We start from the raw sequence: 71420 nt of genomic DNA, 5'->3' as shown, positions 1-71420 counted from the left end.
TCCCAAAATATAATATTTTCTGGCCGATGAAGAGCTCCTAGATGTCATACACCTCCAAATATACCAAAGAATATTTCCTTCCCTTTCTGGTACACACGTGATGCACTTCATGTCGTTTCTTGCCCATGATATTTCCTGGACGGCCAAATTTTGGTGTAAACAAATATGGAATGGAAGCCATAGAAATTTATTTAGTATTGATAAGTTTAAAGTGTTTGATGCCTATTTTCATAGGTTTCCTAGATTTGTTCCTTACCTAGTAGAGTGCAATTTTGGTTATCTTCTTATATGGCGTAAGCCAAAAGTGTACAATTGATGTCATCGGAATATGTTAATGTAGGTTTTCAAGGGCACAAAAATGTCAAGATGCGTTCTTCTTGCCAGGTAACTAGTTATGCATGAGTTGTGTTGAAATAATATCAGTCACTTGCTAGATTTTGTACCCCCATCTCATCTTAAGCTATTGTAGTGCACTAATTACTTAACATGGCATGTAGGTGACCAAATGGTGTTTTTCCTTCTCAGAGGTATATTGCTTGTTGAAGTCATTTGGACATTCAGGCCCTTTTTAGTGACACCAAAGCAAAATTATTCATGTTAAAAAAATCTTGTGCCTTGACAAGCATGTGTAAGTGCCAATAGAAGGCTAATTAAGAGCTAAACAAGCACTCGGACCTAGTAATTTCTTGCTATAATTGTAATGTATGATTGATGCATAAGACAATCACTACTACACTCGGACCTTTCACAGCCGCATCGTAACCCCCATCGCTGTCCAGTTTCGGCCTCGGTAGTAAGCTATCGACAGTGGTAGTTATAGCCATCATCGTCGCTATCTCAGACTGACTGGGATGTACACTACACCGTTGTATTGGCTTATCATTCGTCCATGATAAGGTCCTTACTTCAATCATGTTGGAGCATGACTCGCCTATGTGGGTATGCACTAACACCGCCGCTTGACTTATGATCTGTCCGTGATCAGATCCTTATTCCATCGCATTGAGGTCCGACCCACCGGTGGGTATACACTAACACTGCCGTATTGGCTTATGATCCATCTATGATCAGGTCCTTGTTTCCATCGCATTGGAGCACGACCCGCCTGTGTCGAGGTGAACATCACCATCGCTTCAGCGTATGAACCATTTGGTCATAGGACATGGCCACTGTCGTGTGGCAGTATGTTCCGTCCGTGATGATCCTTTAGGTCGTGTCGGGTTACTAAATGATTCGGCGGTGATACACTATTGGCCCCTACTGCATCAGACAAATAGCGACAATGATGGCCGTCTGCTTCACCAACGGTGAGTGGTACGGCGGTGATGACAAAACAACCAACGACCCATACATCCAACGATGATAGAATTGCATCTGGTTTTTACAAACTAATTCAACTAGGCCTTAATAACTTACTGAACACACACCATACAAATATAATCATTACACATCATTCATCATATCCACAACGAAGAGTACTTGTTATAATAACAATGCTCGACACTAACATAACAATTGTGTCAACTGATGAATTAACACAAGCGGTACATAGAAAGCATAATAAAGGTTATGCTCCCTATAGAATTACGTAACTAAAATGAGGTAGATGAGCTCCGCTCCTTCAGATTGGCACTACTTGATCAGCTTGGCAGCCAATGCACCATGGAACCTGATGAGCCCATGGCTCCTCAATTTATTAGAGCTGGAGATGATCCATATTATTTAACCATGAAATTTGGTGCATAATCCTTTGATGTGAAGGGAAGATATATGAAGAAAAATATGCCCAGCAAGTACATGTTTATTGGTGCTAACATACATGAGGAAGTCAAGAAGTATGCTGCTACTTTGATGGAGTGGCGATATGTTCAAACTGCAGCACAAAAGGTTGACGTCACATGAACCATTATTGGGACTGAATTCGTTGCATGCAAGTTGCTAGTACGGAGGTTCATAATGCTAATGGTGTGATTTGCATCATGGCCGCAATATTTTAGTATTTTCTTTATTTAGTTTCCTATAGCTACGTTCTATCATGTACGCGTGCACCATATGGTTGAGTCAAACTAGATGGTGTGCATTGAGTCTGAGTTGACGTTGAGGCCTTCGTGCCTATATTAGGAATCATCCTCTGTAACAGGAGGGGGGACTGGATTTTATTTGTGGAGTTATTCCTCGTCAAGCCACCGCTCAGAAAGCCCTAGATGGTGTTCCCATCAGGTTCTTTGTCTTTAAGATTATCTTACAGATTCTTGTGGATCTGCTGGAGTGCGTGATCAAGCTACTACGGTTTGAGTGCGTCGCTTGGATTTCTGTGGAATCCCCATCTTCTGACCGTGTCTCTCGAAGCCACGGGTGGAAGAACATTGCTAGGGTTTGGATTGCATTTTATTGTAAGCCGAATCCAACCATCATTCTATTATTGCTGGTACTGTTTGAGTTTGGTTGATTAAACAGAACTATTTCATAAGAATCAAATTATCTTGTCTTTCGTACAATTGCTGTGAGATTATCCGTGCGACTTACTGTCCTGTTGCTGTATGTTGAGATTGGGTCAAATATCATTGCCGTGAGTTTTATTTATTGAGATTGCTGCTATAGTATTAGGCCGATTACATTAATCTCAACTATTCGATCTGCTGAGAGACTTTGCAAGTGAATAAATATTATTGTTTTCTTGTTCACGTGAGGGAACTTGCTGCTACCACATGTGCTATTCCTTTTCATCCTAAAATCAGTATTGGTTGGATTTGAGCAAACAATTACCTGTCTAATTATTGTTGCTGATTAGCACCGTGAAAAGATTGGGCAAATTTTCGGGCATCGTAGGCATGTCCTCTTCAGAACCCCTCTGCTTTTTCCTATAACCATTGCCGGAAAATCGTTCAAAAGCACTAAGACTCCAAAACCTACACAAAGCAACAGAATTAATAATATTCAAGATATCATTGGTCTAGTTACTAAGCCAAAATTGGACTATATATAGACTCACAACAACTCCCTACCTAAACAAAGACATATCCTAACAACAAAATACAGCATATGCACCTTTACTGCTCTGCTAATGACTCCATCAACAAGGGAACATAAGGAAGATAGTGAGGTTTGTTGATACGTAGACTCCAGGTAGGTCTAGGACAGCAGATGACCCATGCAGGGAGGACATAAAAATTTCTGTGGTTCATGTCATATGCAAGCAGTGTTCTGTCCTCTCCAACAAGGAAAATCAAATTCCATTCAAGGTAAACTGCAATCACTCTATACTCCGCATCACAAACCTCATAACCAAATTCAATATTGTTCTGTCCAAATATCTCCAGTGTGGTCACCATATGCTTCAACGTCCATCTATTAATACCATAGTCTTCAAGGATCCAGATTGAAAGCTGAGTCACAGTGTAAATATCAGTATTACATAAACACAACTTACCCTGGGCTTCATGGATGGAGATTGCATCACCATGTGGCTTCTGTATTTTCATCCATGTCTTTCCATCTATGTCAACAGCAATGATCTGGGAGAACTCAAGCCAGTGCATAAAACCATTAAGAAACACACTTCTCGCCTATGTGGATACTAAAATACCATCACCCCATTCAGATTCTTTAAAGATCCAAGCTGCACTCTTAGAAGAGTAGATGCTCACACCTACGAACTCACCCTCCCTCATCTTCCCATATTCAAAGATATGGAAGTGCGAGGAGACTGTCGGATCAAACCCCAAGCGAGCCTCGCCACAAGAATGGAGGTTATCCGACAGTAGCAGCCATTTGTTAGTCGTTGGATTACAGACATCATAGCGACACCCAAAACACCAGCAGAGGATGAGGCCATTACAGCAATCTAGGACGACGACATCCTAAATGGGGAAGGGCAAGAAGGACAAGGAGGGATGTTCACTAGTGATGCTGGTGAAGTGGTGTTTGCCTTTCTAGGTGTGATAGAAGAATCCAGCAACAATTTGGGCTAGCTCCTTACTATACTCGAGATGAGGTGGTTTCAGGAGCGGTAGACACACTTGCAGCTGTACAAGGAGCAGGCAGTGAGGTGGCGGAGGATGAGGACCAAGACATGGTTTATGAGGATGCCCACTTCGTTCATCTTGTTGGGGACCTCCTCCATCTTGACAAGGATCTGCTGGAGCGGCAGACACACACTAATTAGATGGAAGCTTGCTTCCTACTTATATGAGTGAAGAGGGGAATAAAAATCCAAGAAACATGGATAAGAGAAGTGTGAAAGCATTACCCTTGTGTTTGGATCTTGTAATAGTGAGCTCAAGCGAGCACGGCGGTGAGTACCACATTGGTCACCGGTGGATCTATGTGGGCCGGTGAGGCCTACTGGCTCCACGGTGTGGAGCACTAGATTGTCGGCGCTGAGTGGTGGTGATGGGGAATAGTAGCACTGAGGAGGAGGCAAACAGGGTAGGGAAGCAGTCTTTGTAAGCTAAAGTAGGAACTGCGGGAATGCAATTTTGAGCGAAACTTTGTAAATACGCTCGAGAGACTTGGGTGAGCTTGGAAACTAATGATAGCAGTGCCATCCTGACCATCTGGAAGCGGTGGTGAAGGCTGCCGGTGGTGGTGGTTGTGTGTTGCGAATAACACCTAACAACGAACATACCATACGGTCATGAAATCTAAGGTGCTCAGGGGCTACCACCACACCACCGGTCGTAGAAGACCGCTTCCCTATTAGCCACCTAGCGCTGGTCCCTGTGAGCCTTCACCGCCTCATTGCCGCCGCAGTCCCCAACTCCACCAAGCTCGCGGTCGCGGGCCATGGCATTGTTGCTTAGGATATACTTGGCCAAAGAACTATGCTCTTACCCAAGAGATCCCCTCGCCTCTGTGAGACTTCCCATTCGTGTGCTGGAGCAACTCGTGAAGACTCCATGATGGCACTTTCTTGCCATGGCAAAAAGGACACACAAAGGTGCCCTTGCCACGACCACGAAGCCTCACGTCTCCAATTTAGAAGCCAAACAAGATCTCACTCACCTTCTCGTTGTATTCAACATCATCTAAAAAAGAGTTGTTGGTTTTGGAGTCACTATGGCCTGCCATGCATGTGGAGGAAGAGGAAGAAAGATAGAGAAAGATCAACGACTGTAGAATTTTGCCAAGATGAGAGTGGAGAAAGAAACACACTGCAACCCCTCTTATACGAAGCAATGGTGACAATTCGCATGGCAACATCGACTTCCCTAGGCGCATATTTCTCATCACCTCGCTTCGCAGCGTACCCAACGTGTCCATTCAATGGCGACCATTCACATGGTAGCGTCAAGTTCCCAAGGCGCGTATTTCACGTCACTTGGCCTGGCAGCGTACCCAAAGCGTTCAAAAACATTGGAAAAGCAACTTCCATAATGGTCATCAATTAGGAGTGCGATTCACACGTAAGAACACGCCATACCCAACAACATTGTTGTGGGCTACGCCATCAAGATCGCGTCCAACATCCAAGATCAAGTGGCACAGTGCACTGCATGGCCGGACGATACTCTTTAAATAATCAGGAAACAAGTTCATCACAATAACTCCTCAATCAAATTCCCCCCAAAAAAACTCATCCTTAATCGACATACGTCACGCCGCTGCGCCTCTCATGCCATACCTCCATCCACGCCAGCAATCATGGTAGCGAAGCAGCACCCCATGTCGCTGATGGCGCTCCCTATCGAGGTGCAAATTGAGATCGTCGACCACCTCGCTACGACATCGGAGCAGCCCATGGACGACCTCCATAGCCTACGAGCGACGTGCTTGTCCATGCGCCCCATCTGCGATGACCCCACCATCGATCGGTGCATGGTAGTGGATCAGTGCTGACATGGGGCAAGGTCGGTGATCAACCATGTCAACTACTTCGCCCTCCTTGCTAGGCTGACCCAAGTCGAAAACCTAGAGGTTTGCTTGCTCACTGGGATACAAGCTGTATTTGTGGAAAACCATAGCCCCGGCCATGCCTCGACTATCTCACCCATGCCGCTAATGGCGAGCATAATATGGCGGCCTATCTAGTCGCCATATTCCTCTATAGGCACAATGGCGATGTCAGCGACGATGACACTGCGAGGCAGTACATAAGATGGGTCAAGGGCGAGGAAGAATCACGGGCGATAGCGGTGGGCGGCAGAGGCAAACCAACGAGTAGGCGGCTAAGCAACAAGGGGTGTCAGTTGTGCCACGAGGCAGTCGTGAACGTGATCCATGAAATGACATGGTGGCACAACAAGTGGCCGTCGCCGCCACCGGCATAGGTGCATGGTGATCTTCTGTGCGCAGGCGGCAACTGTAGTGTTCCAAAAGGATGGGAAGAAAGGACTTTGTTTTGCAGCGAGGACTATAGGCTTCATCGCAAAATTATTTTGTTCGAAAAGGCGATTGGAATAGGAAACTAATTCACTCTTTACATGCAAGAGTGAATTAGTTAGGTTTCGATTTTCTACTGCGAGAGTGAATAGGAAAGTACTCCATAATTTAATATAAGTGTTCTACTATAGTACTTTTTGCTCTACTAATGCTGAATCACCGTATGAAATGGCGACAGGAGCTGTCACACCATCGAGAATTGATGTCTAATTCCAGATTCATCGCATAACAGAGTTCATCCGATCAAGTCTCAAGTTACATTTTTTGTGAGGAATGAAATTAAAAGTCAAGCAGAAGACAGTATGTGTGACCACGTCCCTCAATTAAAAGCTAAGCAGAGGAGCCATTTGTGTTGAAATGTTATTGTAACACCACCGTAACGCTTGTGTGCACCAAATAAATAATTCAATTTGCAAACAAAATAAAGATGGCACATTAGTTTAGCTGAAATAATAAAACATCCATCATTGAGGAAATTAACATGTCCATAGACAAGCAAACAACATTGGTCCATTTAAAATGCATAACAGAGAGATACATCAAATGTAGCTTTATTTACTGCTCTGCTAATGAATCCAAGAACAAGGGAACATAAGGAAGATAGGATGGTATATAGATGAACTCTTTTTTAATGCTACGAATATATACCAAAAGACCCAAGTAGGGATAACATGAACTTTTATGTGGTCCATGTCATATGCGATGATTGTTCTATCCTCTCTAGCAAAGAAAATCAAATTTTATTCTGGGTGAACTGTAATCACTGTGTAGTCATCAACCCAATCCACGCGACCAAATCTAATATTAATCCTTCCAAACAGGATCAACGTGATGACCGTATGCTTCAATGTCCAATTATTAGTACCATAGTCTTCAAGGATCCAGATTGAAAGCTTGGAATCATTAGGACCAGCAATAGTACATACACACAAGTGATCTTGAGCTTGATGCATGGAGTGTTGACGACCACTAGGCCTATCAATTTTCCTCCATGTGTTTCCCTCCATATCTACTACAAGTATCATAGAGTACCACCAAGAGTGCCCCATAATGTGCAGACAACCGTTAAGAAACACACTTGGTGATCTATAAAATGTCACATCAGTATCCTCGCCCCAATCAGATTCCTTATAGATCCATGCTGCAGTTCAGATAAGTAGATCTCCACACCTACGCACAAAGCGTCGACATCCACATATTCAATCACATGGAAGTGCGAAAAGGTTGTCGGATCAAACCCCAAGCGAGCTTCACTAATAGAATGTCAACATCATGGGTGCTAGGTGGTAGTATATTTAAGTTCTAGATCATTGGATTGAAGATAACATAGCGGTATCCATCTGCCCTAAGGCACCAGCATAGGATGAGGCCGTTGCAGCAATCTAAGACAGCTACATTGTCAAGGTTGAAGGGCAAGAATTCCAAGGATAGGGGCATACACTAGGGATGTAGGTGAAGTTTTGATTGTCGTTCTCATTGTCATAGAAGAAGTCGGCCACAGTCTGGGGCAGCACCTGACGGTTGTTGGAGATGAGGCGCTTCTAGGAGTGATAAACACATTTACAGGAGAACAAGGAGCAGGCCAGGAGATGGCAGAAAATGTCGAGAAGGAGATCATCTGTGAGGCTAGCCACTGCGTTCCTCTAGTTGGGGGGCGCCTCCATTTCAAAGAGCCTACAACAAAGATCCATTCCTTACTAACGAGATCTAAAGAGGAAAATAATCCGACAAAGATCCATTATTGAAGTGCGAAAGCATACCCTTGCCTTTGGATCTGGCGGTGGCGCGGCATGAGGCATGCAATGGTTCACACAAATTATGAGAGGAACAATGCGTCGGCCGTGTGGGAGGTGGCGGCGGCGCAGCGCGAGGCGTGCAATGGTTCACATAAACTAGGAGAGAGGAGCAATGCGCCAACCTTGAAGCTAGAGAAGTGGAAGTATATACGGAGTAATGGTCATGCAACTGTATTGTGGGTAGTTGGGAAATTGTCACACCTGATTTTAAGGATAAAATGAGATGTATAATCTTATGTGCGCCTAGAGATCAGTCGCACACATAAGCCGATAAATTATAGATAGTATTATCACAAGTGTTTATTACATCACGTATAATAAGACAGAGTCTTCACATAAATACAGCGGAAGTATAAAGGAAAAATCTCTCGTGGAAGCTCCATATCACAGGGACGTCAACTGGTTGACCACAAGTCTAGTAATCCTCAGGAAAGCCATCATTACTATAGCCATCTGTTACCCATCCGAGATTTTTATCCAAATAATGAAAATAAACAAGCGTAAGTATGTGTCGTACTCAACAAGTGTAGCATGGGGTTCATGAGGCTCAAAAGGGCTTGATATGGGTTTAACAACATTTAGCTTTTAGTTGTCACAATTTTAGCATAAGAGTAGCAACAAGTAGTTTTTATCCCAAAGTAAAACACATGATCAATGTAAACATGAATAATGAATAGCATAAACGGATAATTAATAGTGACCATCTATTCCATACGGGTCCAAGGCCGCTCATGACTGTGAGCACGACTGATATACTAGTTTTACACTCTGTATATGTTGTACACTTTCACTATGAGTCATGATACTCATATGCCCGGGTTAATTACTCCCAAAACACTTCCAAGGCGAGCAGGCAGGGTTCACTATGAAGCCTTTCAAAGGTTCGTCTAATAAGTTAGGGCCATTAGATTCACTCGGCAAATAGATATAGGAACCCCCTGTCGAATGGCACAATTCCATCACGGCTATACACATAAGAGTAGAGGTTGTCCTATACCCGATTCAGCAAGCCATTCTTACGCCATAAAGGTAACCTCTAACAAGCTAGAAAAGGTCCTCATACTGAGCTAAAGCCAGAGCCATGTAGCCCTCACAGTAATGTAAGTCCCGGATGTTCGCTTACAGATAAGTCCTTAGGGAGAGGAATCTAAAGCATTTAGAAAGTAGCTAAACACTCCAGCCCCTTGTTTCCAAGTTACTAAAAAGTCATGTTTTAATGTTTATTGTATATACCATTAGTCAAGTTACAAGATCATGGTTTAGTTGAGCACCAACAAAGCTACCCAATGCATATCCCATAGGAGACAAGGTATAAGTTCAATTCTAGGAAATTCTTATCAAGGTGACACATGCAATATGAATTAAATGTATTAAAGTTGATAGGAAACAAGGATGATCCCATGCTATACTTGCCTTGAACAAAGTGTTCCTGCTGATCCTGCTCATCAAAGTAGTACTCTTGATCACCCACGATTGGTTCACCGTCTATACTCGATAATTACAGCAACATACAAGCATCCAGAAGCAATCATGCATAGCAAACAAAGGCTATAGATTAGAATAGTACACCAATCAGCATAAAGTCAAGATGAAAAGTTTGCAAAACAAATCTACGTCTTGCTACGAACACACAGACGTGAAGATCACAAAAATCAGAGCTAAAACGAAGAAGTTATGAATTAAACAAGATTTCCTTTAGTAAAATAATAGATTAGATTAAATCTAACCTCAAATTTTAAAAGTTGAAAACATACCTAACAGTAGTACAAACATGTAGATTACGCAATTATGAATCTAACGCAATTTGAACGGATCAAATCAGAGTTAAAACGAAGATTGTATGGCCTAAATAAGACTAGTGGCAAAACCGTAAATAGATGAAAGTGCATTTTAGATCTAACCAAAGAAACTATGCTTTCTGAAAAGAAAATGTATTCTAGGAATACGCTTTGGACCATGAGTTTGAACTTAGAAAATTGCAGGGGCTCTTTTGCAAAATGATCGGCCGAATCGGTATTGCGTGATTTTGGCCGTTGGATCTAAGATCAATGATGCAGATCAGATGGGACGGGGAGAGAGGCACCGGCATGGTCGGCGGCGAGCTCCGACGGTGGCGCCATGGCCAGAGACGGCGACACACGTAGAACACGGCCTAAGGGCTATGATTGGACGAACCGTGGGCACCGGGAGAAAGAGAAAGAAACGGCGAACTCACTAAGGCATTTTACCATGGTGCGGAGCGAACAAAGGCGGCATAGTGCTCGGTGGGGTGACGGCTCGACTACGGCGCTAGGGTTTTGCGGCGGCGTGGCGATGCGGGATGAGACAAAGCTTGCTCTAGGGTTGGTTGGAGGCGGCATGGTGCGACTACTATTTATGGCCGGGGAAGACTTGGAGAACACACCGAACGGAGTCATGGCGGCTGTAGAGTCGAGGCGGCGGAGTCCAACGTGGGTACGATTCCAGGTTGAAGATAACACTAACATGCGGGACCCACTGGTCAGCGAGACCAAGCGAAGAGAGAGGGAAACGGCGCGAGCGATGTTGGGCCGGCCTACTGGGCCGCTGCGGGAGAGAGGGAGCAGGCCACGCGAATGAAGGACTGGGCTGCGGCGGAGAAAAAAACTGGAGCGGGCCAGAAGAAGGAGAGGAAGAATTCTCTTTTTTCAATTTCATTTTCAAATCCAAATTAAAACCAAATTCAAATTCTTTTGCAAATTTTGATCAAACCCAAGCATCACAAAATTAAGTATGCATCAGCATGAATGCACAAACATGTGGCTAGACCTTATATTTGATTTTAACTTTAACAAAATTATTATTTTTCTAAATTTAAATGCTCACAAAATACATAATTAAATCAAATTTACCTATTTTAAATTGATGCAAATTTTAGGCTGTGATAGAAATGGGGAAATAACTCATGCTAAATTTACTACCGCCGGTACACCAAAGGGTGGTGTAGGGCGGGCTGCCATGACGCCTATCCCAGTCGGCTTGGCTTTTCATAGGCCTGAGAAAATACCATGGCCGCATCTATCGTTAACCCATCGATGATACAAGTTTCAACTATTGGTTTCCTTCCTTAGGAGGCCTCGCTATCGGTCCAACCAATGATGGAAGGATCATACCGTTGCTTCTATCGCTACGGCAGTAAAAGTGGTGACGGTGATAAATCAATCTGTAGTAGTGAATCCTTAGTGAAAGGATCGGCAAGTGAGCATACACATTGATTGAATATGATTTGGCCTTTGAACCAATGAAAACATTAAAATATCAAATTCTTGCTGATTTTATTGTTGAGCATAGAATTGATGTAGAAGATGAAATTGGTTATATTACTTGTAATCCATGGAAGCTTTATTTCAACGGATCAACTTGCAAAGACGCCCAAGGTGTTGGCATATATAGTCATTATTTCTCCTAATGGTGTTGTTAATGAGACATCAAGTCGATTGGATTATTATTTTTGTACTAACAATCAAGCCGAATATGAAGTTCTCCTGTTCAAATTAGAAATTTTGCAATCCATGGAGGTGAAACATGTTGAAGCCTTTGGAGATTCTTTACTGGTTATACAGCAAGTCACCACTGTGTTTCAATGTTTAATATGGAAGAATCACTTAATGCATATCTTGATAAATGTCTTCACATCATTGTTTATTTTGCTAAATTCCAAATTTAGTATATTCCGAGGCATAAAAATAATAAGGCTTACATGTTGGCTCAATAAGTATCAGGCTATAACGTTAAAAGACAAAATTTCACATCGAAAAAAGCCGATACAAGAGGAACAAAGGGAAAGACGAAATTTCACATCGAAAAAAGCCGATACAAGAGGAACAAAGCTGTGTTCCGAATCATGCCCAAATTTATTCTAATAAGCTTAGGGCCGATGTTAGGTGATTGGAGGATTACCATTATGGATTATTTACGTGATCCAAGTGCTAAAGCTAATAAAAGTGATCGACAGAGTGCATTTAAGTTTGTTTTGCACAATAATGAGCTATATCGAAGAACTGCTAAAGACTTGTTACTTAAGTGCTTAGATTCACCCCTCGTCGTCAAAGGGACATCACTTTGTGTTGGTTGCTACAAATTACTCTACAAAATGGACTAAGGTTGTTCCTTTGAAAAATATGACACATAAGAAGGTAATTGAGTTTATTACTGAGCATATCATATATAGATTCAACATCTCTCAAACATTAACTACGAATCTGAGGGACATCTTTTGTGTCAAAGAAGGTGCGGTATTTTGCCAAATTATACCATATTATGCTCAAGCTAATGGTCAACTTAGTCAAGCAATAAGACTTTGATGAAGCTTATAAAGAAGAAAATTGAGCACAATCCTAGAAGGTAGCATGAAGTTTTGTTTGAGAAGCTCGGTGGGCTCATCTCATATATATCTAGACATGGTGCTCTACCAAAGTTACTCATTTTGAGTTGGTGCATGGACATGAAGTTGTGTTGCATGTTGAAATGAATCTAGATGTATGTAGATAGGCAAAACAAGATAATTTATCTATTGTATGTATCATGATTTGATGATGGACAATGTCGATGAGGTGATTGACAAAAGAATCAAAGCTCTGAAGGAGATTGAGAAGGACAAAGGTCAAGTTGCCCGGTCTTATAACAAGAAAGTAAAAAAAGCAAATCTTTCCAAGTCGGGGATTTAGTGTGGAAGAATATTCTACCACTTGAGATGGAGAGCAACAAGTTTGCAAGTGGTCACAGGATGTGAAGGTCCATTCAAGGTGATCAAAGCAATATTCTGAAATTTATATATGCTAGAGACATTGCAAGGTGATCGTCTCATAAGAGCAATTAACCAAAGGTATTTGAAAAAAAATATTTCCCAAGTGTTTGGCAAGAGGCCTAAGTGCTCACCAGACAATGGTCGATACATGTACCGCCCTTAGAACAAAAATAGATGATGTATACATTGCCCTTAGATCCCAAATAGCCGATGAGTTGGACATCTTTGCTTTTTGACGTTTTATATTTTCAAGTTCGCATAAATCTCACATAAAAGTTATGGGGCATATGTTGATAGGAAAAAAGGTTAGAGGAGGTTGGATGTGGACTTGAGAATTTGTTGGGTTATCAGAAAGGCCAAAAGTTCCGATTCCTATCGGAAGTTTTGATGAACCCAAAACTCTGTCACTTTATTAGTTGCCCTATGTCGGAAGTTCCAACGTATGTCGAAAGTTCCGAAGTCTATATTAGGTCCCTCTCATGTTGTTCTGATCTGCGCCGTGAGGGAGGAGATTGTTGGAACTTTTGACGTCCCCTGTCCGAGTCCAGTTTTCTAGATTCCGATAGTGTGATTCCCAGCATCCGTCGATGTATACAAGTTTGATCTCCCGGGATATATGATGCAACATAGAGTAAAAATGTATTATGAAAGTTTTTATCATTGCGAATTTAATGGTACCTATTTCGCATGATAAATATTGTTTAAAAAAAAATTAGTCAAACTTGGTATACTTTAACATGGTACTATTCTAGAGTTTTTTTTTGGCGGAAGGAGTTACAACTATGGCAACCGGATGAACCAAACACTCCCTGCTCTCTATCAACTCAGGTCTTAGGTACATATTATATAAAAATTTTATTTAAATAAATTAAGTAAATACATTTTTTTTAAAAACAAGTAAATATACATGTATTTTGTTATATAAAGATAGAGAAAAAAAAAGAACTGGATGAGCCACTGGGTTCGGCCCAAAAGAAAGGGGTCGTTATTATTCAATCAAGTCAATCAAGAAGGGAAAAAATATAAAAAGAAGACGCCTCCAAATCCGTCTCTGCCTCTCTCCTCTCGCTCGCTCTCCCCCGTCAGCCGCACGCCCACCCGCCGCCGCCGCCGCCGTTCGCCATGGGCCTCCTCGACGCGCTCTACCGCGTGGTGATGCGCCGCAACGCCGTCTACGTCACCTTCGTCGTCGCCGGCGCCTTCGCGGGCGAGCGGGTGCGCCTTCCCTCCCTTCCTCCCCCTCTCCCCCGACCCCCAGATCCCAGATCTGCCATTCCCTCTCCCGCCCCCAAGGGTTGTCTCTTTGATTCCGAATCGGTTGTCTGTCGTCTGCAGGCGGTGGACTACGGCGTTCACAAGATCTGGGAGATGAACAACCTCGGGGTAACATTTCTCTCCCCAGCTTCCCTTTCGCGTCGTTGTTCCGTTGTTACCAATTCGTTGCAATTGTTCACCGGTCAATTAGTGAAGGAAATCAAGGTTGTTCTGATGATGAAACATCTGTTTGATGTGATCTGTTCTGGATTAAGGTCGCTTGCGAAAGAGAATGTCAATCGTTATCTGTGCGCGATTAGGTCGCGTGTTTGGGGTTGCCTGATCGCATTTTCTCCTTGTCCCTTTTGGAGTGCGGTCCTCTCCTCTCACCCACCCTGCTGAATCGCTACCCTGGACGGAAGAATACACCTGGTTGTGTTCCCATTTTTCTCAACTAGGATTGCCCTGATGCCACAGGTTTTAGATGTGATGATGCGCCATTGCTTGCCTTTAAATGTGGGGTTTTCAACTCAGTTGAGTGACTATTTTGTTTACCAGGTAGCGATACTTGTAATCATATTTATTTGGTTCTCGCAGTCACATAGTGTCTGTAAGTTGTTTTATTTAGTACAGCAAAGCGCCACATTTGGTACAGCGAATTAAACATCTACACGATGTATTCTTTTTTGTCGTTAGTTTATTTAGGTCTGAAACAACCATACGGAATTAGCACTGTCACCACCACTTTCATTTATTTCTCAATGTGTGTAGAGCACCTGCTTACCATTACCTTTTAAAGGGCAAGGGAAAGAATAAAGCATTGAGACTTGCTTGAAATGTGCATATTCTGTTTTTGTTGTTCTTGATTTCTCGTTTCTGTAGAGATTTCATCTTGTCGTAATATGTGCAGAATGTGATGTAATAATTTTCTGACAAACATCTGGAGTTACTTATTGCCTAACACTCATTGGAAAATAGCTATAAGACAATCTGTGTTACCGTTATGTTTTACTATGGATGTCCATTTCAAACATTCCGTGATGGTTGCATTTCCATATCACAAGGCAGATAGGCAGCAATCATGCATGTTTGATGAATCAATGTTGATGTAGAGGAGTTATGTGGCTGCACAAATTAATGCGTAATGCAAAGATTATTGCCAGACCTAGATAAATGTTAACTTGCAATTACATCTGAACTTGTAGCCCTTATTTGTTTGATTAGTTAATTGTAATGTGTAACAGGAAAATATTTAGCAGAGTCAAATGTATTTAATTTATACATCATTTATCAATAAAACATTCTGTAGAGCATGTAAAGCTAATTATGAGTAGATCCCATCCAGATAAATTGATAAAATATGCATTTACCAGAGTCGAAAATATTTAGCAGATGCCACTTGTTTAGGTTCGAGTACAATCTAACAATTATGTTGCAGGCATAAGGTTTTTTAACAAAGTTACTTGAATTGCTAATCCAAAATGGAGCAACATGGCCACACAGGGTCATGATCTTTTCAGTTATTGATGGCATAACACTTATCGTAGTAACATGCAGTATGTCATACTATTTTAGTTGATGAACATTGCTTGCAGGCTTCTTGTTGTTTGTAACACCCACTAATTGCTGACAGCATGCATGGCTTCTGTTTCTTTGTACGGTGCATAAATAAAAGTGCACTTAGACATTTTCTTCTGTGTTTTGATTTGAAACCAATTCAGAAGTTGGCCTCAATGTTAGTTTTTTTCCAGCTGCATATATATAACTAAAGTCGAAAGACCCCTCATTGTTCACTTTACATGTTACACTGTTGTCAAAATTGTTCCAGATTCTTGGCTGACGATTTTTTGTTGTATGGAATTGCAGAAAAGGTACGAAGACATACCAGTTTTGGGGCAGAGGCCAGCTGAAGAATGATAAATTTTGGTCGCCATTTAGCTCCGGTTTAACCGTTTCATTTTGGCACAATAATAAGCGATGTAAACTTCTTACCCGGCTCCTGAGAGCTGCTTATTCATTTACTCTGAACATGCTGTGTGGGGATTTCGTGGTGCATGGCTGAAACCTGTTATATAGAGCATGCAAATACAACTAGACGATTCCCTTGTTATGTTTATTCCCAGTTCCACGAAAATGCAACATTATCCTTATTTTAGTTTTCATCATTACCCGGAGCACGTATCCTGCCCTTTCAAAATGACTAGTAGTGCAGAAATTGGACTACATCATGTCAATGCTTCTTTTTAAAGGTGCAACGTACTACACGTTTTATCTTCACTCCGTTTAAAGATAATATATTATGGGCGATAAAAAAAGATACGGAAATGCTCAGCCACGGGCGTCCAGTGTTCGTCCCGTCGGATGCGGCTCCTGGTCCAGCCTCCTGTGTTGTGGACCGGCCTCAAACACTGGCCTCTACAAAAAGTTCCTGCTCCGCTCATCACGGCATGGCTAAGCGTTTTCGGGCCACTCATCCGTCCACCCTGTGCCTCTTAACCCACTGCGCCCCGTCCCCTGTCGCGGCGTCACGTCGTGCCCTTTCCCCTATTGTGCCGCACACACTTCGCCGGATGTGCTGTCGCCCCATCCCTTGTGAGCGAACGGCGCTGGACCACTGTGGTCGAGCGAGCAGCGGCACTGGAGTAGCAGCAACAGGCATGTGCCGACGGGCGCAAGCCTGGGCCATGCCCTTTCCCTTATTGTGCCGCACACACTTCGCCAGATGTGCCGCTGCCCCATCCCCTGTGAGCGAACGGCGCTGGACCACTGTGGTCGAGCGAGCAGCGGCACTGGAGTAGCAGCAACAGGCATGTGCCGACGGGCGCAAGCCTGGGCCGCGAGCAGGCATTGGAGAATCGCAGGAGGTCTGCGCCGTTGCTACACCGGCGAGCTCCATGTGCCGCCGACCACCTCCACAACGAGGAGCACCCATTTGTCCAAGTAGCAAGGTGACACTGTGCTGAAAAGCGCATATTGCAAGCGTATGTTTTAAGTGTTGCATATGTTTCGGAGGTATGTTACAAATATTTTATGGGGATGTTGAAAAAGTAGATCGGGATATTGCATATGTTTGAATGGTTGTACACGTATGTTGCAAGCTTTTGTTCATAATGTTTCATCTATTTTTATGTTGCAAGTGTGTTTATTTGGATGTTGCATATGTTTCACACATATGTTACAAATGTTTTATCTGTATGTTGCGTATGTTTTACAATGATTTTCAAGTGTTTTTGCATGTGTTTCATATGCATGTTTCAAGTGTTTCATATGCCTTTAGATGTATGTTGCAAGTGTTGCATCTGGATGTTTCAAAAGTAGATCGGGTGTTGCATCTCCCTCGTCGCTTTTGTGTTGCCTTGCCTCGGTATCTTCTCCTCCCGACGCTGGCTGGGCATCCGCTGCCCCCTCCCCTCTTCTTGATGCTAGTGACGTTTGGGACGGTGCGGAAAATGGATGCAGGCGTGGACGTCCGGACCCTAGCAAGCTCGAAAAAGGTAATATATATAGATGCGACATACTACACTTTTACACACATATAATATTTGCAACGTACTTCCAAATTTGGAACGTCACATAAAAACTCGAAAAAGGTAATATAGATGCGACATACTACACTTTTACACACATAATATTTGCGACGTACTTCCAAATTTGAAACGTCACATAATCATATCAGAATGATGGCGCAATTTGTGTAGAACTAAATCTAGAAGACTAGTTTTTTATAAAAAAAAAGTCAAATAATCAGATTAGAATGATGGTTTAGCGCAATTTGCAGAATTAAATCTAGAAGACTAGATTTAAAAAAAAAGGAAAGAAGACCGGGAATTTCTTGCTGAAAAAAAAGGAAAGAAGATGGGAATTTCTTGCTGCAAAAGAATAGGAAGAAATCTCGGAGTGGCAGCTAAGCGCGTATCCCATTGTTTTCACTTTCTGTTTTCATACACTTTATTTTTCATTTTCTGTTTTCATACACCCGTGTAGTATATCGTCAGTATGAACTGAGTAAACAACTTTCTGTTCTCATACACACTCGTGTAGTATGAACGAGTGAACAACGTTCCCCTAAGAAAAAAACAAATATACGAGTGTATATCTAATATGAACCATTAAATTAGGATTATTTAAAAGTAATGACAAATTAATATTAATATTAATAAGCACATCAGTGCATGGACGAAGCCAGCGGTGGGGCCAGGGGGGCTTCAGCCCCCCCTACCCATCCTGAGCACGTGGAGTTTTCCTAAGTTTTTCCTTAAAATTTTATGCATACATGTATTAGGTAGGAGGAGCTAAGGTTAAGAGAAAATAAAAAAGCATCTATTCTTTTGTTCAGCCCCTCCTAAACTTTTTTCTGGCTTCGTCACTGCATCAGTGCTATTCTACACCCTAGGTGACTGACCATGTATTACTGCCGAACCGTGTTCAACCGGTCATCAGTAGTATACATCAGTACAATACCACGAAATACTGAGCCACTGACTCGCGACTACTGAATAGTACTGAATATTATTCAGTACATCAGTTTGATGTAGAATATTATTTCTACACTTAGGGTGTAGAATAGCATGTGTGATAATAAGCATATATAAATTTAAATCTAATTGATTTTTATATAACTAATGACATGAATTTGAAATGGACAGTTATGTCACTTTTAGTTAATTAATACTATATGACCAATGATATGTAATAATAATATTAATTTAATTTGGCTGATCATGTTACTTACAATGTAGTTTTTAATAATTCGCATTCAAATTGAAAAGGACGAAACTATTTGAAAGTTATGTCTACGAGTAATTAGTAACCCGTGTTTTATCTCAAATATTAATGATGCATACACAATTTATAGGATTATTGATTTATAATCTATATTGTTAATATGATTATTGATTTATAATTAGCAAAATAATTAGTATGACCAACAGTGTAGTTTTATTTATTATTTAGTATACTTATTATATTTCGATATAGATCTCACTACACTATTTATTTTTGTAAAACAATTGGATGGATATATATATAGCCGTTTTATATCAGCATCCGAGGATATTCGGATTCGTAGCCCTATCTGACAAAAAAATGATAAGTAGTGGCACTTATTTGTATCCCTTCTATATAGTTCTATTTCTATCCCTAGTTGTAACGGACCATGGTTTTTCGCTCTCTTTTCACACCCGTGACGATCGAGTATGAACGAGGTGAACAATGTTCCGCTAGCTAAAATAGAAGAGTAGTAAAGATTTGGAACTGTCGTGACAAGCACGCACCATGAGTCCATGACAAACGAAATAATCACACGTGGCAACAAGTACGTGCATGCATACGCAAGTCTTCTAGCTGTAGCGAGTGCGTCGGCGACGAGATCGTTTGTCTATCTGTACATACATCTACGCTCAGCTAACAAATCAAACGATTATTTGGCCTAGTAACACTAATAAACGTGCCTTGCTATATAGCTAGCTAGACAATATCTTGAGACTAGCTAGTAGAGAATTAATGTGTCAAAACAAAAATCAACTGGACCGATCGATCGATCTTACCATTTTATATATAATATTTCACCGATTATACGTATCTAGCAGAGTATATAGGTACGTATACTTTTGCCACTGAAATACATATACATACATAGATACAGAATCCATCACGATTAATTCACTTGCCGTTTGGGAGCTGGTACGATACGACGCAAAGTCGGTTGGCGGACGGATCGAGTTGGATCGGGATTCGGGAGTTGATCGGAGCTAGACTCGAGTCCGCACCGCACACAACGGCCCGATCGGCTTACCTCGTATTCAGTTTGTTCCATTTCTTTTTTTAATTGAAACAGTATTTTTCTTTTATAAAAATTCAGTCAGAATAATATTTTTCAGTTAATTTAAGCTAAATTTTTTTTTAATTAAAACAGTATTTTTCTTTTATAAAAATTCAGTCAGAATAATATTTTTCAGTTAATTTAAACTAAAATTACCCGATCCAATCCACATCCACACACGCTCTGCGGCTTGCGGCGCGCGAAACCTCGCTGGCAGCTCTCCGACGCCCGCGCGCACGCAACCCTTGCCCTACTTTTCCGCCGCCATATAAGCTAGCCACCGCACTGCCCGTCGCCGCTGTCGTCGTTCCAAACCCACCCACAAGAAGCAAGAACCCAACACCCCACCCCACACAAGAAACCCTAGGTAGCTAATCCTCCTCCTCCTCGAGCGAGAGAGCGCGCGGCCACTCCGTCCACCGGTCCACACCACTTCGACTCCGATGTCCAATCCCTCGCTGCCGCCAGCGCCGGTACCACCGATGGGAGGAGTCGCAATCTCCTCTCCCCTGCGGCGCTGCGCCCGCGACCCGGACGAAGACGACGCCCTAGAGGAGGGCGAACTGCGCGTCCTCGTCCACGAGTCCTCCGACTCTGACACCGAGGACGACGACTACGACGGGCGGCGCTACCACCTGTTCCAACCACACGTCGAGTACGACCCCGAGGACTTCCGTCGTCCGCAGCACAGCTCCCCTCGCCACCGCCGCCCCCTCAACGCGCTAGATGCGCTAGACATCCTCTTCTTGGGCCCAGGCGCAGCCGGCGCCCTGCCGCCCCCAACGCCGTCGGGCGAGTGCGATTCGGAGGGGACGCTCAGCGACGACCACCACGTCGGCGGCATCGGCGGCGGCAACCCCACCGGTTCCGGTTCCAGCGCGGGGACCTCGTCATCCGCCGCCGCCGCTGCCTCTGACGCGGTGGATCGGGGCTGGGCCGCCACCGGCAAGCGAGGATGGAAGGCAGGGGGCAACAAGAACAAGAAGCCTGCCGCGGTGGTGGTATCTGATTCTGATTCTGATTCTGATCTGAACACGATCTCCGCCGACGGCGAAGGTCAGGCCGGGACCACTACCAGCAGCAGCATCCCTCAGGCCGCCCCCGCCGCGCACCACCAACAGCCGCCTCTGCCGGAGCGAGCAGCCCAGCCACCGCGCGCGCCCCAGCCGCCTCGGCCGCGGCGGGAGCGGGCGACGGAGTACACGTGCAAGGAGTGCGGCAAGTCGTACCCGACCAACCAGGCCCTGGGCGGCCACGCCGCCGGGCACAAGAACAAGCAGAGGGAGGCCGAGGCCATGGCGGCCGCCATGGCAGCCGCGGCAGCGGGCGGCAGCGGCGCGTCCCTCGCCGCCGCATTTCCTCTGATCCGCCGCGGCGGCAAGGCGGACCAGCCGCATGAGTGCCGCATGTGCGGCAAGGTGTTCGCCACGGGGGCGGCGCTCGGCGGCCACATGAGGGTGCACTACACCGGCCCCCCGATCGTGCCCGCCAGGAAGAACAAGAAGAGGTGCCTTGCGCCCCCGCCGCCGCCGCCGCCCGCGGAGGGAGACATCGCGGTCGCGGCGACACCGGCGTCGGCGGAGGTGGGACTCTCGCTCGCGCTGTCGATCAAGGCGGAGGAAAACATCGCGGCGGCGCCACCGGTGGCGGCGGCCGGAGGAGCTGTTAGAGTGGTGCGTCTCTTTGGCATTGACATCAGCCCGCAAGCGCAGGCGCCATTGCAGCAGCAGCAGCAGCAGGGCTCCGGCGGCACGACGGAGGATTCTTCGTCCACCGGTCAGCAACAACATTAGACTGTCGCAAAGGAAGGATTTCGTATGGGGTCTCTCGCGTTTCTTAAGGAAGGTTTAAGTCTGTTCGGATAGTTATAGTAATTGGCATCATTCGGTTTCTTGATTTGGTATATGTAGATTGCATGTGAGATTTTAGTAGTTTTGATTTGGTAGATAGATACCATGCTTAGCAGATATAGTAGATCGAAAGTTCTGATGATACACATCTTTAGTAACCCAAACCAAGAACCTCTACTTTGTACTATTGCTCAAGATAGACGAAAGGAACGAACTTTACCTTTCAACTTTTTCAGATGTAATTCAACTAACTGAATGAGAAGTTGTGTGATCGAGAGGCATACATTTTGCCAAAATGCTTGGTCAGTATAAGCTAGTATTATATCCTGATTCCAGACATAAGTCAGAGCTACTAGCGGCCTAGCGCCCGTCTTGTCTGGGTGATTCAAGAACAAACTCATATAGTCGCGTTTCTATTCAGTATTCACCAATAAATCAAGCTCCAGAAACTGATGCAGCATGTATATATGCATGCATGCCACAACGCAACGGAAATGCAGATGCTGATTCTGAATCATGGTATGTGAAAGTACAACTGTACAAGATCGCGACAATCACTCGAAGATGACGACAGCAGTGTGCCCCTTGTGAAGAGACACGTGCTCTCGCCTTGGGCTGGGCCAGTTCGGCTCGATTCGGTCCATGCGACAAACACAGGAGAAGGGATGGGTTGGGCCAAGTTTAGGTGTTGGGTAGGTTTAGGCCCGTCTGGGGTTGAATTTATCCAAACTCAACATACCACATGCAACTGAAATTTGGAACGGTTTGGCTTAAAAGACAACTTAAATCACATCACTTGACTTATGTCTGGACTCTGGAGAGGAGAATAATACACAGACAAGTTTGTGGAATTTCATGGCCACATCTTTCACTAGGCGACCGCATCAGGCATGAACGACCTTGTGTTTTCAGGTCAAGACACGTATAGGGCCCCCTGAACAGACGACAGCAGCAAAAAGAACATAGACAGGAGGCAATAATTATTGGAACCCGGACTAAATAAAGGATAAAGCAATGCAAATTCTTGATGATTGCTTACAGACATCGTCTAGCAGCTTTCAAGTTAACATCAACAATATCCACTGATAGAAACATGCACATCGGAGGATTATTAATGACACAACAGAAACAAACATAAGATGGGGGGCTGAATTAGGTAGCAGCAGTTGCCAGTTGGATCAAATCCAGTTCATTTCCATTACCTATAATGTCCTAAAGATCAGCACACCAGTGAGAAGGGAAATGTCAACAGCAAATAAACCAATGAGCAAAACTGCTAGTAGTACAAATAAATACAGAGGCATAAGACGATCGAAAAAGTAGCTGCCATCCAGTGAATGAACAAGAACGAGGGAGAAGTCATATATACACCACTGGTAAAAATATGCATCACTGAACTTGCTTGGACTTTTGCAATCTGCACCAATCGTGATGAAGGCCAAAGGTCTGTATGGCGGCTGCACAGATATATGTGCTGAAGAGTGAAGGGTGAGCGCAGCAACACTGGCAACGGCAGCACCTACAACATCTCGTGTGAGTGCAGTCTGCAGAGCGATTGATTAATTCATTAATTTTACTTCAAGCAAGAGGAGGGTAAGGGTGTTCATGTCTTCTAAAGAGAAAATTCTCTCATTGTGTACATACCTTGGAAGGCAGGTTAATTCATCTCCCTTCTCCATTGCTCCCATTCTCCATCGCTCCCATTCTTCGCATGCGTGCATAGCTCCTGGCTACAATTGTACACATAGATGATAGATTGTACATGAAGTTGCCATTTCCATCATCCTCGAGATGCTCAGACAGAATGAGATCCTCAGGACCTTGAGGGAGACAAGGAGGAGAAAAAGGTCATATACGCCCTTGATCATAATATGCAACACTTAAAAAAGAGGGCTTCTGCAATCTGCGCCAACCGTGCTTACATATTAATCCATCAAGGCCAAATGTCTGTATGACTCGTTGACACCTGCATGCGAAAATATTTGAGCTGAAGAACTAAGACGGTAGGTACAGCAGCACAGGCAGAGGTAGCATGTACAAGGTCTCATCTGCAGAGCTATTAATTAATTAATTAATTAATAATTACGTTATATTCTATAAGCGAGGGGAGGGTGAGGGTGCTAATTTATTCTCAAGACAAAAGTGTACCTTGGAAGTGACCGCTGAGGTTAATTATTCACAACCTCATGAGCAATCATCTCCATTCTCCGTAGTTCCCATGCTTCGAATTGCTGAGCTACCTCCTCGATGGAACTGTGCACAAAAATCTCATCATCAATCATCTCCCTTCTCCGTAGTTCCCATTCTTCGAAACGCTGAGCTAGCTCCTCGCTGCAATCGTGCACATAAAGATCACATGAAGCTGGCATTTCTGGCAGCCCTGAGATGCTTGGACAGGAGTCGATTCTCAGGGACTTGAGGGAGACAAGGCTTCGCAGATCTGCAGGAAGTAACAGGAGGTTCGGGTAGCCCCCAAAGTGGAGCTCTCGGAGGGAGGTGAGAAGCTGGAGCGCTCTCTCCTGTTCTTGCATTAAGCTGACCATCGGGCTCGTTCTTTTTCCCCAGAAATCTAGGTATCGTAGAGACGTGAGCTGTTTGCAGAGGGGCATGGTAAGGACAGAGGCATCCCCAATAATCTCAAGTCTTTCCAGTCGAGACAAGATCTCACAGGTCCCTTGTTGTTGCAACAAATGCTCCATCCATGGAGGTAAGCCGGAGTAGGCAGCTACTGTGAATGACGTCAGATTTGGAATGGACTGGAATCCCTCGATTAAAGCAAGTGACTCACAATCTATAATTTCTAACTCTGTCAGCTTCATGCAGTATCCCAGCTGTAGAGAAGCAAGCGACTCACAATGTCTAATGCTTAACTCTGTCAGTGCCTTACAGTATCCAAGCTGTAGAGATGTCAATTCTGGACTTCCCGATATCCCCAATTTGGTTATGGTAGGGAGGCAGGGCAGCAGACCGGACTGGACATTGTTTGTGAGATTTGAGATCTCAAGTCTGTCAATTGATGGAGGAAGCAGTTCAATCTGATTTCCATCCTGTTCTTGGTCCTGTAGCTTAGGATTCATCTCGATTGCCAAGCTTCGAAGACAGCTGAGGAAATGCAAGCCCTCCAATGCACCAAGCTGTTGACACCTCGAAATTGTCAACCTTTGAAGAGAGGTGAGGAATTGCAAACCCTCCAATGCACCCAGCTGTTCACACCTCAAAATTCGAAGCTCCTCCAAGGCTGTGCACGAATGGAGCTGTACACACTTCAAACATGGGCTATCCATGAGGCTCAAGTATCTGAGGTAGGTCAAGCCTTTATGGAAGTGGGACTGCAACTTTTCTGGGAGATGACTAAGAGAAAGCACTTCAAGTGACAACGGGAGTAATCCAACATCCACGTTACTAGTATCAACATCTTTAGTTCCGCTCGCCAACAATGAACTCAGCTTTGGGCAATCATAGATATCTAGCACCTCAAGAGTGGTGAATCCTCCAAAGCCTCTCTTGCCACCATAAAACTCCAAATTTACACATCTATAAATAGTTAGCTGCTTTAGAGAACAGAGGATGTTAGATGGCACTTTCAATAGTATTTGGTCTTCTGCTGACAACGGCCTTGCTGAAGCCAAACTGTTGCTTCCTTCCGTTTCTGTAGGTTGACTGATCCATAACCATTTTATTTGTGGACAGTCACGTAAGCTCAATTTCTCAAGGGACCACAAATGAGGAAGCATTTTAGTCAACCACCCCCCTGGTATGCCGGAAGAAGAAATATCAAGATGTTTGAGAGATGGGAGAGCAGGGATGTTTCCAGATGAACTCTTTTCCGAGGCAGCCTCTAACGGGATGGGTGGCTTGAGCAAGTTAGAGCAGTTGCGTATACTCAAAGACACTAAACCGGTGAGTTGGCTGAAAGCTTCACTTGAAATAGAAATCAATTTTGGACAATTCCATATGTCCAACCATCTGATGCCCCTAAGATTATGGAATGCTAAGATCTGGTCATCCAACACACTCAGCTCATTGGATTTTATATTGAGCGATTTGCCATCTATATTTATTGATAGCTTTCCTTTGATGGAAATTTTCTGTATATGAGCAGAAGGTGGAAGAGGACGAGAGATCATCAGATTAGGGCAATCATGGATGATGAGTCTGTTGAGACTAGATAGACACACCTCCTGCTCTTCTTGTGAAAGTGAAGATGGAGGAGCCATCAGCCCACTGCACCTTTCCAGGCATGGCATTTTAATCAACTCTAACTTCTCCAGAGAAGGAACTGACAACTCTCTCACAAGATGCAGGTCCATTAACTTCAGCTCCTTGAGTGCCCTCACTCCTGCCAGTGGAAGGATTTCCCACTTGCTGCAAAAATCATTCATCTAAGTAAGTATGCCAAAATTTGCAAATGAGTACAACTATTCAAGCAAAATTAAATAGTAGTTACATTATATGAGGACAATAGCAGATGGTGAGTTTCCTGAGAGACGAAAACCATGACTGTTGCTCAACTTGGAAAAGAAAGTAACTCTGGAAAAGAGTGAACTCGTTCAGTTGGGGGCAGCCCTTGATCATCATTACCCTTAGATCGGAGGTTAATTCCTTCCCATAAGTACCAAGACATTTTTCCAATCTTGGCATCTCAATCAAGATCAACTCTTCCAAGGAAGGAATTGAAATTTCTGTCAGCTTCCACATCCTGATCAGTTTTAGCTTCCTAAGGAACGGAAGCATTTCGAGACGAAGAATTTGCCATTCCCTGCACTTCTCTAAATGAAGAATCCGCAGCATCTTAACTGACACATTACTGGCAAGCCAGGTTGGTAAGTTAGCACCGCTGTACCCAGATATATGTAGACTTTTGAGGTTCTCATGTGGTTGAAGACCCTCAAGCACATCTTCTGTTTTCCCAGCTATAAAAGAGTCAAGGTCCATGCTGAAATCACTCCATGATAAGGATAATTCTTGCAGATACTCTTTGTCTATCAGCCTAGCTCCGCTGGCCTGTTCTTTGGTCTTCACATTTTCAAGTTGAGAAATTTCAAGAGTTACAAGCTCGCTCATGGATCGAAGTTGTATTATCTCAAATTCACCAACAATTCGAACCTTGAATTTTATTCCCTGAAGAGATGTCAGCTTCCCTACACCAGCGATTTCTGAGTGCACTTTCTCATGGGCAACAATATTACGTAAATTAATGAGATTGTTCATACTAGTAGGTACAGAAATATTGCATCCAATGCCGACGCTGAAGAATTGAAGGTGATAAAATTTTGTCAAAGCTTGAGGAAGAACAATATTCTTCTTAAGGTCTACATTTGACCAAATATTTGTGTTGGAGAACACACCGATAAATTCAAGATAGCGAAGATGATATGGATTTAACAAATCAGATGTAGTGCTGACATCATTATGCGTCACATAAATCCTCACGACTCGTAAACTTTTTGACTTCATGCATAAAATGTGTAGGAACCTTAATAGATGTATGCTGCTTCGGCCAAAAACCATCAAGGTCCTCAATTTTTTCGAAAACCCAATATTCTCTAGTATGTTCTGAAACTTGTCACATGGGATACTGCAATGTCCATCTTTCTCATAAGCAGTAGTTATGATTGACAAATGACGAACACTTGGTTGAATGGCCCTAGAGTTGGATCCATTTATAGTAGCACACTCATTTAACGAAACCTTCTGAGCCAATTCATGCATTAGGTCATGCATGACATAGTCTGAGTCAACCTTTTGGAAAAAGCCAAAATCCACTAAGTTATCCAAATATTGCATCCCTGTTTCCTCCAATCTCTTGGTAGGGTCTTGGCACTGCACAAAATTTTGTGATATCCAAGCACGGACCAAATTTTCGCCATTAAATCTATAGTCCTCTGGAAACAGAGAGCAGTATGAGAAACATTGCTGCAGGTGCACCGGTAAAAAATCGTAACTGAGCTTCAAGATAGGTAAAATATCATCAATATCTTCTTGAAGAAATTTCCATTTGTTTTGAACAGTCCTCCAGTGCTCGTAGGTAACATTTCTGTTCAAAAGTGCACCGACACTACGTGCTGCCAGTGGAATACCCTTTAGTGCTTTAGCAATCTGCTGCCCAATGGACTGCAAACTAGGATGGCCCTCATGGCTTTCATTACCAAATGCACATGCCTTGAAGAACAACCAAAATTGGTTTTCATCCAAACCGTTCACTGATACCGAATCCATTGTTTCTATCATTCTTGCAACTGATGGTCTTCGAGTAGCTGCTAAAATCATGCAACCAGGTACATGATTGTGTTTCAGTGGGGCTAACAGGCTAAACCATGCTCTCCTGTCCTTTTCCTCCCACATGTCATCAAATACAAGCAAGAATCTTTTGTTTTCAAGATTCTTCAGAAGGATATCCTGCAGCACATTGAAGTTGGTGATTTTTTCGAACTGTTGCCTATCTGTACATACATGCTCCAAGATCTCCCTTGTTAGTCTCATTGTGTCGAAGTTAGTGGACACACAAACCCATATTCGCAGACCAAAATGTTCTTTGATTCTTTGATCGCCGTAAACAAATCTTGCAAGTGTCGTCTTCCCAACACCACCGATGCCAACTATAGGCAAAACTTGTAGATCACTAGATTTCCCATTTATTAACCGCTCTACTATGTTGTCCTTCTCTGCATCCCTTCCATATACCTTGTCTTCAACTGGAAAAGAAGTTGTCAGGCGCGTGTTCTTGGCCATGCACTGACTCTGGTATTCCCCTGGAACAGGGCGTGAGATCTCTAGCTGAAGAACCTTCCGCACAGAATTTCCGAGTTTGTGTAAACGATTCACTATCCCCTTGACGCTCTCAGAAATGTCAAGTTTAATCTCATGAGGCAGGATGGTGCTATGAGTTGGCTCCTCCTCTCTCTTCCTTTTTCTGTCACGTGAGCACCAACTAACAACAAGTTGAAAAGAAGATGGAGTGGAAGAAGACACAGAGCTCTCCTCAGGATCTGTACACCCTTCCCCTGCATAAGCAAACCGACTATTGTTATGTGAACAAGCTAAAGAAAGACACTTAAACAAAAGCAGCCTTTAATGACTAACACAAGTTAAAACATGTGAAAAAAGATCCAATTAACCAAGTAGGCAAGGCAAGAAACACGCAAGCAGAGTACAGGACAAAAGTGGTGATCTAAGTGAGGTACCTTGTTCGATCTGTTGTTGGAGCCGATAGTAGTCGAGCTCGTCCATCACATCTTCGGCATCATAAAGCAGCTCTTTGAGCTCATCCAGGTACCGGGCCAGTGGCTTGTTGTCAATCGTTCTTCCCTCGGCTGCAGCAAGCACCATCTGTACATTCCTCATCTCAGACTCAAGGTTCTCCACATCTCCGGCGAGCCCCGCATCCTGCACCCACGCCTCCATCTGTCGAGTGAAGAAGCTCCCAAGGATGCTCTCCACCAGCCATCCGGTCGCAGCATCCACCACAGTTTCCACCACCCCCATCGATCGTCTCCCAGTGAACCTATATGGCGACGGGCACAAGGGAGGACAGATGAATTCAGAGGAATGAACTGGTATGGTGTGTCATTTTCGTGGCTGTGCAGTTTACAGAAGGATAGAGGGTCAGGTCTAGGATTCTAGTCTTGCGTCCACAGCTGCAGTACTAATGAACTGGCATCTTCTCTTGTGTGGCTAACAGCACACTCGTCTTTAATGATCGACATCGACCCTGTGGAAAATACTAGCTCATGATGTCTTGTCACATACCCAATTGGCCAGTACAAGATAGATGTCGCTGTCTGGTTTGTCACAGGACTGCTGGATTGCACTAGTCTTCACTATAGCTAAGTCACTGTAGCTTCCCGTCATCGTCTTTGACAAACCTGCAGGCTAAGGGCATCACGAAATGTTGTCACAAGCTAGTATTCTGTCCAAATCCCATCAAGCACGGCATTAGTGGAGTAATTCTTTGTTGAAATGTGAACAGGTAGACAGCGTCAGTTGAAACAGCGCCGCCAGCAAAATCATTTGGGAGGGAGCGAGCATGAGAAGGAGAGGGGTCAAATCAAGAGCTCAGCACTCGAACTGATTACCTGGCGATGGCGGGCAGCTCGTGCCGCGGCTGTGTGGGTTTCGGCCGGGGAGGGGGCACCAGCGACCAGCGGGTGACGTCGACGAGCCACAGCCTCAGCCCTCGTTCTCCTCCGTTGATTCATTCACCCTAGGCCCAGACACAGGCAGCGAGGTCTCCTAGAGTAGACGGCCGCCGGCGGGGCGGGAGGGTGCGGGTGCGGCCGCGCGGCGCCCGCCGACCGGCGACATGGGCGGGTTGGTGGCTTGACATGTGAGGCCCGCGTAGGAAATTCCACGTAGGCAGGCCGTGGATTCGGATGATCGATCAAAAGTGGGGCCAGGCCCAGCGCGGCAGGAAGCCGCTGTGCTTCTGCTTGCTGAGGAAATCCGAAATCATGACTTTGTAAATTACTCCTCCTAAAACAAACCTGACTTATCAAGGATTCATTTAAATTTTATTAATAAATATATAAAAATATTTATATTTATGACGTGTAATAAGTGTCACTAAATTAACTATGGAATATATGTTCTCATAATTTCATTTGAAGATGCAAATATTTGTACTATTTTCTATAAATCTAGTTAAATTTAGGATTTTGTTTGAATTTTGAGAAGTGAGATTTTTATTCTTTTTAGTATAGAGGGAGTATACATCAGTCACAAAAGATGTACTAACAACCTAGTATATATTAAATACTAAGAAACATGCCCAAGTGTTATAACGGGATGTACAATTCGTTGAGCATTGCTCGTGCCTATAACAATTACCAAGCTATTTTTATTGGATTTAAGGCCAACTTTAAATTAAATTGAATAAATTCCGAGACCCATAACAAATGCTGGTCCAATAAAGGATCATTTCCGTGTAGAGAATTTAGTCAACTTAAATAAGTGGCTATTGTGTGCACCGGTTGCGAGTTGAAAAAAAAATAGAAGGTGCGTCACATGTCTGCATGAGCGCTACGACACGGATGAGTTCGGGCATCCAAGCCATAACATGGGTGGTGCGGTGTCGACAAAACTTTTGCAGCTCCAACTCCAAACTCAAATGAGAAGCGTGAGAGCAAGAAATGGATGGACAACGGGAAGAGTGACAGACGGAAGATTTTTTTTTTGCTCTTTATTAATATAATATTATAGGTATATAGATTACTTATTGAAGGTGAGCCTCTACATTAACGCTCACAAAAATAGGCTAGAACCGGTCATGAGGTTTCTTTTTAGTCACAAGTCACACTAATGCAGTTATGTAGCGACAAGTCAATACTATTAATATCAACTTGAGTTTCACATTGTTGATCCCTAGTAGATCTCACTTCAAAGCTCTACAGCTATTCTTGAGCATCATGGTCTATGCTTAAGCATTCGCTTAGGACATTCAGAGAGTGCAATCCTCCACTCTGAATGAGATTCAACCTAAAATCTTCAACCTACCGTGAGATTTTGTAAGAATCTCATTTTGTGTTTCATTAAACATTTGTTTAGGACATTCAGAGTGTAGTCCCTCGTAGATTTTGTATTTCTTTTGTATTTTTCATTTAAAATAAAGATTTTAGGACCTTTAGCCGTCCTAAAATCTTTATTTTAAATGAAATACAAAATAAGATTCTTACATAAAAGATACAACAAACACAAAAGTTTCAACTTAGCATGAGAATAAAAAAATTGTTGCATGCAGTTTATGGAAGAGTTGGCACCTCTAGTACCGCCCCCATATATGACAAGAATCTATATAAAGATTTAGCGGTGAATTCCTTAGACTTTTCCAAGTCCGACGACACCATGTGAGTAGAATATGGATTGAGATTAATCATGCTCACAGCGTCCCAAAAGTTCCTCCCATTGTCACACTAGCCGGTTCTCCCTCCGTCCAAGAAAGGATGCGACTACATAACTGATCAATGGTATTTACATTTATGGCTCCAAATCAGTTTACTATGAAAATACTTTTTATAATTAATCTAATAATATTTATTTGATATTATAAATGTTAATATTTTTTATCTATAATTGATCAAACTTAAAATACTAGAACATGATATAGAATTACATTCTTTTTTAGACGGGTGGAGTATCTCCAAACCATATAGGCTTCTTTTGAGTCCAATCCTCGATCCATTCCCCCTGTTTGACCCTGAGTCAATGTTACACCTAAAATGAAAAAGGAGGCCGGTAAGTATCATGTGTTAGATTATTGGTTCGATAAAAAAGGTCATGTGAACGCCGTACGTGTGTGCAAATATGGAACATTTTTTAGCATCACAGACAACGCCCCAGGCCCATCTTTCCAAAATAAGGGGAAAAAAAGGGACCAGGCTCGTCAAGTCATGCTAGTATCGTTTAAATAACCTTTGTTTTGGTTTGGGTAGCCGTGTGGTTTATATTTACATACGTTTAGTAATTATTAATTAATCTCTGCACGGTTTCCCTCGCCAGATCTGCACCTCAACAACTGGGCCGGCCGGGTGGGTTCAGTTTCAGTATGTAAGCTCAGCTCATCTCCACCTCGCCCAAGCAAGACCATCCATTCATATGCGGCTTATTCGAGCAGAGCTTCCTTAGCTTCTTCTTCTCTTCCTCTGATCCGATGGATCTGATAGCAACACCGTGAACGCGCGAGCGAGCGCCGTCGTCTTTGTGTCTCGAGAGCGAACGCCGCAGCGTCGATCGTGCAGGTCTCCCTCTTCCAGGTTAGTGCGTGATTCATAAATTTTTATTTTGCCAACAATGATCTCCATCTCCATATATAAGCATGGTGGCCTTCATATATCGGAACTACCGGTTGATACTTCTGGAGTAGGCTGGGATCGATCAAATAGATAGGTAGATGCATCTGTGTGTGTATGTGTACAAGGTTCCCTTGACTGTATTATGGCCTTGTTCGCTTATCTTATGATCCATCTTTTTAGTTTGTTTTTTCAGCCGGAACAGTATTTTTTCTCACAACAAATCAGCCGGAACAGTTTTTCGACTTGTTTTTTCAGCGAAGCGAACGGGGCCACTCCTCTCTATATCTGTTCATCACTGCAGTTGACCTGTGTTCATTAATCAATGGTTCATGGTCGTCAACTTGTGATATACTCCCTCCGTCCCTAAATAATTGTCGTTTTTGTTTTCCAAGAAAAAACTTTGACTATATATATATATAATATTAATATTTATGGTACAAAATTAATATCGTCAGATAGATCGTTGAATCTATTTTTATAATAAATTTATTTGGAGATACAAATGTTGAACGTATTTTCTACAAATTCAGTCAAACTTACGACATGAAAATCATATTTAGGGACGGAAGGAGTATATGTTAGCCCATATATATCTCTACTAGTGCATGGCAGGTATGGCCATCGCTTGTTTTCGGGGATATCAATTTGCCTATATATGCTGCGTGCTATAGCTCTGCAGATAATATTAATTAGCTTTACAAGTGTTGAAGAGGCGCTTGGTTGGAGTGTGACCCAATCATCTAGCTAGAGATCATATTAATTAGCTAGCTATAGCTCTGCAGATGATACTGTTGTCTTACTTATCTGATTACTCAACATTATATTCATCAGACACATGACTAAGATATAACTATTATTCTGCTTTCATGGATACAGTACACAGCTACAGACGACGTTATTATTATTACAAAAATGGAATGTGAAACCAGCAGGGCGCGAGCTCTCTTGGAGCGCATGCTACTTAGTGCAAGTATGGAGCCGATAAAACTGCCACTATCACTTCTCAAAGACATCACCAATAATTTCTCTGATGACCAGCTCATTGGAAGTGGTGGCTTTGCGAATGTTTACAAGGTATATATGACCAGCTAACTGCATATGTATGCCTCAGTCTCGAACACTGCAAGATGTTTTGACTTTTCTAGATGCACAGTTTTTGTCATGCACTTAGATATACACTATGTCTAGATAAATAATAAAAGCAATGTATCTAGAAAAACCAAAACATTTTGTAATTTGAAAGGGACGGAGTATATAATTAATGTTCATGCTGACAAGGAAAGCTTATTATTAATTGTGACGGCTGCATGCATGCAGGGACTACTTCAGAATGGGATAGTCGCTGTAAAGAAGCTGTCGAATAATATTGACTTGGATGAGGAGGGTTTCCAGCGAGAGCTTGGTAGTCTCATGAAGGTGAAGCATATGAATATAGTGCGATTCTTGGGTTACTGCGGTGACACACAGCAGGAAGTACTGACTCACCAGGGCAAGCACATCCTCGCGGAGGAACGACGAAGGTTGCTCTGCTTTGAGTTTTTGCCAGAAGGGAGCCTTCGTAAGCATATCACTGGTACATTTATTTCTATCTCAATATTATTTATTTCTTCCGATTGATGGAACAACTCAGTCATATTTTATACCTTCGATATCCACACAAACACATATGGATGCTATACTGGCATCCACCCATTCAGCAAGATGTAATATGGTTAAAAAAAGAACCTGTTAAATTAAAAGAAACTTAAGTTGTGGATGCTATGCTAGACCTAATCCTATTCTGTCTCTTGGATTAGAGTTTGTTTCATCTTAAATTAATCTCTAACCATACATATCTTTATTTCCAACAATGCTAACCCCATCTACTACTGATAGGTCTCGAAATTTTTGAAAATTTTCTGTCAAGTCTCCCCAGTAAATCAATGCAAACGTCCTTGACAAGCAAACACACCTATTCCATATTGACAAGATCTAATGCTAATCAAGTAAAGGTATAGCCATCACAGAACAACCAAATGACAAAAATAGTAACCCATTCAACCACAACACCATTACAACCACTCATGTTCAGCCGACTAGAAGGCTAATTATGATAATAAAGATCTAAGATGATGCAAGGTATCACGCCATCTCCCTCCCTCGCTACTAGCTCTCCTCCTCCATGTCTCTTCCTCGCTTACTCAAATACGGAGTATATCCTTAAAATTTACCAATAAAAGCTAATAAAATACAGTTATCGCTTACTCATAGGATCATAAATCTGAGCAATAAAATGTACATCCAGATTATGAATATGAATGACATGTGAAGTAATAACTTAAACATGAATTCTCAATAGGAATATAATCTTGGAAACTTGAATTCACATGAACACAAGGAAATGAGACTAATCAGTAAACATCATTCAAAGATTCAATAAAACATTCAATAAGCAAGTCAATCACATAAGTTCGTCAAGCGCTTATTACATGATGAGCGGAGAACCCAACATCATGCTTCTGGCACTGTGTTGACACTAAGTCACATACCGCACTAGCAACTGCACGATTGCACGATCTTCGCACAACAGATCCACTCTGAAGTTGACTTATTCGCTCGGCCAATCGTCTATTTCTCTTTCTTTTCAACCAATCACTCTTTTACTCCATCCTTTTTTTACTCTTCGATATCTTTGAGTTCCCATTTCCCCCCTTCATCTAACATAATAAAAGACGAAATACAGGAAGAACCCCTATTGAAATCAAATTAATCCAAATCCAATAGGAATCAAATCAAGATATACAATTGATAGCAATATGCTGCATAGAACTTGATATGGAATCTAGTTCCATATAGAAGGGAATTCTATATATCGGATTAGATAATGAATCTAACTTAGGAATAAAAAAATCCCATATACATTTGTTTCTTCTATTTTGTTTGCGTATTTTCTCATTTTCTATTGAATCCGATTCTAAAATCATTCCTTAGAAAGCCACACAAAAGATGATTGTCTGATAGGCATCAAGGATATAGATCTAATCTGATTCTGCCCCCCCCCCCCCCCCTTGAATGCATATATACTTTACCTCTTCCATAATATAGTCTATTCTCTCTCCTACAACTCTAGGGTGTATATTCATACGCCTTTCGAACTATTTAGTTTCCAACTAAGAGGATTATCCGGAATCATGCATGAATTGGGCTAAGCTAAAAAAAGACTATTTCAAAAACTAGTTAATTCAATGATGACCTTCCATGGATTCACCTATATAGGCTGCGACTAACGTTGAAAAAATAAGAGCTTGAATGACGCTTGTAAATAATCCAAGAAACATGACCGGTATAGGGACTACTAAGGGGACTAAAGAAACAAGAACAACAACAACTAATTCATCCGCCATGAGATTCTTGCTGTCTCAGTGGCCATGAAAGAGCACAATCCTTCAGCATTCTCCTGGGAGAGAGTAAGTCTATATCATACTCAGAGATAAGCCTTCTTGGATCCAGCTAGTTGGGAAGTCTAATCTATTTGGGAAAGGTGAGGGAAGTGAATGCAACTCTAAGAAAAAAGCTAAGGCTCAGAGCCTGAACAGGCATCGGAGGTAGACCGAAGTGGCAAGGCGGACTAGGGGGGAGGGTCAGCGATGCTGGCTTGATGCTAGTTATTCATCCAAAAAAAACCTCAAACACCTTTCGGGAAGACACATATCGAGGGTGCCCTAGGGTCTGCAAGGCCACCTAGGACGTCCAGAAATCTCTTCAAGAGAAGTGCATAACAACATGGTACAAGGGTTGGAAGAGATTAGGGTTTGAAAGGGTAAAAATAAAGTAGATTTGTTTTTTGATTGATTGGATGCCTCAATCGGTCGTGGACCTCTCACATACAGAGAGGGGGATGGTCTTATCACATTTAGAAACCTATTACACATGCAGTTCACAAGTTTTCTTGAGATCAGGTGAGTTTCCAACAAGAAAATCTCGAAACTCCTTTGGACCGACAAAACCTGATTGGGCCAGTTTTACTGGGCTCTGCGGACCTCCTGATGAAACTAGCCTCTGCCTATTTTCAGAAATCGGCCTGGGCCAGTTTTTCTTGCTAGCGCTAGGGCATTGCCCAAACTAGCCTATAAGGGTTTGGCCCGGGCCTGTTTTCTTTGAATTCCTGTTTTCTTTTAATTTTGCACATTTGCGCCCAAATTTTATCCTTTTCAATTGCATTTGATTTTCAAGTCCATCTTTGACTCCCCCAATCAACATATGTGGGATGATAAAGAACAAGTCTCTAAATATCCTTTATTGTATGGTGAATCAAATCCTGCTTGTAATAGGACTCAATAGAGGTGTGCTATTATGACTCAAATGTAGAATCCTACTAGGAGTAGAACTCCTACTTAAATGTATTGGAGCCTTGGAGAGGACTATATAAACAAGGGGGGTAGATGCCAGCCATAGGGATCATCCAAGACTTGTAAGGAGCAACTAGGAGCGTTCAAGAGCATTAGGCTAGATAGTTCTATCACACTAGATTCTTGTATAGGCAAGGATCAGAGGGTCCTAGAGGGTCAAGTAGGGTTATGAGAGAGCAACGATCACTTGTACTATTTTGGAGTTATGCTTATAGAATTTGTGGTTGGCTTCGCCAAAATCCTATATCTCTTGTCATGGTTGCTTCATTATCATCATCTAGGGTTTTCTACACGATTCGATGTCGTTCTTAATACGGTGCAAGCTTATGTCATACTTGCAATATCCTTTCAAAGATCTAAGGGCTGCTGTGCATAACTATGGGTATCAGATTCTAACATCCCAAAACATAATCACTTGTCTTTCCCAATCCTCATGCTATTTGTAAACTCTACTATATTCTTTATAGTACTATGGAACCAGTTTTCAATCACGGTAAAATTGATTTGTAGAGGTAGGTACTATACCTGCCTCTAAGCAAGCGTCTCTAGAAAGATAGGGCATCTTCAGCTGTGTGGATATACAGCTACCCAGGAAATCAATTTCTAGAGGTTGACCAAAACACCAACTGTCTTTGGAAATCAATAAATCAATTTATAGTTATGGCTGTCATTTTGGCCTACCTCTAGAAAGAGTCTAGGGGCGTTCGGTGGTTTGGTCTGTCCCTAGGAACAATTTTCCTTTTACAAAAATATAAATTAGTGTAGTTGTGCATTTCATAATAGGTTGTCCTAAATTCCATATACAAATTATCTTACATAGCAATATACAAGTAAATTCATAGCTACATTTACTACTAATCCCATCAATACACATGCAATGAATCTCATAAATCCACATACAAGAAATATACAAGTAATTTAGCAATTCTTAAATTTGTTTAAAGTCAAATTGTTTGAAGGGGAACGCAAAGTACACGATGCTTAGAGTCACACCAAAATAAGATGGCTCGATATCTCAACATATGAATTTCTATACTCATCCTCACAAAAATCATCGGAGGTTGTATATTAATCTCTACTCTCATGCACACACAAATCATTGAACCATATTTTTTAGATATGACTCCAAGCATCATGTACGATGGCAATGACTACAACCCTATCGGGCCATATGTCGCTAGAACCACCTGAGACGTTTCACTAGTTCCAGAGGCCAGCACACTGACTGTTTGGGTGTACTCATTGATTGTCATCGATGCAGTCCTCACCACATTGCCCCTACTTTTAATCTTTCTTTTTGCACAGATAATCCACAATAAATAAACTATGATGTGTTGGTTTCACCACAGTATGAAGACTGGTTTCCACAAACATTGTGAGAACAAGGGGGAATGAAGGGTCTTTACGGTAGCAAAGCTCACCGAGGGCGTGGTGGTGTAGGACAGAGTCATGGTTGTGATGTCCCTTGTCCCCCCTCGGTCGTCGTGCGCTACCCTTCGACCCATGCCCTAGGTGGCCTCCCGCCCAAGGGACTACCCTCGTCCATGACAACTGCGACTGCGAGCACGGCAGGTAGGAGCGGGGTCCCCATCCACCGCCCCACTCACACCTGAAAATCTAATCTAGTAGTGTGTATAGGAAGAATTAGATACAATGACAATGTAGATTGATACATTTTTGTGACATATAATCATTTGTTTTTATACCTTTATGTACTATATTTTTTCATTTATATTGAAAGTCAAAGTTACACCTTACAACTTCTAGAATTACAATTAGGTGTTCACCATTTTGTATACTAAACACTTATTCCATCCCTATTTTCCTTTGTTTTAATTGATGAAGTAGCATTGGAATGGTATTGTTTTGAAGTCTTCCAATATCACCCCATCTGAAAAAGTAATAAATTTGTTCCCCACTTTGCAGATGCATCCAGAGGACTTGAATGGAGGACACGTTATCAAATAATTAAGGGAATTTGCGAGGGTTTAAATTATCTTCACGAGCAGAATATTGTTCATTCAGATCTAAAACCAGAAAATATACTGCTGGATGAGTACAGGATTCCTAAAATTGCTGATTTTGGTCTCTCAACGTGTTTTGATAAAGATCAATCCCGGGTTACAATTGACAAACCACCAGTTGGAACATTGTAAGAGGTTTTTTTTGTTAGGTGAAAATTATGTTGCATTCGTCTTAAGTCACTCAGACCATAAAACTTTTAATGCAGGGGTTATATGGCACCGGAATTCCTTGGTGGAACAATCACACGGAAGTCAGACATATTTAGTCTTGGCATTTTAATTATAGAGATATTGACTGGACAGAAGGGATGTCCAGAGATTGAGAACGTAAGAGCAACATTTGTTCCAAGATAAAGGCTAAGTGTTAAAATAACTCATTAGTCCACAAGTACGGTTGTATATGTGCAGTATACAACTATATAGCCTATAAATAAATAAACCCTACAGGCATAAGCCTAATACAATGTACTTGTTTGCTAGACAGTATTAATAAAGTCTGATGGAAATTACAGTTTATTTATATTCGGCAGCAATATCTCTAATTAATTAGTTGACATCATTATAGTCTGCCCCCTCCAAATTGAAGTAAATACTGCACATCTTTTTCCTTTTCTAGATTATTAATGAGACAGTTTTAGAATGTTTTTCCTGGTTTTCTCTTATTAGGCCATTGGAAACAAAATAATCATCTTGAGTCCATATGTATTGGGAGGGATTGGGAGGGGGGGGGGGGGGGGGGGGGGTAGTTTATTTATCTGAATGAAGGACTACTAAACTGCCTTCCACATCACCAAGGACTTCTATATTTATTTATCTGAATGAAGGATTTGGACTGCCTTGAATATCAATAACTTTTAAATTTATAACTACACTAAGGTGAGCTTAAGGGTAACAACGATAGAGTAGATCTAGTGGTGCAAAGCACGACTCAATTATTGTAAAGCATTAAGCAGTACTTTTATCCTGTCATCAGATTCACACACACACACACACAAAAAAAAAAAAAAGAGCCTGAACATTGTACAATGAAAAAGGAGCATTATTCACACAGTGGCCTATCAGTAGTAAACAAAAGCAGGGAAAGTATATACACAAAATAGTCGCACAAATGTTATTTGTAGACATTGCATTTTCTCCACATTTAATTTGCATGCTTTCCTATTCGAACATTTTTGGTGTTAGTCTAAATATTATTGTTTTGCACAGCAGCCTTAGCATGATTTTTCTGTAATAAGTCCTAGTTCATGATGGCCAATTTTTAGGTGCTTAAAAATTGGAGTACTAGGTTTGAAACGTCACAGGGAGGCACAGAATGTTTGGAGCATGTAAGATTATGTGCTGAGATAGGCAAAGAGTGCATTAACTGTAACCCAACGGAAAGACCAGACACACGGCATATAATTGAGAGGCTTGATGAAATGGAGCGCATATATGGTTTTATTGAAACTGACCTCTGCACTTCGGCAGCACAAGTAAGTTAACTCATGGCACATAGCATGCTCCCACTTGACAGTGTCATTTTTGGATCTTGTATTTCACATCATGAATATAAGTACATTTAGGTTTTCCTAATAAGTCAAATACTTTCAACTTTTAGCATCAATATATTTAACTTTACATAGGCTATCTAACAGCACAAAATTTATGTATTATGAAAGTACTTTTCATAACTAATAAATCAGGTTTGTGTTGTCAACCTATTTAATTTTTAAATATCTTTTTGTCAAAGTTGGAGACCTGTGTATATACATATATATAGGTTCCAAATCATCAATGCAAGAAGATGGCAATGATATTGAGGAGTAATTGTCACCTCAATTAACAATGCAACATGCATATGCAGGTACGGTCGCTGATGAAGCCGTCTGATGATGAGGCGAGCAAGCTGCTGGACGTCCACCCGATTGCGCTCCGCTTCCCCTTCGAGCCAAACAAGCGCACGGAATGCCCAGCGACCCTGACCAACAGGACAGACCATCACATTGGTGTGTGGATCACACCCGTGGACCATCACCGGTTTCCAGTCTTATGGGAGCAGAAGCCTCTGCACGGCCCCGTCTTCCAAATGATAGAGCCACGAACCAGCTTGGCCGTGCGAGTAGCCATGGAAAAGAAGCATCGCAAGCTGCCGACGGGGACAGGCACATTCGAGGTGGTGATGGCCGTCATGGGTTCCAAGGAGCGGCTCGAGATGCTCCAGTCGTTTGTCGACAGCATGCCGCACGTGAACAGGTACATCCTGAGGATAGTGGAGGTGGTGATGGTCGCCATCGAGTCGGCGGACTGCCTCGAGAAGCTGAGGTCCTACTTCAGCTGGCGGAACTGGAAGACGCTTCTCAAGACCATCGAGGGGAAGATGGTCAGCACCGTAGGGTCCAAGGAACGCATCGACTCGTTGAGGCTATACGTTTGTAGCATGCTCAACATCCAGAGCGACGACGTTCTCAAGAGAATGGAGATGTTGGGGGCCCGGGTACACCGGGAGACGTTGACGGCTGCCGCCTATGACCACCCAGCAGCATTGATCTCCAACGACCACAAGGTATGTTGTGAGTTATGTTGTTCAAGCTGCTTCTAGATCTCCAGCTGTATATATATTTTTTTAGATAATAATGGAAAAATATCATCCACCTTTCATCCTCTCAAATGAGGAATCGGACCCTATTTGTTACAAAGTTCACCACTCAAAACGGTCTCACACAACTCAGAAGACAACAAATGACAAAAAACTCAAGTTTAAAGGTAAAGGGCCATCCATGGGAGGAAAAAAAAGGCCATCACTGCAGATCTTCGGCTGTATGTAGCTGCCGCTATCTCCGGCTATAGCTGCTGTTTGATGAGGATTTAACTATTTTTTTCTTTAATATACGTACAATTTAGCTGTTAGATGCTCCTATAGCCGGCTATTTGCTATTTCTTGAAGTAGTTCGCTAATTAAATGCCTTAGCCGACGATTTAAAACATTGGTCACGTCTGATATAATATTGGTAAGTATGCTCGTGTGTTGTAATGGAAGGGAAAAAATATCAAACGTTCATGATAAATGAGAGGACAGGAACGATATATTTTATCCTTTCTATACAATTTAAAAGCTATAGTTTATTATATAGTGATCACGATATTTGCAAAAATAGTTGATGTTGGTAATAATATAGCAACAATGTCCTATATATTAAACCCGTATTATATTGATGGATTAAAATACAATACTAATAGATTTTTCTTTCGTTACAAAGCACATAAATATTTGTAGGGTTGGTTTTCTTAACAGATCCGTCCCCGAAAATTGATTTCCAAGGCGCTTCGTGAGCAACAGTGCTTCCTGCCATATTTAAAGACAGTTTATTATGCCATCCGCCTCTGTTAGAAATGAGAGACGTCTGTAAAAATCATTTTGTGTCTCTGCTTAGAACTTCAAATGTGAACCATGTCAGCTGCCCTGCATATCGTAGGAAACCGTACGCATTATTGTATTTGTGCTATATCCATACATATATATATATATATATGTTCCCAAAACATTTATATTTGGCCGCTTCTAAATCTACTATCATTGGTCATCAGTTCATATCAACTTCAGAGTTTGGGAACGCCAGTGGCATGGATGTGCACCCCACCGAGACATGGTGAGTAGATATACTTGCATCACTCTTTTCTTTTACTCCCTCTATCCTAAAATATAAGATATTCATGGTTTAAAATTTATACTAAAATGTAAGGTATTCTAGGTCCTCAACTCTCTCCTCTGTCTTTTTTTTTAGAAATACGGATATTCCTTTAAACTTGGTGTCATCTAAAAGCCAACCAGTAACTAATAAGCCAACCAGCTGTTTGGAATGGAGAAAACTGCAGGAATCGAATAGAGTAAAAAGTGAAAAACTACAGGATTCGAAAACATTGGAATGGAAAACTTAGGCTTGTTTGGGACACATGAACAAAAATACAGGAATGAGAATGGTAGGACGAAGATAAAACTATTAGTAACTAGATTAGCACTGATCATTGCACTCAAACTAAATCAATAGTCTCATGGCACCTTTTAACAACTCATTGAATGTCTAAATTAACTTATCCCTGCCTGGACATGACTCTTCCTAAAGCTGGTAACCTTGACAGGCATCAGTTTAGCTAGTTGGCCTATTATCAGCGCACTAAGCAAGCCGCAGGAATTTTTGCTTTAGCTCAGACCTCATGTTTTCTTTCCTGCATTTCGCACAGGAAAGCCCACCATTCTTTAGGAAAGGAAATCGTCAATCCTCCAATCCAAACAGCAAGACTTGAAAATACTACACAGGAACAGATTCCTTTGGAATTCCTTTGAATTTCCTTTGATCTAAACAACCCCTTAACAACTCTCCCTATCCTTATCAGTGAGGGGCAAAGTGGTCTTTTTGTTAAGCTCCTTATTTTGTCCGCAAATCATTTGGATCCCTTATATTTCAGGATGGAGGAAGTATTTACTACTCCCTCCGTTATAAATAATTATAAGATATTTTGGCTTTTCTAGGTATATTACTTTTACTATATATATTTAGACATAGCATATATTTAAATACATAGCAAAACTTATGTATAATTTGAAATGGAGGTGGCCCGTGCTAATAGTAATTCATGTGGGCATGCTTCTGACTTCTGAGTGACTTATTTTCTGTTTATCACACAGGATCTTGGTGGGTCATGACCAAGGGTGTGTTTCCATTTGGAACTACGAGACACAGGTACATCTCATCTCAGTATCTATGTATCTAACTATATCCTACGTGAGGCTACGATGATGACATTATAAATTAGGCAACATATCAGGTGTAAACCAACCAACCTGTGCAAACTTAGAAATTACCAATCAAGATCACTAAATGCTGATCCAATGAATGGGGTGAGGGGGCTTAAGCGCAAAAAAAAGGCCGGTGGGTGGGGGGCTTAAGCGCAAAAAAATTCCACCTCTCACCTCATCCATTGGATCAGCATCTAGTGGTCATAATTGGTAGTTTCCAAGTTTGCACAGGTCGATTGGTTTGCACCTGATACGTTGCCTATAAATTATACATAGATAAGTCGATAAGATGCGTGATCGTCATTCATGCTTGCTTATTATTTGTCCGGCCGGCAGGAAATGGTGATGGTGCTCAAGGTCACGAAAGCAGATGGTACATGTTGCCCTGTTAAGTCGGCCAAATTTATCGCTCGAGAGCAGTGGTTGGCAGCAGGGGATGGTAACGGATGGATCCATGTCTACGCCTACGCTACCAAGGCCAAGGTAGTGGAATTCGAAGCTCACGGTGGGCATCCTGTCTCCTCGTTGGCTGTTCAACCAACGGACTCCTTCATGCTCACGTCGTCTTCAGTCGCCCTCACCTCCACCAAGCTCTGGTACTGGGGCCAGGGCTGGAGATGCACTCGGGAGTTCGATCAGAACAGCGGCGGGGTTTCCCATCTCACCTTTAACCCAAGGGACGACACCACTTTTGCCACTATTTCCATGGACGGATACGTAAAGGTTTGTCGTCTGTTTTTGCCTCCAGTACACAATTTCTTATTCTATTTTTATTTAATAATCGAGTAATCTAGCAGTGAAGAAAGTGGCACCTAGCATGTTTAATTTCCAAGCATCTGTGTGTACGTACGGTACGTGCATGGTTCCCTGGCAACGACATGAATTAATTCTCTGTTGCACAGGTGTGGGGTACTCGCATCTCGCATCCAATCACTACATTGCAGGAGAGGTCGACTGGTGCTTGTTCTTTCTACACCGACACTAGTGATCGGCACTTCCTGCTTACTTCTGTTATTAGCCGGGCATGCAAGAGCTGTGCAAGTGCAGTGGTAAGCGGGGCAAGCATCTACTATCCCTGTATAATATAATAAATTAATACAACAACAACAACAAAGCCTTTTAGTCCCAATCAAGTTAGGGTAGACTAGAGTTGAAACCCAACATGAGCCCCTAGTCATAGCTGTTTTCCAAAAGCACTTCTATCCAAACAAAGATCTCTAGATATATCACAAACTTTCAAATATCTTTTTATTGCCTCCCCCAAGTCAGATTCGATCTTCCTCTACCGCTCTCCTCACATTGATATATCGACTTATGACTCCACAATATAATAAATTAATACACAGTACTATATATAGGGGTAAATGTATATGTACTTAAATTCAACATTATTATTAATGGCTCATTGATGCTCCTTTAACTTTCGAAATTTATTATTTGAGCCTGCAGATACGGGATTTCCACACACAGAAAGTTGTTCACCAACTTGGCGTTACGGGGCAGTCGGTCTTCGACGTTGCTTGCCACCCGACGCTTCCAATAGTGGCTACCGTGACATGGGACAGACTTATTTATTTCTGGAATACCAGGACCTACAGGTAAATGGATCTCATGGGCTAACAATTAACCCTATATTTTGGATGGTAAATAGGAGAACTAAACATGGGTTAATCATAGCCTAATAAGGGCTATGGATGCTAATAGGTGTAGAGCCCTTTAGCTTTTTTTCAAAAACGCAGGAGAGCTGCAATTGTTTGTATTAGAGAGAGAAAGAAAAGGTCCTCATGTATCACACACATCTCATACGGGGACCAAATATTAGAGGTTGTTAAGATAAATTACAAGATCACCTTGAGAGCCCTTTAGCTTTTGTTACCCTATTACCACAAGATAGACTTTGTTTTGGCCTAGGATCCCCCCTAACTAATTAACGGCTTCCGAAATGCACTAGACCTTCAACATGAAGATATATATTCATATCAGTTCTATTTGCAGATGCTAAAATAGATGTATCTGAATCCATGTCGGTATTTTTAGAAAAATAAATGTGAAATATCTTGTAGTTATCTAATGGTTGTCTCCACATTTTATATAGGGTTGAGAAAATTGTTGAACTTAAGGAACATCCCATTCGAGGCATGGTGTTCACTGGCACTGACTTAGCAAGGTAACAAATTTTTTTTGATTAACTTTCTTTTTCATCACTAAATTCTAGCTAAGCGCGTATAGCGGCTTGCCTGCAACAATAATAATATGTTGTGGACATGCAAGTATGTTACTATTAAGCAACTGAACCATGAAAATAAAGTACCGTCGTCGTATATCGAAGTTACAGAAGTGTACATTTGGAATGTATATAATTCGATACATACTTGTCTTAAAAATGGTTCCAATTAATAATATCCTCGTTTAATTATATATAATATATGTTTACAGCCATATATATTACGGACCAAGCTATCTAGCTTTAGAATTGTACGTCAAGTGTGGTCTCTGCAATGAACTGTAGTTCATCCTCAACTCGATCAATTAATTGTTCTTATACTAGCTATATATCTGTCTGCTGCATGCTCTATATATTATTCTATTACCTTATTGATTTAATTCCTTCTTCTAATTTCTGAACTTGCACTTATGTAGGCTCATAGTCCCATGTAGCAAAGGGGTATCGATAGTGGAACTCGATCAATTTGCAGCGCTAGCGACGGACCTATTGACAATGGTTGTTGGAACTGATTAAGGCCTCCGATCCGGCCGATGTGTTACCCTGAGCTAGCAACACTCAAGTGAGCTAGGCAAAGACAAATATTCTTCACAAGTTCACAACACATGGGATTATTTATAGAAATTCGGCTTTAATTTATTCTCGGCATAAAACACACTACACATGACTTTCGATCAGATGCCATTAACAATATAAATGTACCTTAATTGTTTTGAGATCGGAGTAGTAGTTGCTTGATAATACTCCCTCCTATCCTACGATAGAAGGCCTAACTGTTTTTTCTTTCCTCTAGTGCTGGAATAGAGGGCGGCTCTGTTCACAAGCATGCAACATTGTTGGCTCCCACTCTGATTTATTTGCACGTAGTTTTCTTCTCTAGAAATCATGGCAGTGAGTGAGAAGGGAAAATGACAACATCAAATAAACCAATGAACAAAACAGCTAGTGGTAAGACAGACCAGGCATCCACATCCGCATCCGCAGCCGCAGCCGCAGCCCTGATGATTCAAAATCAATATGCATCACTTGAAAATTGAAAACAAAAGGGGCTTCTGCAATATGCACCAATCATATTAGTCCATCAAGCCCAAAAATAGGCTATTCTCATAATCAATCGTCTCCATTCTCAGTTCCACCCATTCTTTGCATCGCCGAGATAGCTCCTCGCTGCAATCGCGCACAGAAAGTCCACATGAAGATGCCATTTCCGGCAGCTCTGAGATGCTCGGACAGGACCAGATTCCCAGAAACTTGAGGGAGACAAGCCTTCGCAGAATTGCAGGAAGTGAAAGGAGGTTGGGGAAGCCATAAAATATGAGTAGTTGGAGGGAGGTGAGCAGCTGAAGAGCTCTCTCGTGTTCCTCCGTTAGGCTCACCATCGAGCTCGTTTCTTTTCCACCGAACATCAGACTTCGTAGAGACGTGAGCTGTTGGCAGAGGGACATGGTAAGAACAGAGGCGTCCCCAATCTCAAGGCAAGTCAGTCGAGACAAGACCTCACAGACCCCTTGCTGCTTCAACAAAAGCTCCATCAATGGAGGTAATCTGGACGAGGCACCTACTGTGAAGGACGTCAGGTTTGTAATGAACTGGAATCCCTCGATGGAAGCAAGTGACTCACAATCTCTAATTTTTAACTTTGTCAGTGCCGTGCAGTATCCCAGCTGTAGAGAAGCAAGCGAGTCACAATCTCTAATTTCTAACTCTGTCAGTGCCGTGCAGTATCCCAGCTGTAGAGATGTCAATTCTGGACTTTCCCGTACTGCTAGTTCAGTTATGGCAGGGAGACAGGATAGCAGACGGGACTGGACATTGTTTGTGAGATTCCGGATCACAAGTCTGGTAATTGACGGAGGAAGCAGTCCAATCTGATTTCCACCCTGTTCTTGCTCCTGTAGCTTTGGATCCCGCTCCCATGCAGCAGATAACGTAGGAGTCAATTCTATTTCCAAGCTTCCAAGAGAGCTGAGCAATTGCAAGCCCTCCAACGCACCTAGCTGTTGACAGCTCGAAATTGTCAAGCTTTGAAGAGAGGTGAGGAATTGCAAGCCCTCCAACGCACCCAGCTGTTGACACCTAGAAATTGTCAACCTTCGAAGAGAGGTGAGGAATTGCAAACCCTCCAATGCACCCAGCTGTTCACACCTCAAAATTCGAAGCTCCTCCAAGGCCGTGCACGAATGGAGTTGTACACACTTCAAATATGGGCTATCCATGAGGCTCAAGTATCTGAGGTAGGTCAAGCCTTTAGGGAAGTGGGACTGCAAGTTTTCTGGGAGATGACTAAGAGAAAGCACTTCAAGTGACGACGGGAGTAATCCAACATCCATGTTACTAGTACCATCGTCTTTTGTGCCGTTGACCAACAACGAACCCAGCTTTGGGCAACCATCAATCTGTAGCTTCTCAAGAGTGGTGAATCCTCCGAAGCCTCCCTTGCCACCATAAAACCCCAGATCTACACATCCAGAAATAGTTAGCTGCTTTAGAGAACAGAGGATGTTAGATGGCACTTTCAGTAGTGTTTGGTCTTCTGCAGACAACGCCACTGCTGAAACCAAACTGCTGCTTCCTTCCGGTTCTGTGGGTTGACCAATCGATAACCATTTTATTTGGGGACAGTCATGGAGGCTCAATTCCTCAAGGGACCGCAAATGAGGAAGCATCTTAGTTAGCCACCCCCCTGCTATGCCGGAAGAAGAAATATTGAGATGTTTGAGAGATGGGAGGGCAGGAATGGTTTCCGATGCAGCCTCTAACGTGATGGGTGGCTTGAGCAAGTTAGAGCAGTTGTGAATACTCAAAGACACTAAACAGGTGAGCTGGCTGAAACTTGCACTTGAAATAGAAATCAATTTTGGACAATTCCCTATGCTCAACGATGTCATGCCCCTAAGATTATGGAATGCTAAGATCCGGTCATCCAGCACACTCAACTCACTGGATGCTATCTTGAGCGATATGCTATCTATATTTATTGATAGTTTTCCTTTGATGGAAATTTCCCGTATATGAGCAGAAGGTGGGAGAGGACGCGAGACCATCATCAGACTAGGGCAGTCTTGGAGGATGAGTCTACAGAGACTAGATAGATACACATTCTGTTCCTCCTGTGAAGGCGAAGATGGAGGAGCCGTCAGCCCGCTGCATCTTTCTAGTCTTGGCATTGTAATCAACTCCAAGTTCTCCAGAGAAGGAACTGACAACTCTCTCACAAGATGCAGGTCCATTAACTTCAAATCCTTGAGTGCCCGCATTCCTCCCAGTGGAAGGATTTCCCAGTTCCTGCAATATCATTTATCTAAGTGTGCCAAAAATTGCAAATGGGTACTAATACAATACTATTCAAGCAAAATTAAAGAAGAATACTTACATTACACGAGGACAATAACAGATGGCCAGTTTGCTGAGAAACGGAAACCATGACTGCTGCTCGGCACGGAAAGAAGAGTAACTATGAAAAATAGTAAACTCGTTCAGTTGAGGGCAGCCCTTGATGATAATTACCCTAAGTTTGGAGGTCAATTCCACCCCATAAGTACCAAGACATTTTTCCAATCTTGGCATCTCAATCAAGACCAACTCTTCCAAAGAAGGAATTGAAATTTCCATCAAGTTCCACATCCTGATCATTTTCAGCTTCCTAAGGAACGGAAGCAATTGGAGAGGAAGAATTCGCCATTCATTGCAATTCTCCAAATGAAGTATCTGCAGCATCTTAATAGACATATTACCAGCAAGCCAGGCTGGTGAGTTAACACCATTGTACCCAGTTATACGTAGACTTTTTAGGTTCTCATGAGGTTGAAGACCCTCAAGCACATCTTCTGTTCTTCTAGCTGTACAAGGATCAAGGCCCACACTGATATCATTCCATGATAAGGATAACTCTTGCAGATACTCTTTGTCTATCAGCCTAGCTCCACTGGCCTGTTCTTTTGTCTTCACATTTTCAAGTTGAGAAATTTCAAGAGTTAAAAGCTTGGTCATGGATCGAAGTTGTCTTATGTCAAATTCATCAACACTTCGGACCTTCAATTTTAGTCCTTGAAGAGAGGTCAACTTGCCAACACCAGCGATTTCTGAGTGCACTTTCTCATGACCAACAATACTCCGTAAATTAATGAGGTTATTCATACTGGTAGGTACAGAAATATTGCTTCCAATGTCGACGTTGAAGAATTGAAGGTGGTAAAATTTTGTCAAAGCTTGAGGAAGAACAATATTCTTCTTAAGGTCTACATTTGACCAAATATTTGTGTTGGAGAACACACCGATAAATTCAAGATAGCGAAGATGATATGGATTTAACAAATCAGATGTAGTGCTGACATCATTATGCGTCACATAAATCCTCACGACTCGTAAACTTTTTGACTTCATGCATAAGGTGCGTAGGAGCCTTAATAAATGTATGCTGCTTCTGCCGAAAACTATCAAGGTCCTCAATTTTTCTGAGGACCCAATATTCTCTAGTATGTTCTCAAACTTGTCACAAGGGATACTGCAATGTCCATGTTTCTCATAAGCAGTGGTTATGATTGACAAGTGGCGAACACTTGGTTTAATGGCCATAGAGTTGGATCCATTTATAGTGGCATACTCAGTTAGCGAAACCATCTGAGCCATTTCATGCATTAGGTCATGCATGACATAGTCCGAGTCAACCTTTTGAAAAAAGCCTAAATCCACTAAGTTATCCAAATATTGCTTCCCTGTTTCCTCCAATCTCTTGGTAGGGTCTTCACACTGCACAAAATTTTGTGATATCCAATAACGGACCAAATTTTCCCCATTAAATCTATAGTCCTCTGGAAACAGAGAGCAGTATGAGAAACACTGCTGCAGGTGCACCGGTAAAAAATCATAACTGAGCTTCAAGATAGGTAAAATATCATCAGTATCTTCTTGAAGAGATTTCCATTTGTTTTGAACTGTCCTCCAGTGCTCGTAGGTAATATCTTTGTTCAAAAGAGCACCAACACTCCGTGCAGCTAGTGGACAACCCTTTAGTGCTTTGACAATATGCTGCCCAATGGACTGCAAATTAGGATGGCCCTCATGGCTTTCATTACCAAATGCACATGCCTTGAAGAACAGCCAAAATTCTTTTTCATCCAGACCTTTCACTGATACCGAATCCATTGTTTCTATCATTTTTGCAACTGATGGTCTTCGAGTTGTTGCTAAAATCATGCAGCCAGGTACATGGTTGTGTTTTAGTGGAGCTAACAGACTAAACCATCCTCTCCTGTCCTTTTCCTCCCACATGTCATCAAATACAAGCAGGAACCTTTTGTTTTCAAGATTCTTCAGAAGGATATCCTGCAGCACGTTGAAGTTGGTGATTTTTTCGAACTGTTGTCTATCTGTGCATACATGCTCCAAGATCTCGCGCGTTAGTCTCATTGTGTCAAAGTTAGTGGAGACGCAAACCCACATTCGCAGATCAAAATGTTTTTTGATTCTTCGATCACCATAAACAAATCTAGCAAGTGTCGTCTTCCCAACACCACCGATGCCAACTATAGGCAGAACTTGTAGATCACTAGATTTCCCTTTGATTAACAGATCTACTATCTTGTCCCTCTCTATATCCCTTCCGTATACCTTGTCTTCAACTGGAAAAGAAGTTGTCAGGCGCGTGTTCCTGACCACACACTGACTCTGGTTTGCCATAGTAATGGGGCGTGAGATCTCTAGCTGAAGGACCTCCCGCACAGAACTGCGAAGTTTACCCAAATGATCCACTATCCCCCTGATCCTCTCAGAAGTGGTGCTATAAGTTGGCTCTTCCTCTCTCTTCCTTTTTCTGTCACGTCTGCACCAACCAACAATTCGGCTTGTGGCACTAGTACATGCTATTTGCAAAGATAGAGTGGAAGAAGACACAGAACTCTCCTCAGGATCAGTACAGCCTTCCCCTGCACAAGCAAGAGAAACATGGAATTTTTAAGAGGCACTCAAGCAAAAGCAGATATTACCCCGAAATCACTAATAATAGTTAAGACAAGTTAAAGCATGTCAAAAGAAATCACAATTAAGAAAAAAATTAACGCAGCAGCGGACTGATAATTTTTAAGAGGCAGAGTAGAGGTAAGGCAAGAAACATGGAAGACGGGTACAGAACATCGATGATCTGAGTGAGGTACCTTGTTCGATCTGTTGCTGGAGGCGGTAGTAGTCGAGCTCGTCCATCACATCCTCGGCATCATAAAGCAGCTCTTTGAGATCATGAAGGGACCGGGCCAGTGGCTTGTTCTCAATCCTCCTCCCCTCGGCTGCAGCAAGCACCATCTCCACGTTCCTCATCTCAGACTTGAGGTTCTCCACATCGTCGGCAAGCCCGACACCACGAGCCCATGCTTCCATTTTCTCAGTGAAGAAGCTCCCAAGGATGCTTTGCACCAGCCAGCAGATGGCAGCATCCACCACAGCTCCCACCACCCCCATCTTCTCCCAGTGCACCTGAAGCATGCAAGCAGCCGGCCAGTGGAGGGAGAAACCACACAGATGGATTCAGAGGAATGAGTTGGTGTGGTATGCTGAATGGTTGTGGAGTGTACAGGACAATGGATTGGAGGGTAAAGTCTGGGTAGCTGGGAGTCAAGTCTTCGGGCACACCAACAGCTACATTTTCTTGGGTCCACACCCACAGTGAGATTCCCTTGCAGGCTTGCGCTAATCTGGCAGTGGACAGCAGAGGTAAACAGTGAACGGTACCTGAGGCCGTCCCCAACGGCCGGCTTCAAATCGATAGCGAGAAGAGGATGCGGGGGTGTGCAATGCACGGGCTAAGTTTAGTCTGGGTGATATCGAATTAGAAGGACTAAATATTAGTTAATTATAAAATTAATTACATAAGCCATGACTAATTAACGAGATGAATTTATTAAGCTTAATTAATCCATAATTAACATATGTTAATGTAGCATCACGATCGCTAGATTTATCTTATGAATTAGTCTTCATTTATATAATTAGCCTATATTTAATACTCCTACTTAGTATCAAACATATGATGTGACAAGAATTAAATTTTAGTCCACGTGAACCCAACACCCTTCACCACCTACTCCCTCCGTCCCAATTTATCTGTCGTTTTCGGTGTCCGTGCCACGACTTTAACTTGTTTTGTACAAAATATGTGCAATATTTGTGTCTCCAAATAAATTTATTAAAAAACTAGATTCAAAAATCTTTCTAATGATGCTAATTATGTATTATAAATAATAATATTTTTTAATATATATTTTATTAAAGTTATTTCTCGGAAAGCGAGAACGACAGACGAATACTTGATAGACGAAAGAGGAGTCAGTGTCAGTGGCTGTGAGCTTTTCGGGTTCCGTGAGCCTACCGGTGAGTCGCTAGCGACTACGGCCAACCAAACGAAACCATGTTACGGCTGATTTACTGTGGGAGAAAAATACTGACTAAAAAAAAGCTAAAAAATATAGATTATAAGACAAATGAATAGGGCCTACGATTTTTGGGTTCTCTCTCATCCTATTCGTTTGGGCTGGTTTGACTTATAAGCTATGACTAAAAGTATTATTGACTAATTTGATGTGAAAGAAAAATATTATTCGTTGACTAATAAATCATGACTTATAAGTCAATAGTACCCGACGAACGGGTTATTAAATCTCCTCTGGGGACGCCCCGAAGAACGCGTACCGGTGGGGCACTGCCACCGCGTGAAGCATGTTACCTAGCAATTCATGAGCCTGCAGTTGCCTAGCAATTGCGGGCGTGAGACGGAGAGTGGAGTAACTTGGCAGCGGAACGCTGCTTTTGAATGCAAGCATCATTTATCACTGAATTCCTGAATGGCATACCTGTATGACTCTGTTAAGCCCATGTTTAGTTCCAACCTAAAATCCTAAAAAGTGCTACAGTAGCTATCATATCGAATGTTTACGGCCCGTGTATGGAGCATTAAATGTAGACGGAAAAAAAAACTAATTGCACAGTTTGGTGGGAAATTGCGAGACGAACGTTTTGAGCCTAATTAGTCCATGTTTGAACACTAATTGCCAAATAAAAACGAAAGTGCTACAATAGCCCAAAATTCCAACTTTCTACAACTAAACACGGGCTAACACTTGGTTGGCAGTCAATAGGCTGTCATTATCTTTCGTCCTTGAGGTACTTCCCCTCTAGCCTTGTTTGGTTTGATAGAGATTAGGCTATCTCCAACAGGACGACCCAAATAAGAGACATATTTCATAGTTTTGGGTCACGCATAGTAAAAATTCCCGCACCCAAAACTCGTCTGGTCCAACAGCCTACCCAAAAGCTACTTCCCTCCCGTCCCGCCTTGTTCTCGTCGCCCGCAGAGAGGGGGCGTGCTCGCTCGCTCGATTCGTGCGCGCCATGGCCTCAGACCAACAGGCCCTCCCGGTCCCCGACCCCGCCCTCGGCCTCTGCCGCGCGCAAGCTCCCCATCAAGAGCCGCTCCCCGTGGCCGTCGTCCTCGCCCCCATCCTCCTCCTCCCCGGCCTCCTCCGACCTGCTTCGTGCTCCCGCGCCCGGCGGCGCTTGCGGCGGCGGTGGATCCGACCAGCAGCAGCCGCCCTTCAAGTTCCAGCGCATCTGGTCCGAGTCCGACGAGCTCCGCTTCCTGCAGGGCCTCCTCGGCTGCGGCGGGCAGGGCCTCGTCGTCCCACGCGACCTCAACGTCTTCTACGACCGCTTCTCCGAGTCCATCTCCTCGCCGCGGCGGCTCCCCGCAGCTGTCCGCCTGACCGCGCCTCGCCGCGTCCCGCTCCTACGGGCCCACCACTACGACGCCAGAGATTTGCGTCCGTCTCTCTGGACGACGCACATTGGCGTTTCGGTAGGTCTCAAATACAAAATGGGTGAGGTGTCTGGGTCTTTCGTTGGATCATGGTTTTGAGCAGGTAAAACACTGTGAATGACTCATTTTGTGTTTGGGTCACGGTTTGCCTGCCCTATTGGAGACAGTGTTAGAGAGGGTTAAAAGGGGGCTACAAAGAGATCCAAGAGAATTAAACCTCCTATACAAGTCAAAATCTCCCTCGTCCCTGCGAAGGGATTAACCAAAAACGCCCAGAGGTATTTCAGTATCGCAATACGGCAATAGGCAGGGCAACGCAGTGGACTAAAATTCTTTGTTGCAGCGGTAAACAGGAAACAAAGACAAGACCTGAAGCCACGCCCAAATACAAGCGCGTGTGCATCGGCGGAATGAGGATGAGATGGAGGGAGGCAGTTCAAGAGCTCAACACTTGAATAAATTACCTGGCATCTGGCTGTGGAGCCGTTTTCGTGCGGCTGCTGCGAGGAATCTGGCCGGGGAGGGGGCGCTGGCACCCCGCTCTGGCACTGCCCTCCTCCGCCAGCGATTAACTACCAGTCTTAGACACCTCATTCTGCTAGTTCATATCGTCGCTGGTTCGTAAAGAAATACTATTGGCTAGTTTGTGTGAGAGAAAAATACTATTCCGACTGAAAATTTTCGATCGTTTACGACAAGCCACAGCCAAACGAACAGGCTGACAGGCAGTGAGATCACCGAGAATGGAATGTTCTGCTCACTCGGACGGCGCCAGGGCGGGAGACGGTGGCGGCGGCGGCGGCGTGGCGCCCTCCGCCGGCGGCGACATGGAGGCTTTGTGTGGGCCAATTCATGGCAGACAATGTTGTTCGGCGCTCTCGACTTGGGCTGGAGCTCCAGTTGGATCCACGAGACAAAGCGAGTGAAGGGATGGGTAGGTGGGCTGGGCCAAGTTTATGTGCTGGGTAGGTTTAGGCCCGTCTGGGTTTGAATGAATCCAAACTCAACGTATCAAAAGCAACATTGCAACTATTTTTTTGGAACGGTTGACTTAAAAGACAACCCAAAACACTAGAGAGGAGAATAATATACACGCAAGTATTTGTTGGATCAATTAAGCGGCCAAGTATACTTTACCGTGGAATTTTTCAAACCCAAATCTTTCACTAGGCGACCGCATCAGGCTTGAACCGTCTTTGATTTTTGAGGTCAAGCCACGTAACGAACAGCAGCAAAAAGAAAAAAAAAAAGAGAAGAAATGAGCCAATAATTGGAGCCCAGACTAAATAGAGGATAAAGCACAATGCAATTTCTTGAAGATTGTCTACACACATCGGCTATATTTTTCATGTTAACATCAATGATATCCACTGATCAAACACACGCACATCAGAGTATTAATGCCACAGCAGAAACAAACATAACAAAAGACGGGGGCTGAATTTGGTAGCAGCAACCGGATCAAATCCAATTCATTTCCATTACCTAATGTCCTAAAGATCAGCACACCAATGAGAAGGGAAATGTCAACAGCAAATAAACCAATGAGCAAAACTTGTACTAGTACAAATAAATACAGAAGCACAAGACAATCGAACAAGTAGCTGCCATCCAGGGAAAAGGTCATATACACCACCGATAAAATATGCATCACTATGAACATGGATTTCTGAAATCTGCACCAATGGCAACATTGTACTAACTACTATACCTCATAATTCAATAACCACCTTTTCACAATGCAAACTTGCAAAGGCGACCACATCAGGCTGCACACGGTCTTAAAATTTTCAGCCACGTATCGAGGTTGATTAAAACCCACTCTGCTCTCGTCGCACCACAGAAATCGGAGCATCGGTGGCTCCCCCAGGCACCGACGCGTGGTTCTGTTAATTTTGCAAAAACACCCTCAATATTCTTGATAAGATGTGTGGCAATGCAATTATCCCTTTGCAAGCTACTTTGATTTGCCCCGTAGATGAAATCTTCCAATGGACTGTACTTACATAATTCATTCTACCTTTTTTTTGTGCAGTTACTATTCTTCCTGAGTCATTCAGCTGCTCATTTGGGCAGTCTCTCTCTTTTTTGTATATGGAACTACGATGAAACCCAATCTCAATGCTTTTGAGTGAATATGATGATTGGAGATACTTGACCTTATATGATTTGACGTTGACTATTTCAGTTCACCCTATGATCATGAGAACAAAAAGGAAGCAATGCTTTTGAGTGAATATGATGATTGGAGATACTTGACCTTATATGATTTGACGTTGACTATTTCAGTTCACCCTATGATCATGAGAACAAAAAGGAAGCTTGCTTACAGGCATTGTGCTATTGGAGACGAGTGTAGAGGTGTCACAGGAATTATCATGTCTTTGCACCATTTCTTTCCATGTTATTGATATGGAAAGGTGCATGATGAACCTTGTTAATGTATCTAACAGTAAACTTTTTAAATGGGTTGTGGAGCTCAGATTAATAATTCAAGTTAACTACTATTACTCTCATTTCATTTCTTGAGAATAAGATATACATCAATTTTATTAAATGTGTACCTATGGCAAGAGAGTTTGTTTCCTGTCCAATATATGTCTGTCTTTACACTTAAGTTGCTACACTACCAAAGGGCTTGTATAATCTGTATTGAGATGGAAGTGGACAACAACAACAAAGTATTTAAGTCCCAAACAAGTTGGGGTAGGCTAGAGTTGAAACCCAGCAGAAGCAATCAAGGTTCAGGCACGTGTTTTCGGGTTTCATCTTCATTAGAATGGCTAGATTTAACGTTGGCTCGCCACGCCTATCACAACCCTTCTCTTTTACCAGAGCTTGGGACCTGCTATGTTGAGACAACATAGGCAGAGATGGAAGTGGACATATGTTAAAAAAAAAAGTCATGTGTTCAATTAGCAATTGCTAATATGGTGAATAAAAAATATACTTTAAACTTTGAGGTAATTCGGGCGCCTAATGTTTCTAGTATCGATATATGGCTTACTGGACCGAAGATAACAGCAGCAAAAGAAAACAAAAGGAGAATAAATAGTCGCAGCCCAAACTGTAAATAAAGAATAGAATAATGCAGACCCTTCTAATTAACAGCAATCATACGTGGCTCATATAAATATCCACATTGGACGATTAATGGCACAACAGAAACAAACATAAGAACATGTAGCAGAAGGTGTCTCCAATCCAATTATATGCCAGTTGGTGGGCTTCAACTTTGCTTTTGGGCCCAAGGTCCATTTCGGCCCGTAGCTGGCCCAAAACGGCGTCCCGCAGTGGCCACATCGTCGCCCGCCACATGCTCGATGCTATGTCGGCGTGGCGACCATGCTGAGCACCATGTGCCCCTGCTCCCCGAGCCCCTACTGGCCACTTCCTCCACACTCGCCTGACGCTTCAGTGTGGATGCGCCCGAGCTCCACTCCTCACTCGCCCTCTCGATGCACTCCCTCCATTCCGCACTCCCTCTGCAGCTTGCGGGCGCGGACGTCGCCATGGCCGAGGCGGGCCGAGCTCACCGCTTCCACGTTCCCTACCCTACGGGCCTTCTCCGCCCTAGCCGAGTGCAGCTACGCCTCCACCGCCACACGCTGCCCGACGCGCACCTTTTTCCGGTCTCGCCCGCCACTGCAGTTGGCCGTCGTCGGAGCTGCGCCTCTGCGCTCCGCGCACGCGCGTGGCCAGGCCGCCTTGGGCCGTCTCCGTCCGAGCTGAGAAGCCCTACGGATGCGTGTGGTCCCTGGGATGCTCCACGCCACTCCCCGGCCGCCAGCATGGCCTCCTTCGGCCGGAACTGCGAGCTCCTGCGCGTCCCTGTTTCAAAATCACGTGAAGGGCCTCGCACAGGAATTCAAAGAAAGGGAAGGGGTTTTATGCAGAAGCCGTGACTCATGTGAATAGTGACTAGAAGGACTGTTTCGCTGGAATTTATTTTCGTGGAAGTTTAGGGGCCTCGGTGTAAATCTGTTTTTCTTTTATGGCTAAAACTTTGAAAAATCGTAAAAAATGATAAAACAGCAAATAAGGACTTTTTGGAATCCTTCTAAATAGATCTACACAGTATAGTCATCTTATGATATGTCTTAGTAGAAGGTTTTTGCTTTTTTTTTTATTTATCTAGTTTAATTAGAGTTTTTTAGGGATAAATTCATATCGAAAGTTGTGGTGCTCCAATTGGTGTGAAAATTTTATGATAGGCTACTGATATTATGTGTGTATTGTGATAAAAATTTAATGTTCATTGGATGCAGTATGACTGAGTTATTGATTTAACTTGATTAATGTTTGATAAATGGTTTTAAATGGTTTATAAATAATTTATATATGCAAAAATGTGAAATGTGGTTCCTTTGCCCTTGCACGGTGATATTGTGACCTGAGAAACCATAATATGGCTATATGTTTATAGAAAATGATCATCTTTAGATTTATCTTGCTTTTACATGTTTTCTTGCATTAGCAATTTATCTTTTTTGTAATAATTAAATTATAAAACCTGAGCATGTCAAATTTATACAGTAGCCATGTTTTGATAACATCTACCACTCATAAAATCCTTAGCCCTAAACTTGCTATTCTCATATATCACTAAAATTATATATATGTTTATTGGGAAAAAGGATTAATAAAAGCATAATTATAGATAAAGTTTGTAATTGTATTTGGTGATGCTTTGAGTGATTGGAGTTTAATAAAGTGTTACTAAGTATGTTAGTCGTGGTTAAAGTTCTTGAATGGCTCATGTGTGCATGCTCTTTGTTAGCAAAAACAAGTGAAACATCAAATTATTACATTCTGACATAGCTGCATGTGCATTTTCTGTTGTGATGATAACTTTATAGATCAAATGATGTTTTATGTAAATATGGTGAATACAAAAGTTGTAGATAATTTCCTTATCTTGCTTGTAATTAAATTTCATGATTTTAAGACTGATGGTTTTTGAGTTATAGATTTTAGAAGTTGTTGTCAGGTTTTTGCATGTCCTCTGGATAGATCTGAATGATTATATTATTTGGCTCATTTAAACATGGAATAATATATTGGTGATAATATGAGAGTTGTATTTTTTTCCTAAGCTTTATAAAATGTCTGAGATCACTACTTTTGGTGGTCTAGAACTCTAGTTATTGCTATTCAAAGTGAAATGGCAGGTTCTATCCAAATATAGACAGAGATGTCTTCATTGTGTTGTTTAACCCTTTTAGCTATGAATTCTCCCTTAGATGATAATAACAAAGTTTTAGATAATCTCATTAGCTATCCAGAAAGTCTAGGATCACCCTTGTTGGAGGCCTATAACTCCAGTTATGGTTAAATTGAGTGGTTGTTATGTTGCTGTCTAGATTTTGTGCATATACTTGGAGTTGATTGCTTATGCTTGATCTTGATTGTATGATTACTAGGATTAGCTTATGCTAGATGATTCCTTAAAGTAGCTTAATTTGAGTGCCTCATTGGTGAATGCTTGGTGTTATTTTTTTGCTACCTTACCATGATAGGCCTGTGTAATAATTAGTTAAATGATTTGCTCTCTAGTGCTTAAGTCAATATGATGTTACCTTATCCTTACCTTTGTATGCCTATTCTATTGCAATGCATCATGAGTTGTTTTCTATGCATTCATACATCTGTATTTTTTATCTTATCTAGGTACGCTAGATGCACCACGTAAATGACATGATGTTGGAGCCGAAACCAAAGATGGAGTTTGGTGAATCCATCCAGAAGACGGAAGGACTAAGCAAGTGTGAGATGGGAGATGCTCGCCAAACGAGTGTCATCTAACAAACACTAACCTAGTGTTGGATCCCAAGCAAGCCCCGGAGCATTCTAAGTCTCCTATATTTTACAAATATCAACTTGAGTCCTTTTATTTTTAATGCATTAGGTTATAAGAGTTGATTGGAACCACTTGATGCATATAACTTCCTTGTTCAGTAATATACCTTGAACCTTATGTAGGTCCAGGATCAAATATATGCTTAGCAATGATTAGACCGGTAGAAGTTGGTGATTTCCTGTCATCAGTAAAATATAGGTGGATACTAAAGCACGGTTGGCTATATTGCTATCGTGAAAAATAACCATGTGATGATGAATAAACGAAGACCGGACGGGATTTGGTGATTGAGAGGCAGCAGGACATGGAGGTCTTATGTGCATGTTATATCCCGTCTGTGTCGATTAAGGACCGTACTGTTGTTGGCGAATCTGTCGAGGTTGAACGCATGCCTCTCACTTAGTTGGCCGGATAACTCATTCCGACCGTGAAGCCGAGTAGCTCAACTCAGGATGGGCCTCGTTCTGTAAAAGTGCGTACTCTTGATGTTAGTAAGGATGTGCGAGAAGCCAGACGTGAGCCCAAGGGCAGGGTAGTCCCGATCGTCCTGGCAGCTGGTCGTCCCTGATTGTGCGGCGCCGGTCGAACCCGTGAAATGTGGACTTGAGTTATATCAAAGGTGACCTAAGACTACCGTGGCTGGTAGACCTGAGTTTGTGTTAGGAATAAATTCTCATCTGGTTAAAATCGATTTGAATCGCCGTCTCTCTCGGATAGTAAGAAACTCTGACTCACACCAACATTGTAGTAATTGAATTATGGAATATGATGGTTATGATGAACATGGAATTATTACACCGGCTATGGTTACTATTGTTATGCTACTAAATGATATACCACATGTTTGACACAGGTTAGTTGCTAATCTAGAGATGAATAGTTATAATTAACTTGATCATCGAATTATAAAATGTATAGCTGAATTAGTGGCTTTTTATACAATATATTGTCAAGCGAGCTCCACTTATAAAGCCTTGCATGATCCCTTTTTATACAACATTCGAGTACTCAGGGTTTATCCCACCATGTTGCAGGTGAATTTTTCGGCCTGAGGAAGATGGTGGCTAACCACCGGTGGGCTAGGTGACTATATATTTATTTCTCATCTATATGCTTTTGTCACAGGATGTCACTTATGCTAGCAATGTATTTAGAACTTATATTAATATAATCATTGAAAGCTATGTTGTTTCCCTTAACCGGTTTTGAAACCCAAACTTGAAATATTATTTCTGCTGCAACTCTGTGTATGTGATGGGTATTTGCTTAATCACACGATCTTAGTTGTGATGTTGGTTTACCAAGGTACTTCGTGACACTCGGCGGACTACCGAGTTTATATAAGTGAAAGTATATGCGTGTCAACGTGCTAAACGGGGACAATTGTACTTAATCTTGTATAAATTGGGCGGTTCTGTCACACATGGCGGCACGACGGCGCACAGCGCACGCGGCAGCGCTTGCCATTTCGACAAGACGGTGGTTGGTGACTGGTCTCTGTCATAGGAGAAGGTGCTACAGGTCACGGAAATGCAGAAACAAACACAGGAGGGGGAAGACGGGATCTAGTGAGGGCCGGCCGTAGCAAGCTTGAGCTCGCGGCCATGGCAGGCGCGCTCGGTGCGGCGTCACGTTCCCGCGCGATGGCGGCAGTAGCAGTTAAGCCGGCTGCGGTCTTAGAAACTAGTCCCTACGGTGACGATCAAACGAGGGAGAGAGAGGTCGGAGATGCTACGGTGGTGGCTGGCCATAGGCGAGCTCGGAGCTCGGCGGCGCTCCGCGACCATGGCGGCGACAACGACGCAAAATGTGGCTTTACCTCGGCTCGGATGGTGGCACTGGAGGGTCAGGAAGGTGGAGCGGCTCACGGCAGAGCTATGGGCGAGGTGGATTGGGTGGTGGTGCTGCGTGGGCGGCGACCTTGGCCGGCGAAGCTCAGTGGCGGCGACGGCACGGTGCTCCTCCGCTTCGACGTTGTGCGAGAGCGAGAGAAAGATAGGAGAGTGCGAGTGATAGTAAGAGAGGGTGCGCGCGAGGCTTGCCCTCCCTTTGGCCTGGCAGCGCAGCCCGGCGCCAGCGTACGGCCGCCAGATGGTGCGCCTGGCCTACGCGCGGTCGGCCACCGAGACCGTTTGAAATCGGCCATCAGGCCTGATTTAGTCGACTGACAGGGCGACTTTGAGCTCCTAGATCTCCTAATCCGTGGTGATTTAGCAAAAACATCATTACTAAGAATTGTAGAGCTATAAGAGATATACAACTTTGCTTCAGAAAGTTTTGTCCAATTCACGATGGTTTTCAAACTACAATGCTCCAAAGTAGGCTACTTTGAAACTAAAAACCAGCTTTAGACAGCAAAATTTCTAAGTCCCTAAACAGCATTTGATTGCTACTTTGGAGCCGTTTTTTACTATGTTGGGCACTGAATTAGCTCATGACCCTTAAATAAAGTTTGTTCCCCATGTCAAGAACTACAACTTTTATTAAGGGTGCACTGCCATGCAAACAATCTAAGCTACTATTCAACTTTGGTCAAAATAGCATCATGTAAAAGGCATTTCAAAGTAAACCAACACTTAGAAGCAAAATTGGCCCATGTCATGAATACAAACATTGTTTTATTTACCATCCTAGATGTGTCTAAGGTGTTTTTGTGACCTCACAACCATCTTTTGCATTGGTCACACATTGTCACAAGCATATGCATGTATATAATCAACATCACATGTGATAATATGTAAGAATAAGACGAAATTCCATATGCTCATACTCATGAATGCTTGGATGATGCTTGTGCTCATGAAATACAAGTGCCAAATGCAATGCTTAACACTAGGGTGTTACAGTCGGCTCGGGTGCTAGCATCGATGGGAGGAGAACTAGCAGGGGAGAGGATAATGTTGTGTTTGCAAAACGAGAGCAGGCGAGAGGATAAGACTATGCTAAATCCATAGGAATGAAGAGGCGTGTAAATAAGCATGGTGTGGGATTTCTTTTTTATCCGTAAGGGGATGCGTTTTAATAGTGGGTAAGCCATCCGATTCTGGCTAGGGCGTTGGACGCCCTAAGCGTAGGATTCCCGATAAAGACCCAACAGTGGCATTGTAGTAATAGAGGCCTGGAGGGCCTCAGCCCTCAGGGCGCTGCAATTCTTTTAGCGGAGATGGAAAAAATAGTTATAATTATCAATTATTATATAGCAATATCGTCTTTTGGTTTCCTAAGCTATATAAACATAATATTTTTTTTTTACCAAGAGATCAAATCCCATGTAACTATTGACTCGGGGGTTATAGCTAAAGTTGAACCGAGCCTGGTTTGATTTTTGAACTCGTACCTGAAACTGAAGTTGGGCTCAACAGATGCCGGGAGGGTAGGGATCGGATTATCCAATCCCATTTAGGCTAGGCCAGTGATATTCCATTCTCAATTTACCAAACTTTTTAATTGTCTCTCGATTTACTAAACTTTTAAATTATCGGGGTCAGTTACGCCTAGATCCACCCCTGCTCGATCACGGTTAATTTTTGACGAGCTTTTGTTATTTCTCAATTAATTAAACTATCGCTGAGACGCTGACCAAACTCTATCGACGGTGACAAGGGTCAGTCATTAACAATACTAACGATCTCTGTACAGCCATTCTATATTCTATTTGCAGATGAGACAACAAGTGCAACACCACAGCGCCGCATCATCCACCATCCGTGCCAGTAAAATCCACACCATCTCTGCATCCATTCGTCGTCGCTCCCGCAAATTAAAATTCCTCAGCTGTCTGCTCCAGCTTCCAGCCATTCCTGACGTCGTAACCCGTGACGGAATCGCTTTGGCGTACGCGGGGTCACCACACCAAAAAACCAAGCCAGGCCACCAAACCATCGCAATCTCCTCCTCCATTCGCCCTCCCTCCTCGCTCGCTCCTGGCGTAGTACGTTCTTGCGTGCGTTGACTTGGCGGCTCTGCTCCTCTCCTGCTTCTCTTCTGTGAAGACGACTGAAGAGCGGCCGGCCAATGGAGGAGGAGAGCGTCACGTCGCCATTGCTGCAGGAGGAGGAGAAGGTGTACCACGAGGGATGCCCGGGCTGTGCCAACGACCGGAGGAAGGAGCTCCAGGAGGGCCTCCCGTACAAGGAGTTCTTGTATGTCTGGATCGTCTGCCTCGCGACTTGTAAGGAGTTTCTCTGTCCTCCCGGTCCCTGCATGCCCTTGTGTATGGGCTCTTGGTGTTGTATGAAAGGGCCGCTTGGTTGACATCTAAAATTTATCATGCTAAAAATTTGGCAAGCTAAAAATTAGGTAAAAATATTGTCATAATTTGGCAAGCCAAATGTGAGAGCTTCACAAGTTTTGGTAGCAAACCAAGTACTATCTAAAATCATGGCTCGCCAAATCCATGGTAAATTTTGGAAGCTAACCAGTCAGCCCCAAAGCTTCTTTTTTAGGCACCCACAACTGTCTAATTTGGTTATTTGGGGTGATCAGATATTCAGTTGTAGTACCAACAGCATAGTCCACACCGGTAGTACCAGTACAGTACTAGCTAAAAAGGCCCCTGCTTACATAAGTCAGGGGTACTTTCCTGTACATGCACAATGACATGTAGACTCATTTGTCAACATGTGGACTCATTTGTCAGGGTGTGTTTAGGTAGCCTCCTGAAAATGCTGACATTGAAAGAGTTTTATGGATACTAAGAATTATTTGGTTTTATGAATGATTCTTAGTTGTGGAAAATTATGCACAAACTCTCTACAATCTACTTAAACACCAAAATATCAATATTCATTCACTATAGAAAATATCTTAGGACACACCCAACTCATTTCAGAGGACAGAAAAAAAATGTTGCCTTTGGTAATGCATAGGGACGCACAAGCAACATCTGCATCTATAAAAGGATTTTCAGAGGCAAAGGACTAAAGAGGATTGCCTCATCCGCCTCTGAAAATATCCTAGACCATTATATTAACTAACCCTATCCCTTTAAAGAGTTTTATGGATAACTGAAAGGTGCACTGAAAGCTGCTAGAATTAGCCTTAGTGGATAAAAATAAAATTAATAAATATAGCCATAAGCACATATTGATCTAGAAGCATTATTGGGAACCCTGTATTTTATAATTCTTAACATGCACCTCATTATATTCTTTTCGCACACATATATATAATTGCATATTTAATACTTCATATTTCCCCTGCCTATAATTTGTCAGCTTTACCGGTGTCATCATTATTCCCCTTCTTGTACTTCATGGTACGTATTTCATCATGCCCTCTTACCCTAATAACTGAAGATATTTTTTTGGTTACTCAACAGTAATTGTTAACTAATATTATATAGCACTTGATCCGTAAAGATTATTCGATCCATTCATGTTCTATCATACATATATACATGCACATGTACGTGCACATATTTGAAACATTTTTGGCTAACAAGTTTGTCACTTACTAGATTAGAGACTTGCATGTTGCAAAAAGAACAGAAGACATTGGATTCTATGCTGGATTTGTGGGTTAGTCCGCACAATTGTTGTTTCTCATTTGAGATATTCTAGTATAAATGGTGTTTTGAACTTTTTTATGGATATTTTCAGGTGCTTCATTTATGCTTGGTAGATGCTTGACTTCAACTGTGTGGGGAATAGCAGCAGATCGATTTGGGAGGAAGCCAGTTGCCATACTTGGCGTTTTCTCTGTGTTAGTAAAAGGAATTGCTTCTACTACAACTATTGATTAAAGTGTTATTTTATTTATTCCCATTTTATTTTTTTCCTTTTTATACTGTGTTCCGCTAACTTAATTCTTGTTAATATTCAGGGTCGTATTCAATACTTTATTTGGGCTTAGTACTAGTTATCGGATGGCAATAGCTACAAGATTTCTCCTTGGTGCTTTAAATGGTTTGCTTGGGCCAATTAAGGTATTGTGAATTGGGATTTTGTTCCATGTGAGATGTATTGCACAACTAATATACTTATACTAATGTGTAATTTCACAGGCTTATTCTATCGAAGTTTGCAGGCCTGAACATGAAGCATTGGGAATATCACTTGTAAACACAAGACTATGCTGATGAAATCTCAACTTTTCTTGTTCTATTTATATTTTTTATTCTAAAGTTCCCTCCTTATAACTCTAGGTCGGCACAGCTTGGGGAATAGGTCTGATCATTGGGCCTGCTTTAGGAGGCTACCTTGCACTGGTACGATAGACATCCACTAATTTTAGGCTATGACAATTGGAAATGCATTGTGACCTAATTATATTATGACAGCCTGCAGAAAAATTTCCAAATGTATTTTCACCTGACTCGTTCTTCGGGAGGTATTCTTTCTTCAGTGAAGACTTTATTATATTGTGTAGTATACTTGATTTCTAGAATACTTACATTCAATAAAAACTTAACAGGTTCCGTATTTTTTGCCATGCTTATGCACCTCACTCTTTGCTACTGTTGTTCTTGTGAGCTGCATATGGATGCCGGTACGTGAGATCGCATTGGTTAGAAATATCATCTTTGGAATTAGAAATATACTTAACAATGAAGGCTATTTACTGACCTTAGTGTAGCTTACTGATCAACCTACAACTTGTACATGATGTTACAAAACAAACTTACCCATTATAGTTGCAAATGGTTTCATCCTGATTATATCCATGATCAATCACAATACAACGATCTATCAAGATTACATAGAAGAAATCTCAACTATCTTAATAGATGGTATGCCTCCTTTAAATTTCATAAAAGGTCCTAACAATTCGAATTAGACCCCTTGCAAAATAAGTAAGGATGAGAATGTCTAGAAATTTCCTTCCCTAGACCTCACATTGTGTAGAACATATCAGCACAGGCTTGCATCCGTTTCTTCTAATAAAATGTAACACATTTTAAGATATTTCATTTGTACGATGTTGGACCTTTTGTCCCTCAAATTTATTCTTCCTCATTCTATAGTAAATTATCTTGGGATTTATTTTAGGAGACATTACACAAGCACAAAGTTCACCAGAATGAAAATAAAAATGTTGAAGCTTTGGAGGCCCACCAGAGTGACTACAAAGAGAAGGATGAACAAATTGCAAGTTTGGATGACAAGAAGAGTTTATTCAAGAATTGGCCCTTTATGTCATCCTTAATTACATATTGTGTATTTTCCTTTCATGATATGGCTTATTCAGAGGTACTATTCCTCGATCTCAGTTTCTTATTGTTTTCGAGTACTGAAATGTGATGGCTAATTATGCATTCACCAAAACATGTGCTAAATGTAGAATATAATTAGTAGGCACAGATAAATATGTGTAGACTAACATGATACAGATAGAGATGGACTTAGTATAACAAAATATAATGTGTTCTTAATAGTACAATTATCTTTGGATGGTTACAACTACTGTGGATACCTGTAGTTAACTTTGGATGATTCTGCAATTAATTGAACTCTTGAACCATTTTACCTATTGTTAGACGAGGTATTTGATGTTTTCAAGCACTGATTTTTAAGTGGATAAAATATGTATTAATTGCAGCTATAAGAAACGAGTTATCTAGATGTTAGTATAACACAATTTTTAGCCTATAGAATATATGTCCTAATAAATCCTAATATGCAACCTGTACATGTCACGACCCAAGACCTTACTCAAAAAACTTGTACCCACAAGAAAATTTGACGTGTGGTGTCCAATGATAAATCTACTACATTATTACTACAAATACATGTAATAAGCAAACCTTAGATTTTTGTCAGTAGTTAAGAGTAATAATGACATAATTTGAAGTCAACTCCAAGTGTTCTCTTTATGGACTGAAAGTGATAAGAAGTTTGGTGGCCTCAGTTTATCATCTGAGGCTGTAGGTCAAGTGCTTTCAATTACAGGTAACATTTATTTTGATACTTTTTGGGGGGAATCTATTTTGATACTTTCACCAGCCTTGATAGTGTAATGTATGTACTTACCATTCTGTCAAACTTAAGTTGCTAGGAAATAATGGACCTCAACATTTTTGGCCTACCCCGCTGGGCCAGGCCCAGCCCCGAGGCCCTTGCTGGACACGGCCTGGGCAGCAGTGACCGAACCCAAAAAAAAAAAGGCAGGCCTAAAACATTTATTCCATTTAGTTTATTATCTAAACAATAACAATCAGCCCAAGCTCAGACCACAACTCCAGCCCAACAGAGCCCGTGGGACATTATTGGACATGATTTTCAGCCTTTCAGGCCAGAAAAATGTCAAGATTTTTTTTTTTTGCCTGGCCCGACTTTTGCACATGTCTATCACAGAAGCTCAAGAACAAATATGCTACCACAACATTAATATTTGTGGCTGCTCATCATCGATATAAAGTGGAAAATAACTTTAAAATTTTGCCCCAGAAGCTGGACAGAGCATTCAAAGTATTCCCTGAGTCTAGCTATCGTTTCTTTTCCTCAATGTTTTTTTTCTGGATCGGGTGTTCAACCCGTTTTTCATTAAGAGGGAGCTTTTCCTCAATGTTATTTACACCTTACTCTTTTCTATGTAACTTTATACGTGTATCAGTACTGACACATGGCAGTATTTTTGGCCCTTGCATTTCCAGGTGTCAGTCTTCTTATATATCAACTCTCTGTATATCCTCACACTAATAAAATTCTTGGACCTATCAAGACTTCTCGAGTTGCAGCTGTGAGTTAAAACTGCTAGTGTTCAGCTGCAGATATGCTCTGTCTCTTCTGCCTGCATGTCTTATGCTGTGCCTGATCTTGCAGATTCTGTGCATACTTGTTCTCTTTGGATATCCCTATATGACATATCTGTCAGGAACTGGACTATCGATCATCTTGAATATTGCATCGATCTTGAAAATTAATCTTGCTGTGAGTATTTTTCTTTTCTCCAATCACCTTGACAGATTCCATATAACTTGGAGAGCACTTAGGATCTGTATATATAATTCATGTTTATAGTTTCATCCATTATATGTTGTATCAGGCTACCATCATTTCGAGCAGTTTCATCCTTCAAAATAATGCTGTGGTATGTATGTTCCCCATAAGTTAAGATGAATTCAACACCAATCTATAAAAAGTGACTGGTGCAAATTATGTAGCTGACTGATGAACACCCAATTGATATTACTAGCCTCAAGACCAAAGAGGAGCTGCAAATGGACTGTCAGTGACAGTAATGTCCCTATTCAAGGCAATCGCCCCTGCAGTTGCAGGCACTGTGTGAGTATACTTAGTTACTAACCACTTTTGTGAGAATAAACTTTGGGTTTTTAGGACCAAATCCCTACTTCTATGTTGACTCCTAAAGCCATTGCGCCAAACCCTTCTTGGCATTTTGGGTCCTCATGACTTGTTAATTACCTACAAATGCAGGTTTTCTTGGACACAAGCACGGCAGCATGCTTTCTTCTTCCCAGGTCAGTTTTTTTTTAAGTGCTAGAGGTAATGCAATATTTTACTGTGGTGTAAACTTTCGCCTTATTCCTCCATGTACACGGTGATCAGATGGTGTTCTTTCTTCTCAATGTCATCGAGTTTCTTGGACTTATCCTCACATTCAAACCCTTCATGGCCGCACCAGAGTCCAGAGCAGTATGATAGGGATTAGTCTTTTTTTCTTCTGTTTTTTTAGTTACAGGAACATTGAATCATTCATATCGATTATGATGTATATGATTTGACGATTACCAATTAGACAAATGCTAGTTGGTGCTCGCTAAACTGGGATGTCATGTCATTTTTTTTTTTTTGAGAGGAATGTCATGTCATTATTATGTCTACCAGTTGAGCTATTAGCATGGGATCCATTACGTGGCCATGGCCATCAGCCCATCAACATACATAGAGACATTAACATAGTGGGCTGTAGAGTCGGTAGGTATCAGCAATTCGGCCCACGCCGGAGACGCAGGCAGCTGGGCTACTAACGGGCCTTCTTCGCTCGAAATTTTTTTTCGCAGTTTCCAGTCAAACGCAGGAAAGAAAGCTGTGTATTTCTCAAATAAAAAAAAAGTAAAGAAAGTTCTGTCAAAGGAGAGGAAAAATGGTATATGCATCCTTGTAACTGTTACTGTCTGTCTCTATTAATTAATCATCAATGAGTATATATATACTCCGTCGTCCTGCTAATTTTATCGTACTCCCTCCGTCCCAAAATAAATGACGTTTTTGACTTTCGGATATCTTATTTGATCGTTTGTCTTATTCAAAATTTTTTATGTAAATTATAAAATAAATAAATCATTATTAAAGTACTAGCTATCTCTAATAATAAAACAAGTCATAACAAAACAGATATTATTTATATAAAAATTTTGAATAAGACGAACGGTCAAACAAGATGTCTGGAAAGTCAAAAACCTCACTTATTTTGGGACAGATCACATACGTATAACATATTTGTAGCAAGTGACGTGACGTTGCCCAGCCGTCGATCGAGAATATGTATGTGGCTAAGGTCACGTTTAGTTCCACCAAAATCCAAATTTTGGCACTATGTAAAAAGAAGATTCTTCATCACATCAAATTTGCGGTACATGCATGGAGTATTAAATGTTGACGAAATCAAAAACTAATTACACAGTTTGGTTGTACTTTGTGAGACGAACGTTTTGAGCCTAATTAGTCAACGATTAGACAATTATTATCAAATACAAACAAAACGCTACAGTGCGCTACAGTAGTCTAAA

General features: G+C 42.3%; 4 protein-coding genes across 10 annotated transcripts; 2 read left to right on the top strand and 2 right to left on the bottom strand.

Moving 5' to 3' along the window:
• Positions 1 to 22992: 22992 nt before the first annotated feature.
• On the bottom strand, positions 22993 to 30056 carry LOC136486233 (disease resistance protein RGA2-like). Of its 6 annotated transcripts, XM_066483109.1 has the most exons (8): positions 29943 to 30056; positions 29052 to 29739; positions 26315 to 28871; positions 26046 to 26232; positions 24016 to 25955; positions 23790 to 23923; positions 23512 to 23687; positions 22993 to 23386 (listed from the first exon to the last, which is right to left on the bottom strand). In XM_066483109.1, the coding sequence occupies exons 2-5, from the start codon at positions 29350 to 29352 to the stop codon at positions 24036 to 24038; spliced, it is 4965 nt and encodes a 1654-aa protein (XP_066339206.1). In that variant the 5' UTR covers positions 29353 to 29739; positions 29943 to 30056; the 3' UTR covers positions 22993 to 23386; positions 23512 to 23687; positions 23790 to 23923; positions 24016 to 24035. The 6 variants fall into 6 exon arrangements, with proteins under 6 accessions (XP_066339206.1, XP_066339202.1, XP_066339201.1 ...); XM_066483105.1 differs by having other exon boundaries at positions 22993 to 23411; positions 24016 to 26232; positions 29943 to 30055; XM_066483104.1 differs by having other exon boundaries at positions 24016 to 26232; positions 29943 to 30055.
• Positions 30057 to 32448: 2392 nt separating this feature from the next.
• On the top strand, positions 32449 to 46612 carry LOC136486235 (uncharacterized). The gene is made up of 14 exons (XM_066483110.1): positions 32449 to 32615; positions 33531 to 33728; positions 33972 to 34227; positions 38969 to 39194; positions 39273 to 39393; positions 40329 to 40538; positions 40910 to 41608; positions 42631 to 42692; positions 43730 to 43784; positions 44177 to 44563; positions 44743 to 44889; positions 45290 to 45438; positions 45936 to 46007; positions 46481 to 46612. The coding sequence occupies exons 2-14, from the start codon at positions 33567 to 33569 to the stop codon at positions 46578 to 46580; spliced, it is 2646 nt and encodes an 881-aa protein (XP_066339207.1). The 5' UTR covers positions 32449 to 32615; positions 33531 to 33566; the 3' UTR covers positions 46581 to 46612.
• Positions 46613 to 46808: 196 nt separating this feature from the next.
• On the bottom strand, positions 46809 to 52616 carry LOC136486232 (disease resistance protein RGA2-like). Of its 2 annotated transcripts, none has more exons than XM_066483102.1 (4): positions 52217 to 52616; positions 49438 to 51988; positions 47024 to 49349; positions 46809 to 46940 (listed from the first exon to the last, which is right to left on the bottom strand). In XM_066483102.1, exons 1-3 carry the CDS (start codon positions 52539 to 52541, stop codon positions 47138 to 47140), a joined length of 5088 nt encoding a protein of 1695 aa, XP_066339199.1. In that variant the 5' UTR covers positions 52542 to 52616; the 3' UTR covers positions 46809 to 46940; positions 47024 to 47137. The 2 variants fall into 2 exon arrangements, with proteins under 2 accessions (XP_066339199.1, XP_066339200.1); XM_066483103.1 differs by having other exon boundaries at positions 46885 to 46935.
• Positions 52617 to 64631: 12015 nt separating this feature from the next.
• On the top strand, positions 64632 to 70567 carry LOC136486236 (protein ZINC INDUCED FACILITATOR-LIKE 1-like). The gene is made up of 17 exons (XM_066483112.1): positions 64632 to 64898; positions 65944 to 65984; positions 66186 to 66246; positions 66328 to 66430; positions 66551 to 66653; positions 66732 to 66785; positions 66873 to 66935; positions 67008 to 67059; positions 67143 to 67216; positions 67717 to 67936; positions 68530 to 68616; positions 69321 to 69406; positions 69490 to 69597; positions 69713 to 69757; positions 69863 to 69951; positions 70105 to 70146; positions 70227 to 70567. The coding sequence occupies exons 1-17, from the start codon at positions 64742 to 64744 to the stop codon at positions 70327 to 70329; spliced, it is 1488 nt and encodes a 495-aa protein (XP_066339209.1). The 5' UTR covers positions 64632 to 64741; the 3' UTR covers positions 70330 to 70567.
• Positions 70568 to 71420: the final 853 nt, after the last annotated feature.

The sequence above is a fragment of the Miscanthus floridulus genome, chromosome 10, assembly GCF_019320115.1.
Source record: "Miscanthus floridulus cultivar M001 chromosome 10, ASM1932011v1, whole genome shotgun sequence".
NCBI lineage: Eukaryota > Viridiplantae > Streptophyta > Magnoliopsida > Poales > Poaceae > Miscanthus > Miscanthus floridulus.
The sequence above is the reverse complement of the archived record's forward strand: the minus strand, read 5'-3'. Positions and strand labels throughout refer to the sequence as shown.

Excerpts from the sequence above, each read along its gene's own strand:
- LOC136486236 (XM_066483112.1), top strand. The coding sequence starts at position 64,742 with ATGGAGGAGGAGAGCGTCACGTCGCCATTGCTGCAGGAGGAGGAGAAG. Across the intron at positions 66,431-66,550 it reads ATACTTGGCGTTTTCTCTGT|GGTCGTATTCAATACTTTAT; the intron begins GTTAGTAAAAGG and ends GTTAATATTCAG. Across the intron at positions 66,654-66,731 it reads GTTTGCTTGGGCCAATTAAG|GCTTATTCTATCGAAGTTTG; the intron begins GTATTGTGAATT and ends GTAATTTCACAG.
- LOC136486232 (XM_066483102.1), bottom strand. The coding sequence starts at position 52,541 with ATGCTTCAGGTGCACTGGGAGAAGATGGGGGTGGTGGGAGCTGTGGTG. Across the intron at positions 51,989-52,216 it reads CCAGCAACAGATCGAACAAG|GGGAAGGCTGTACTGATCCT; the intron begins GTACCTCACTCA and ends TTGCTTGTGCAG. Across the intron at positions 49,350-49,437 it reads TGTTATTGTCCTCGTGTAAT|GAACTGGGAAATCCTTCCAC; the intron begins GTAAGTATTCTT and ends ATGATATTGCAG.
- LOC136486233 (XM_066483105.1), bottom strand. The coding sequence starts at position 29,352 with ATGGGGGTGGTGGAAACTGTGGTGGATGCTGCGACCGGATGGCTGGTG. Across the intron at positions 28,872-29,051 it reads CCAACAACAGATCGAACAAG|GGGAAGGGTGTACAGATCCT; the intron begins GTACCTCACTTA and ends TTGCTTATGCAG. Across the intron at positions 26,233-26,314 it reads TGCTATTGTCCTCATATAAT|CAAGTGGGAAATCCTTCCAC; the intron begins GTAACTACTATT and ends TGATTTTTGCAG.
- LOC136486235 (XM_066483110.1), top strand. The coding sequence starts at position 33,567 with ATGGAATGTGAAACCAGCAGGGCGCGAGCTCTCTTGGAGCGCATGCTA. Across the intron at positions 39,195-39,272 it reads AAACCACCAGTTGGAACATT|GGGTTATATGGCACCGGAAT; the intron begins GTAAGAGGTTTT and ends CTTTTAATGCAG. Across the intron at positions 41,609-42,630 it reads TGATCTCCAACGACCACAAG|TTCATATCAACTTCAGAGTT; the intron begins GTATGTTGTGAG and ends ATTGGTCATCAG.